General features: G+C 40.4%; 1 protein-coding gene and 1 pseudogene across 1 annotated transcript; one reads left to right on the top strand and one right to left on the bottom strand.

Moving 5' to 3' along the window:
* Window positions 1-6,281: 6,281 nt before the first annotated feature.
* On the top strand, window positions 6,282-56,879 carry LOC134808334 (uncharacterized). Its single transcript, XM_063793185.1, has 4 exons — window positions 6,282-6,396; window positions 15,008-15,392; window positions 55,448-55,716; window positions 56,191-56,879. The coding sequence occupies exons 1-4, from the start codon at window positions 6,282-6,284 to the stop codon at window positions 56,241-56,243; spliced, it is 822 nt and encodes a 273-aa protein (XP_063649255.1). The 3' UTR covers window positions 56,244-56,879.
* LOC107968178 (transmembrane protein 98-like) lies at window positions 13,389-15,192 on the bottom strand (annotated as a pseudogene).
* Window positions 56,880-72,089: the final 15,210 nt, after the last annotated feature.

The following is a 72,089-nucleotide window of genomic DNA, read 5'->3' on the forward strand; positions in this document are numbered from 1 at the left end:
AGTAGCTGGGACTACAGGCGCGCCCCATCATGCCCGGCTAATTTTTTGTATTTTAGTAGAGACAGGCTTTCACCATGTTGGCCAGGAGGGTCTCGAGCTCCTAACCTTGTGATCTGCCTGCCTCAGCCTCCCAAAGTGTTGGGATTACAGAGTAAGCCACTGCACCCAGCCAGCTTTTTTTTTTTTTTTTTTAGTACATCATTAAAGGAAACAACATTAGAAGAATACAACGAAGCATTGATGAAGAAATTGAGTTAGTTATGCTTTAATAAATACATGACTCATTTTTTAAAAGCCTAAATCCTTTTATGTGCAAATAACCACTAATCACTATAAAAATATTTAAAAATTTAGTTCTCACAAGTAGGATTAATATGGCCTGTTATAATCTTAATATAATACATATGCTTATTTATAATAGATATTTGCTTAAACAGCTTCTTTTGCCATAGATGTTAAAGATATAAGCCTCAGCTAAATTCTGGTCTAATTATTAAGAATTTAAAAAGAATGATTATTCAAGTGATTGAGTTTTCAACTGTACTATGTTTATTTTAACTCCACTGTTTGAATTACATGAACTATGGACTTGCATCAAGAAAGTAGTGTATATGTCTAGAAACATTTTGAATGCTGGGGGAAGAATTTGACCAGCAGGACGTCTTATTGTCTAAACAGTATGAGGGCCTGTTTGCTTCATGGTGAGAAGATCTGCTTTCCTAACAGATTCTGAATGTGGAGAACAGAAGGAGATGAAGGACTCTTGTCCTGCAGTGTAAGCAGATAATGGCACTTCAGCTGCTTCGATACACAGGCAGGAGGTTGGACTTAGCAATTTTTTTAGAGACTTCTTAGTTCTTAATATCTGTATCATTAGTTGACAGATGGATTTCTGTCTGGAATCTTATTTCAAGAAAGCTGCCTCCTGCTAGATAATCTCCTTAAACTGTAATTGACAAATGGAATGAATTTCATTTTCCTAAATTTTAGATGAATATACTAAAACGTTATCCATGCCTTCAATCTGTGGAGCCCATTCTTTTAATAAATATTTATTGAGCATTTACTATGTGCCAAAGATTCTGCTAGGAACTGGGATAAAGTGGAGAATAAGAAGGATACTATCCTTATTCTTCAGTGATAGCAACAAACCAGGATTTGAGTGCAAACACTCTTACAATATTTTTTGTGTGTGTTTATCAAAATTCTGTTCTTGTTCTCTTTACCATTTTAGGTGAAAAAAAGGGGAGATTTTTCTAGGATGTGGTAACTTTTTTTTCTCTATAAAAAGTACAGTCAACCTCTCCAGTTAACTTTTTCAGACCACAGCTTCTCAACTTGGAAATAGTCACAACTGAGGTCAGACAGAAATTCTCTTTGAATTTTGAAGGCCAGTTATTACAGATATGTCCAATAAACCACAGTCCAACTTCTCAGCCCAGACTTTGGGACTTTATGGCTGATGGTAAGAGAACCTATCTTTATATTGTTCTCCTACGGAAACCCTGCGTGAGTCTCCTCACCGCTGGCCTGGCCTGCAGATTTCAGACTCCAGACCACAACATCTACTCTTATTGAATTGCTAGCCTACCAGACTGCTCTGCAGATTTTGGACTTGCCAGCCGCCAGAATTTCATGAGACAATTCCTTAAAACAAATATACTTGTCTCTCTTTTTCTTTCTAAATATATGTATATGATATATATGAACATATATGTATATGTTCTATATGTATGTATGATATATATACATATAACATTAGATACGATTGGTTTCGTTTCTGCAGAGAACTCTAATACAGGCAATCTGAAAGGGAACAGATATTTAGTGTATTGTACTGGAAATACTCAGTGTCCTAATAGATTACATATATTTTGCTGAATTCCACTTAGAATCCACAAGAACATACTGCCAAAACCCTTTGTCTGGTGAGGAAAGCATGCAGGACACTGTCCTCAGTCCAAGGCCTCTGCTTAAAAATGTTGAAAGCATTGTCTGCCTGCCTCCATCTCCTGAGTCCTGTCCCATGGACCAGAAAAAGGTGATGCTCAGACCCTTATGCCATCTCGTGCTATCTTTGTCCCATTAGCAACCGCGTGTGGTTGTCTGTGATAAGTAATCGAACAATTGCTCAGGGAAGTACATGTGCTAATGGTGCATGGCAGCTTTACAAACACTGTCTGTTTGAGTTAGACCTGAATTGTCCTCTGATTTAAAGATTCCACTGTGATTATCAGAGCCTTGGGGATGATGCTGGCCAGAAAGAATGTGCATGGCTATTATTGTGCCAATTTTATAATTCATCTTTTAATAATCTGTAACTGAAGAGCTGAATGGAATTTATCAAACCCTGCCTTGTTTCTCACTGGGGAACTTTCTGTGTTTTGTTACTGAGCCAAGGCTGAATGCAGCTGTTGGAGCTGTCACCAGCATTCTGGTTCACCCAAATATTGATAATAATTACTTCTGCTTCACATGGAAAGAATTTATTTAAATATCTGTAATGGAAAGACCGTTATTATTGGTATTACAACTTTACAGTGAGTACATCAAAATGTAGGTATGACATTCATAAACTGTGTTTGCAAAAAGCTGTATCTGTCTCCTGCATAGTACACAGGACCCTGGGCTAGTATTGCTGCTCATCTGTTCTTCATAGAAATAGGGAGAAGTTATTACTAGAGAATAATTAAACCCACAGAAACGTCCAAATGTTGGCAGGCTACAGCCATCCCCAACACCGCACAACAGCCTGTTATGATCAGCGAAATCCAATAGCCGGAGCTTTGAGCCTGAGGGGGTAAATAGCATAATGAATTTTCTTTACCCTGTCATTACTCCTCTCCTGGCTTTCCTAGATTACAGTCACAAGCAGGTCACAGAGCATTTATGCACACTTCGTGCAAAGTGCTTTGGAGTGGAGGCTGGGTCTTGGTCTAACTGGTGGTGATCAATGTTCATTGCGAGGAATGAAAAGCTGCTTCTGACCCTTGCCAGCTACATCACTGGGAAGCCCTGTGCTAGCACAAGCCCATTGCCCCATATTTCCTCTTTGGGTTTTTCCTTTTCTGTTCTCCTTGCCTTCCCCTATTTGCTTGCTCTGGTGGTCTTCTGTCTCCTGAATCAAAATTTCTTTGTTCTTTATCACGTGAGACATGTTTGTTGCTCCAATTAAGATGATTTTATTTCATAGGTAATGTCAGATCACCTCCAAGGGAATGTTTGAGTAGCCGCCTACTGTAGTGAGGACCTCAGCTGAGGCTTACTTGTATTCGCAGCAGTGGGTTGCCCTGTCTATTTGCAGGGGCTAAGGAGATCTTGTGAGAAATACCCCTAGGGAGCAAGGACTTTTCTATCAAAGCCTTACTTGTCAGAGGGAAAGAGAAAGACTGAGTCTAGCCCTAGGGCTGTTATGAGACTGGAATCATAGCTTAGCTCCTGGAAGCATGTTTGGGCCTGGAGGAGAGAGAGAGCTGCAAGTAAAAATCATGCCATTATGTTCTGTGACAAATTAGGGCTCAGTGACATACTGTTTAGGGACCCATCCAGCAAAGTGTAACACAGAGGTGGCGAGCCCCCTCCCCCGCAGGAGAACCGTAGTGCCCAGAGCAACTTGGGGCCACAGCACTCTGCCCTGTCTGCCAAGGGGCCACCAGCAGAGGCCTGCTATGCCTCTGGAACTGCAGAGCTCAGCCAAACAGGATGGCAATCCCTGGGGCAGTCCGAGTGTCACTGGAATATTCCTGAATTAATGGATAATATACCTTTGCCCTTGTCTGACACATGTGGTCCATCTTGGATACTTAGTTCTTTCCTCCATGTATTGTGAGTCCTTGGCCAGGAGGGCTGAGCTAATTTCCTTAAGGAGGGCTTCTGGATTTCCCAGGTGAATGCTGCATCCTGATCTTAGCTTAAAGCAGGAATAAGAATAGTTTTGCCTTATAACACAGATGAAGTCTAAAATTGGACCAGCTTTCCAATAGCCTGTTTTCTAATAAAAAAGTTTGTTTTCGGTGGGGCGCAGTGGCTCACGCCTGTAATCTCAGCACTTTGGGAGGCCAAGGCGGGCGGATCACGAGGTCAGGAGATCTAGACCATCCTGGCCAACATGGTGAAACCCTGTCTCTACTAAAATATTTTAAAAAATTAGCCGGGCATGGTGGCGGCTTGCACCTGTAGTCCCAGTTACTCAGGAGGCTGAGGCAGGGGAATCGCTTGAACCTGGGAGGTGGAGGTTGCAAGGAGCCAAGATCGTGCCACTGCACTCCAGCCTGGGCGACAGAGCAAGATTCTGTCTCAAAAAAAAAAAAAAAGTTTATTTTCAAGAAATAGCTTTTGGGATTTAACATTTCTTAAGTAGATTCCCTGGGAAGAAAACCTGAAGGAAAATTTAGGAGACATTAATGTCCTTAAGATAGAAAAACACTGGGTAAAGAAGAAAGTGATGAAAAGAATGTTACGCTTAGCCAAGTCAGCCATTTGAGACAAAACTCCTCTTGTTTAAATTGCAAACTATCTATTTTGGCCAATGAATGTAGTCTTAAAGCATATTCTTAATTTCAGAAGCCTTTGTTACAAGAAAGCCAAATAATCGGGCTTTACAGTTTCAGAGCACTTTTCCTGTTTTCAAATGGCTTTGAGTTCAGAAGATGAATCATGTAATTTTGTAAGAATTCCTTATAATGTAGTATGAAATTATGCTCACATGCTCTGAAGTGTTTCTAAATAGCTCTGGCCACATCTTGGATATTCACTGTCTGAGAATGTATAATTTAAGAAATCATAACAAGATGGCAGAATTTCATTCTAAAGGATTTTCAAGGCATTGATCTCCACTCACTTCAATGTTGTTTAAGTTCTTTTCTAAGACAGCTCTCAACTCCTGCTACCTTCACCCCCAAAACCACAATTTTCAGAACTCTCAGAATGGGTTCTTCCAACTTGGGATGGTGGTCTGTAGCATTGTAAAGGAGGAGTTGATTCATTGAATTCTTTCCTCTTATTCAATGCCATGAATTTAGGGCCTGCCTTCTGTTCGATATTTGTTCTCAGCTTGCTGTCAGTTCCCTGCTAAGTGGTTATTATGACCTTCGCTTAAGGCAGGTGGACTGACCCACCTTTCAAAAAATTTCACAAAATTTGGTGTATTTCTGGCAGGTGGGAATATTTTAGGAGGGATTTTAAATCAGAATCTTAAAGAGGTTTGTAACATTAAAAAGTGGAGAAACCAAGGAATTAAGGAATGTGCTTATTGGGCAGACATCCTGAGGACTCTAGGCTAAAGAGAAATAATGATGAAATAAATGGTGATGTGATGGATAATTTGAGGCCTGGGAATGTTGATCAACACCCTTTAAATTCTACTATCTACAAGGCTGATTTTGTTTGTGAGTTTTTCCAAGCAGCTAACAATTTTTTTCTTTCTCTTTCACATGAATCAGTGCTTTGGATTTCTTAATTCATGTTTTGCTTGTAGGTATACTTCTCTTACAGGAGTTGTTTCGGTCCAGAGAAGTTGCATGCAGATGAATATGTGATAAATTGAGTACTGCTTTAACTTCTTGAGGTTGGCAGATTTTTAAAGAATTTGTGTGTGTGTGTGTGTGTGTGTGTGTGTGTGTGTGTGTGTGTGAAACCTTTGTAAAGTGAAGTATGACCAAATAATTCGTTTACTTGGAAAATCCAAATTTTTCATATATCAACTCTACTTAAAATGGGGAGATCTTTCGTAGTGCAGTCTGCACTGAACCACAGCTTTTATCTGTGAAGTCAGGGAGGGAGTCAGATTCCCTGTCCTTTCCCACACTGCAGCTGCTTCTGAATATGGTACTTATTTTCTACTTGGACATTGATTACAGTAGAACCATGTGTCTATAGAATTAATTTATAAAAAGAGAAACCTGTTCAAAAAGGAAGTTATTGGAGACTTAGAATTGCTAGATTTTTATTTTTATTTTTGGGGGGAGGAAAGAATAAAAAAGCCCACAATTCTCAGCGAACAAGATAGGTCCTTTAGTGTCATTGTAATTTTAATATTTTTAATTTCTTTATGGAGGAAATGAACATTTAGAAACAGAAGTCTCATGATATTCAACATGTTCTTTAATTTTTAAAGTTGATTTTAAAAAATACATATATGTGTTTCTGGATTATATTTGGATATATAAATATTTATGTACTCTGTTCCACTTTTTCTTTTGTCACTATTGTTTATCCTCACAGAGCATTGCAGGCACCAGCCTTCATGTGGGCCAGGCTGCGGCAAGAGTAGGGACAGCACCATGGGCTGGAGAAAGAGTGTAAATGACAACCCAAGTGTGCACAGTCCATCCGGTGCTGTTGGCTGTGTGGGTTTGGGTGGGTTTGCCTTGGATGCAGGGAAGGGGGTGGAGGAGGGTGAGAGCGAGCCCCAGAATCAGCACAGCACGAATGTCACTGGAGCAATAAAATGGGGAAAGGATGGAAAGAGCTAAGTTAAAGAAAATAAAGGACAAAATACATGAGAGACAATCATGAAGTATAAAGGGGAGGAAGGCATAGGCACTAAAGTGGAGGGAGTGGGATGGTAAGTCAGAAATACTACAGTTGGTACCACTCATCTGTGGTTGCTTCCATTTCATCATCAGAGGAGGCTGGGGTAAGGTGTGGTGGGGCAGAGAAACAGGTTTAGGCTGTAAAAGGGATGAGAGAGATACAGGGGAAGAGAGGAAGTGAGAGGAGTAGAAAGTACTGTAAATGAGGGCAAAAGGTAGGGTCTGAAGGGAGGGGCTGGCCTCTGTTTGCAGCATTAGGAATAGGAAGTGTTCATGTAAGACTGAGAGTGGAGGGTTGGCCTCAGAAAAAGTAGTTTTCTAGAGTGTTCTGCTTCTGCTTCCTAATTTGCTCTCTGCCACTGAGAACAGGAAGGCCTGAGAAGACCCTCCTTCACTCCCCCAGCAGAGGACGGTCTGGGTGGGAACAGGTGAGGCTGAGGCAGGGCTGTCCTGCTGGTGGAGACACAGTCCCCCAGAGAGAACCTGCGGTGTGGACAGACCATGGCCGTGGAGTTGGGCAGATCTGCCTCTGTGTGCTTCCTTGGTGACCTTGCCCAAGTAATTTAACTGTTCTAAGCTTCAGACTTTTTATCTATAAGGTGGAAATGAAAATATCTACCTTCCAAGGTTACTGCTATAAATGAGATACGTACGGGGCAACATGGTTAAACTGGATTCTTAATCTCCCCTCTGCCCCTTTTGGTAAATTGCCTAATGGATGTTGGGAATTCTTGCTCTGTTGGAATGCCCAGGGACAGCCACCAAGAAGCACATGGTTACCTGGGGACTGGAGTAGCCTTTGGTCCATCATGGGCCTGGTCCCAGTTTCACCTAATCTAGTGGTGACAGAACTTTTGCTATTGGGGAGGCATAGGCATCTCCAAGACAAGTGGCCTGCAGTGCCAAGGTGCCCAGGATGGCATCAAAGTGAGCAGTGTATGGCTTATGCATCTTTTTGGGTTAACCTGCTTAATTCTTCTACAATCCAAATGTATACAAAGATAAACATGGCCAATTGACTTCCAACTTTTAATTTTGACTGTAATAATTATATACTTTCTCTAAAAGATACCTGTAGACCTCTATGCCATCGAATCAATTATAAATAACAGTGGAATAACTGAAAATTGCTTGCTGTTGGGGGGCCTGGAAACTTTGACTAGTACTCTTAAATTCTATAAGCTGGCCTTGCCTTCAGGTTCTTAAAATTAGCCCAGTTCTCTCTTTCTCTTTCATATGAGTAAATGAGTTTTGGTGTCTTGAACTTCTGTTTCATCTGCGCGTGCACTTTTCTTCTCTTCAAGCTTAGGGTTGAGATTTCATTCATTTCCCTCTACTACTACACTCCTCGTTCATGTGCTCATGCTCATCTTCCTCCTTTTCAATTCTTAGTTACTAGATTTGGGCTCTTATCCACTCTGCTTTTCTGAGACTCGGTTTTTGGATCTGTAAAATGGAGCTAATATTACCTTTTTTCCCCCAAGCTATTGTGAAGATTAAATGAAATGATGTAGTTGTTAAGCTACATAAAAGGCCTCTCAACAAATAATAATCATGAACAAAAACATTGTAGAATGAGATTCTAAATATATTTATATTATTAATTTGCAAAAAGTGGGATAAGAGATGAAGCAGAAAAGGCAACTCAACTAAGATTGAGGAGTGTATGTGTATTCATATGGAATATCTTGTCCCAAATACATTTTCTGAGAATTTTCCTCTTAACTATATTGTTGCTGTGGAAGCAGTCACCGTGTGGCCAGTTCCTGGTCTGTAGGTAATTTTGTCAAGGAGGGGCATCTGAACTAGGCTAGGTCAGTGAGTCTATTCCTTGGAATCTTTGGAATTCATGAGGAAGTTAAGGAAGTGGGTTGAGAAGGAAAGATAGCCAAGCGCGGTAGAGCAGCTGGAGTAGAGGAAAGAGGCAGCAAGGCTCTGGACAAGGCTTGAACCCCGGTTCCATCTGGTTCTGATGCCTGGCTATATTTCTGTCCTTGGGTTCCTTGAGGTACCCCTGTATCTTTGTAGTGATTATTCTCCCTTTTGCTTATACTAATTTGAGGTGAAGTTCTGTTGCTTGTAACTAAGGGCCCTAACTAATATAATGATCAACTAGATATAAAAATTTCTCAGGACCTCACGAGCAGGGTAAACTGAATTATCTATAAGGTCTCTGTGATTTCTGTGATTTTATTTAATTTTAATTTAATTTTTTTCTTTTGAGATGGAGTCTGACTCTGTCACCCAGGCTGGAGTGCAATGGCACGATCTTGGTTCCCTGCAACCTCTGCCTCCCAGGTTCAAGTGATTCTCCTGCCTCAGCCTCCCAAGTAGCTGGGATTACAGGCACCCATCATCATGCCCGGCTAATTTCTGTATTTTTGTAGAGTTGAGGTTTCACCATGTTGGCCAGGCTGATCTTGAACTCCTCACCTCAGGTGATCCACCTGCCTCAGCCTCCCAAAGTGCTAGGATTACAGGCGTGAGCCACCGCTTCCAGTCTTATTTTAATTTTTACATTTTTGAGACAGAGTCTTGCTGTCTTCCAGTCGCCTACTGGAGTGCAGTGGTGCCATCTTGGCTCACTCCAACCTCCACTTCCTGGGTTCAAGCGATTCTCCTGCTTCAGCCTCCCAAGTAGCTGGGATTGCAGGCATGGGCCACCATGCCTGGCTGATTTTTGTATTTTTAGTAGAGACAGGGTTTCACCATGTTGGCCAGGCTGGTCTCGAACTCTTGATCCTAAGTGATCCACTGGCCTCAACCTCCCAAAGTGCTGGGATTACAGGTGTGAGCCACCATACCTGGCCTGATTTCAGTGATTTTAAATGTGTGTATGTGTGTGTGTGTGTGTGAAGAAAGTGATGGTAGGGTCTGGGCAATCACAAGGTTCTTTATCTGTTGCCAGATAAATGCAGAATAGACCACAAATGATAAATGAAACTAAAAAATGTAATTTTATGGACAGTAAACTGTTGAGGGGGTTGCAAGCTGCATACATGCTATGGTTACGTAAGTATTAGCAACACAGCTTTTGATTACTTTCCTTGAGTTACTTTTTAGCTCTAGATGTTTAGGAGCACGGTGTAAAGGTGGCAGAGAAACGTTTCAAATAATCATTCTAGGAAAACAAGGAAATACAATTGGGAATTGGTAAGTCTGATTCTCCAGAGTGAGATGATGTTAGCGTCATATGATTGTCCCTGAACCCTGAATCTAGGATAGCTCTTTTCAGATAATTTCTGAGAGATGAGGGGTGTCCTGCCTTTGAAATGGGAAGGACAGATGCCCTGCAGCTGTCCCTTCAGAAGGAAATGTGCCAGGTGCAAGATGCCATATTGGCCTCTTGACGATGACTTATGAGCTCTGAGCTTCAATTACCATGAGCTTGATGGAGATGTCATTTGTCATTGTTTCAGGGGATGTGCTTTGAAATATTTGAAAAAATAAAACTCAGCCTTATCTTATTAATTGTTTATTTTTAAGGGATCTTTGTGCATATCACTTTAGATGGGTGACTTTTGTTGCCTTATCTATGCTCTGAAAGAATAGTTGACTATCTGCCTTTTAGCTGGGGTTAGCTTTCATCTAGTCTAAATTAACTCAGTTTTGCTCCCTACTACACATGAAAAAGCCACTAATTTATCAATAAGTACTGTTATGTTCAGCTGATAGGGTGGAGCCAGCTGTCTATGGGGGTAATACTCTCTTCTCCCACAAGCTTTCTTGGGTAGTGGCTAAGAGCCCAGACTCTGTCACAGGACTGCCTGGGTTTAAATCCTAGCTCTGCCACTTATTTGTGTGACCTTAGACAAGTTACTTAATATATCCGTAGTTCCTAATTTATAATGTGAGGACAATGACCTCAACTGAATGGGTAAATATATGTCAAGCACTTCGAACAGTGCCTGGCACATGGCAAATGCTATGCAAATGTTTGGTAAGTGACTTATTTCTCCATTAGAATAAATTTAAACATGAAGTCTTCTTCCTCCAACCAGAGATTGCCTAAAACCACACAAAGATAAAATTTGTTTGGTATCTGATGCTCATGTAAGAATGGATCCTGGCTGGGCAAGGTGGCTCACACCTGTAATCCCAGCACTTTGAGAGGCTGAGGTGGGTGGATCATGAGGTCAGGAGTTCGAGACCAGCCTGACCAACATGGTGAAACACCGTCTCTACTAAAAATACAAAAATTAGCTGGGCATGGTGGTGTGCACCTGTAATCCCAGCTACTCTGGAGGCTGAGGCAGGAGAATCGCTTGAACCTGGGAGGTGGAGGTTGCAGTGAGCCGAGATCCTGCCATTGCATTCCAGCCTGGGCAACAGAGCGAGACTCTGTCTCAAAAAAAAAAAAAAAAAAAAAGAATGGATCCTGAAGAGATAGACTGCAGAATGTAATAAGGGAAGGAGGCCCCTTGAAAAAGGGCAGGGCTTTGAAACAGGAATCCTATAGGACAGTTTAGCCACAGACCATCCTTGTCTGGCAACCTTCTACTTCCAAGCAAGGAGCAGCAGGGCAGGTTGCGAGATCTGCCTCTTCTTCATAGTTCCTACTGTCATCTCTCTGGAATCCTACAAGCCAGGGTTTCCCAGGGAAACTCCCAGTCAGAACTGTGATGCTTTTTACACTACAATGGCTCAATTGTAGAGTGGGTTGGAAGTAGGCAGACTTCTGATTCTTCACAGCATGTTGATAGAGAATAGGCTTCAGGTAAAAGAAATTACCAATCATTTTTCATTATCCAAGGTATCACTCACCCACTCCAAGGAACACGACTGCGGCAGCTGTGAGGATGCCAAGCATCAGGCCCCAAACCATCTGGCAGATCAGAAGGGGCATTTTCTGGCTTGGGGAAGCTGACATTCAGTAAATTGTTAGTGCTGGCTCCCACAGTGATCATCCTGGCTTCAGGCAATGCCAAGTTATGGTGGGCAAAATGAAGCCTTGATATACAGGTTGCATAATCTTAAGAGATTTTTGGGTTTTTTTGTTTTTGTTTTTTTGCATGGCATTTTCTTTCCCAAAAGGATGACTTGAGAAGCTTTTGTACACATTGTCTTGTTACATTGGTGGGTGACAATTTTCTATGGGTCTCTCATGTTTCTGCATGTCTTGTGAGCAAAGACACTGCCTACAGATAGCAGATATATTGTCTTTTCAAGAATATGTGTTTAGAGATAAGCCTGAAGTTACTGTCTCCCTCTTGAGCAAAGGGCAGGCATGCTTCGAATCTAATCTAATAAAGATAGTATCTTCCTCTGAAGAAAAAGGCAGATATGCTGATGCTATCCATTGTGAAAATTGTGGGCTTCCTCAGAGCAGGATCCCTCTCCTGTGATGCAACCCACGATGTGTGCAGATATTTATCATTCTCTCTTTAGATGGTCTCAAAATTGGGAGTCGGGACTTGAGGACTGGCATAGATTTTTGACCTGCATTCTTTCTAAACTTATTGAGGTTGTGGAGCATATTCATAGCACCAGCGATTCAAACAACTGAATGTAATTCTCAATGGTGCATTCTAGCTGTATAGATCCAAAATCTTTTTTTTTTTCTGCCAGCTTCCTGCTGTATGTCGCTACAATCTTTTTATTTCTGTTCAAAAATGGAATATTTTGGTCAAGTTTCAAGATTTAATATGGGCCGGGCGCGGTGGCTCACGCCTGTAATCCCAGCACTTTGGGAGGCTGAGGCAGGTGGATCACGAGGTCAGGAGATTGAGACCATCCTGGCTAACACGGTGAAACCCCATCTCTACTAAAAATACAAAAATTAGCCGGGCGTGGTGGAGTGCGCCTATAGTCTCAGCTACTCGGGAGGCTGAGGCAGGAGAATGGTGGGTGAACCTGGGAGGTGGAGGTTGCAGTGAGCCAAGATCACGCCACTGCACTCCAGCCTGGGTGACAGAGTGAGACTCTGTCTCTAAAAAAAAAAAAAAAAAAAAAAAAAAGATTTAATATGATAACTTGTACATTATTATGTCTTTCCTATAAAAAAATCTAATTCCCTTCCCCGAGATCCATCCTGGTTTTACTTTTCTCCCCCTCCAAGAAAGAGTTCAGCCTTTCTAAGGTTCCATTCCTGGACAACAGTTCCGCATTTGCTTAGTTCCATAAATAGTAAGTAACTGAATAGGGCCTTTTTAATCCTATCCAAGGTCTGTCTGAATCCAAATCTTATGTGCTTTCTGCTATATCGTTCTGCCTTTCCATAATGAAAAGAGCAACCACAAATATTTATTGAAGATTCGTTCTGGCCAGGCACTGAAATAAGAACTTCACTTGTATTCTCTTCCCTGATCCTTATAACAATTCCAATGGGGTAGATTCTGTTATTATCATTTTCACACAGATGAAAAAACTAAGGCTTAGAAAGTTATCTACTGTGTGCTAAGACATCTAGTAACTGATGGGGACGAATGGGAACTCAAGTCTGTCTTTTTTTTTTTTTTTTTTTTTTTTTGGAGACGGGGTCTTGCTCTGTTAGCCAGGCTGGAGTGCAGTGGCGCGATCTCGCTCACTGCAAGCTCCGCCTCCTGGGTTCACGCCCTTCTCCTGCCTCAGCCTCCCGAGTAGCTGGGACTACAGGCGCCCGCCACCACGCCCGGCTAATTTTTTGTATTTTTAGTAGAGACGGGGTTTCACCGTGTTAGCTGGGATGGTCTTGATCTCCTGACCTCGTGATCCACCTGCCTTGGCCTCCCAAAGTGCTAGGATTACAGGCGTGAGCCACCGCACCCGGCCAAATCTGTCTTCTTAACAACCAGGCTGCATTGCCTCCCAGGAAGGTCCTGCCCAATTGGTATCCGAATAACATGTAAATGAAGGATGCTTTATGGAAATGAATTATACTGAAGGAGGCTTTATTGAAATGAATTATACTACCCACAAAATATTCATTTTAGGTTTTAAAGGTGTCCTAAAGCTAATTGCAATGAACTGAAAATTACATAGTCTTGATTCTCTATTGTGAAGAATCTTCAAGAAGAAACAGTTATACCCCTTGTTAAATTTTTCAGACTTGCTATCTTGGCATTTAATAATTTATACCAGTTAAGATCTTTTCCCTCTACTAATGATGACTATTGAGTAATTTATTAATCTTGGTTTGGTCATATTGAAACTACGTTGCTTTTATAGTGGTGATAATAGTAGAATAAAATAATTAAATCATAATAAAACGGGGCATCTATTTTCTCATTTATACCAGTGCCAGGTATAAATGACTATCAAATCGCCCATCAACTAAGAATGATTTTTAAAATCTCTTTGTTTGCTTGCTTGCACAGGCTTTATATTGCATGGTATTATTTTCTTTTTTTTTTTTTGGAAACGTAAGTATGAATTTACTATCCACCTAGTGGTAGCTAGGTAAAATTGCAGGCATAATGATAAAAAAGAAATAATCAGCTTTGTAGTTCTCATCTTCAAACCCAAACCTGTAAGGGGGAGGACAGACTCAAACGTCTCAGGGACCAGGCAGATAATACAAATAAATGAAATAGGCCAGGTGAGAGAGTACAAGTCTTGCCAAAAGGAGCAACCCCTATTTAGCTTCGATTGATTGTCCTTTTCTGAAAAGCAGATCAGAATTGCCATACGTTCTGACTGATCGAGAGAGGCCAGAAATTCTAATTTTAATGTGAAACCTCTTGATTTCTTAGATGGTGGTTCAATTTTCTTGAAAACACTAGGTAGGCTAAATGAAGCTGACAGTCCACCAGTTTTCAATGCTCCTCTGTGCAGAGTGAATGGCATCTCCCCTAACTGTGGTATTAGACTGCCACTCACAAGCCACAATTTGCAATTGCAACAGAGGCACAAACTGACAGAGATCTCCTGCTTTACTATGCACACACAGCTGAACTCTTGAGCCGTGGAGAACAACTAATTCTACAGGAAAAAGTGGAAGGCTAATCTGAGCCACCCAGTGATGGCGGCAGGGGCCTTCAGGACTAGCTGCTGGTCTGTAGGCGCTAAATTGCAGACTGCTCCTGCAGGAAGCCTTCAGGGCCTGGGAGGCCTTTATCTGGCTCAAAAGCTAGGGCTGCTTCTCGAAGGACTTCCAAATGCTCCTCAGCAGCTGATAGTGACTGGTCAATCCACTCCAGGCCCCCCGTCAGATGGCAGGCATTCCTTGTCACCAGCACCAGGCGACTGACAGACAGGAGCAGGGTAGTCGTCCCTGTGTCCAGGAGCTTGGGGTCCAACGGCGGGTACATCGACTTCACAACATCATCTACCCTGGGGCTGTTCCACTTGGCCACCACAATGATGTTGCTGACAATGGCTGAAGTCTTCATCTTGGCCCCAGAGCCCATTGTCATGGCAACAAGCTTCTCTGTCAGAGTGTGACAAATCTTCAAGATGGCCATGCAGTGGGACATGAGACCCGAGGCATCTTCGATCCAGTCTTTGTTCTCCAGAATGGCCTCAATGCGGGGGTTGGTGATAACAACATCATCCAGTTCTAAGAGGGCTCAGACTGGGTCGCCATGGCACCGATGAGGTCCACAATGGGCTTAGAATCATAGCGCTGCCGCAGGTCTCGGGGCTGGTAGTAGCGCTGCCTGCAAACCAGCACCAAGGCTGCAAACGAAGCCAGAAAGATGGTGGCCAGCACACCTCTGGCAACTATCACCACTGTCTCCATGCTTCCGGGGAGCTCCTGACTCAGTCCCGTTCACATCCTCCTCATGGGCTAAGGCTGCTGGAAGTGGCAAACTGGGGGAAGAGGATGGCAGGAGCTAGGTTCCTCCACGACACCTCCAGAGACCTGAGGGCCTCAAGCTGCAGCTCCGGGGCACATCCCGCTGCGCTCCCACGACGGCCCCGCCGATGGCAAAGTCAGCGGTATTATTTTCTTTAATTCCTTTGTTAGAGCTCTTAAGTTTCATCCCGTAAATGGTACATTATTTGAGCTTTATCTGTATGTTATAATATTTATGAACCATTATTCCAGACAAAGGAAAGAAAGCCTTACCAAGGCCCATTAGATGCTTCGCAGTATTCCAGAGGCAGCATAGTAGGCAAAAAAGAATTGTGGTGGGTTAAATATGGGTCCAAGCTCAGTGTCTCTATTTACCATTGCAGTGATTCTGGTGAATTTCTTAATCCCTATAAGCCTCAGTTTTTCACCTATGAAATGGGATAATATTATCTAGCCTATAGCGTCTTTGTGAGCATTAGAAAGAATATGTATAAGTTAACTGGCATGTATTAGGTGCTCAAGAAGCTGAACAATAATCACTGTTGTTTCTCAGATAATTATTATCACTACTATTAATCTCTCATTATTTATCAATGCCCCTATATCTCTATGGATCTATTTAGATGTGTAGACATGAGGTCTTACTAACTAAATGATAATCATAGAAATATTCCTTGTTATTACATTTTTTTCAAGCAAATTTAAATATTCTTCTAACTTTCTACTTTCATGAAAGTTAGATTAACGTTCTCTGGGTGTAAATATATATTCAACCATAAGTAGATATTTCTTACCAAGCATTTAATTCATTAAATTTCAACTTTAAACATTAAAGATTTCAAACTGTAAACATTAATTTCAAACTTTAAACATTAATAAATTGGACCGTAAACCTCTCTTAATTTGAAAATTTTGAACTTGAGGCATTAATATACATTTTCTTGGCCCTGCCACCAGCTGAGATGCCTAGCTTCCTCTATGGCATATGACTACTGTATTTCTATGGCAACTGCTTTAGCATTTTGCAAGGGTCAAAAGAACCCATTTTGATATGTTAAAGGCAAAAAACAGCAATAGTCATTTAACATCAATTTTAGTCTTATCTCTAATTTTCCCTTCTATTCAAACACTTCCTTCAATTAACTCCATACTAGATTTTGAAAACAAGTCGTTTCCTTGTTTCATTTTATTCCCTTTTCTTAGAAAGTCGCCTCTCTTCTTTTCCCTTATTGAAATTCTATCCACCCTTGCAGGGAGAGCTACAATGTCATTTTCCTGGAGGCCCATCCCACTATTACACAAGACAGGTTACCTACCTTTGTAACATTGAGGTTTTCCTGCTAATTAGACTCTTAGCTCAGATATATTTAGGTTGGTGAGTCATTTGTGCACTTTGTTCTTCCAGAGAAAAACATTGTTGTCTGCATGTCTTTATGTGTGCATAGTGCGTGAGAGAGCCCTTTACAATCATAAATGCTCAATCTAGGTTAATCGAAAGAATAAATAAATAACGAATGATTTGTTTGGAAATAAAACAAACACTGGCTGGGGTAGCAGGGAAGCTATAAAAGGCTAGGCTGGAGACCTAGTCTGGTTGCCTGTTACATGCGTGGCTTGGGAAAATAATTTAACCTCTCTGAACTCAGTTTCTTCATCTGTAAAAACATAAGTGATCCTGCCTCCGTCCTTTCCCTGTATACTTATGGGATAGTTGTGGGAACCAAATAAAGAAATGCATGCAGACTGTAAATGCTAACCTGAGGTATTAAGTTCCTAGACAGCTGGACAACTCAGTTGACATTAGATACTTTTAATAGCCAACTTTACATGCTATTATCTCACCCCATTAAGAATATGTTATCAAGCTGTTTTGATATTACATAGCAAAGATGATTCATTTACTCCCTCATCTGTTTTTCTGCTCATCCATTCATTCACTAAAATTTATTGAGTACCTACTACATACCTGGTACCATGCTAGGCACTCGGGCTGTGAACATGACAAGACAGATGTAGTCCCCTGCTCTGAAGGACCTTGCATTCTTGTAAGGGAGCACTGAAATAGGTCTACAAACAACTGAGCCCACAAATAAGATCATTTTAGATGAGGATAAGTGCCAGAAAGCAAATAAAACAAGTTAGTGTGCTAGGAAGTAAGTAGGCGTGAACATCATTGGAGTGGTCAAGAAAAGCCTTTCTGGAGGGACCAGAATGAAGAGAAGGGACAAACTCTGCAAAGCGGGGACAGCAAGTGCAAATGCTCTGAGGTGGGACCAGGCTGAGGTTGATCAAACAGCAGAAAGACCAGTGGGCTGAAGCAAAATGACCCAAGGAGAATGGAGGCATTCGCTGATGGAAAGGTGGTTTATATGCACAGAAAGATTCAGACAGAGAAAAGCAATATATTTTCTTTGGCGATAAAGATCAAGGAGTTTAAAACTGGTTTAATTCTTGTGAAAACATAGCTCATTGGATAATATGTTAAGGTATTTACAATTATATAACCGTAGCGTTAGGGAGTTTTGAGATTTACTATTTTAAAAAATCATTTTAATGTTAAAGCAAAGGGATCTTAACATTGTCCGTGGTTGTTGATATTTTACCAGAATACTATTTTTTCCTTCCCGTAAGTTCTTACTATTATTATTTTGGTGATTTGTTGCACCTTTTGCTGTCATTCATTGTAACCAATATTTAGTGGAAAGTCTGAATTAAAATATTTTAAAAATATATTTAATTGTATTGCATTCACAATATTTTTCTAGTAGGAAAGTAGGAAGTGTTAGGTTCTTTGTAGGTACTAGCTGAAGGGGGAAAAAATTAGTCCCTCATGGAGTCCTCATGGAGTGTACACACACACACACACACACACACACACACACACAATTTTTAACTGTGATAAATGCTGAGAAAGAGGTTATGTGCTATCATGCTCTTTTTTTTTTTTTTTGAGATGGCGTCTCACTCTGTCACCCAGGCTGGAGTGCAATGGTGCGACCTTGGCTCACTGAAACCTCCGCCTCCCGGGTTCAAGCCATTCTCTTCCCTCAGCCACCCGAGTAGCTGGGATAACAGGCGCCTGCCACCATGCCTGGCTAATTTTTTTTATTTTTATTTTTAGTAGAGACGGGGTTTCACCATCTTGGCCAGGCTGGTCTGGAACTCCTGACCTCGTGATCCACCTGCCTCAGCCTCCCAAAGTGCTAGGATTACAGGCGTGAGCCACCATGCCCGGTCCTATCATGCTAATTCTTAACAGCAGGAATTTACCAAGTAAGAAGGTCAGGGTTAACCTAGTCAAGATTATGAACTATTAGTCCTACTTAATCACAATTAGAATGGGCTGTAATAAGTTTTTATCCCCACTGTAGCTTTACCTTTCCTTAGAGATAAATTGCATGTAAATATATATTAAAGTGCTTCAAGTCAGTTTTGTCTCTTAAGTATATATTTGTTTCTTTGTAATCTGCTTTTACTTTTAATTTGAACATCAAACCAATATCCTCTCCCCACTCTTTTTCATATTCACAGAAGAGGAGTCAGCCCTGTTGTTGACACTAATTAATGACCACTCATATTTGGTTGGCAGAGAGATTTATCCCATGTCCTGTGAGTTCTCTTCTCCTTTTTTTGCACTCTGCACCCTAGACATCTGGGCCACAATTGCCAGAAGCCTCTGAGCGCTCCATCTCACTTTCCTCCCTCCAAGCCTCCCCATGTGTCATCTCTCTGGTCACAGTGGTGTCCCAACCAGTGGTTCCTGCAGTTTCCTGACACTGAAACCTGCTCAGCCAGATGGCATAACTCCCTCCAGGCGGCAACTCTGTGCCAGGCATCGGACTTCCAGGCTCATAAACGTGGAATCTGTCAGGCTGAGAACATAAGTTGCTCCAGCCCATTATTAGCCGGTAGAAAGCTTATAAAAAAGGACTTTATAAACCAAGGCACGAGTACATAATTTCATGAGCAAATCTGCAGTGTGGCAGTTCTTGGTTTAAAGCTGAAAGCCTTTCTAATGTGTTGCCAGAGGATTAAACGCTATCACCATGTTTCAGGCAGTGATTTTTATTGCATGTTTCATTCAGGATTTGGCACTGGAAAAGAAGGAATTCTGCACACATCAAATTGAAATCAGAAGGCAATGCGTTGCTATTTGAAGCAGGGATGCTATTGTTTTGAGGACATTATCTTCTGTTGAGGTGATTCCCATCTTGTGCACACTCTCTCCATTTTTCAATAGATATTTACCATTTTTCATTTCTTGATAAATCCTTTCTGTAATGCCTGGTACTTTTCAAAATTATTCTTCAAATAGGCAAATAGAATCATTTCTGACAAATAGAATGATGTGTTGCTTAACGATGGGGCTGTGTTCTGAGAAATGCTTCATTAGGTGATTTTGTCCTTGTGCGATTATTGTAGGGTGTACTTACACAAACCTAGATGGTTTAGCCTCCTGCACACCTAGACTGTAGGGAATGACCTATTGCTCCTAGGCTACAAACCTGTACAGGATGTTACTGTACTGAATACTATAGGCAATTATGACACAATGGTAAGCTTTTGTGTATCTAAACAAATCTAAGCATAGAAAAAGCACAGTAAAAATATGGTATTATAATCATATGGGACCACCTGTGGTCCATTGTTGACTGAAACGTTGTTATGTGGTGCATGACGGTAAGGTGGTCTGTTTGCAGTATCAGAAGAGAAATAGCTTGTGTAGCACTCATAGAAAATCAGGGATTAAAATAGGCAGAGCGAAAAACCAGGGACTCACCTCTCTTACTTAAAAAAAAAAAGCAGGTCATTGGGCACAAGGTTACGGCTTTGGATTGGTCACCTTGGGTTAGAGTGAGACTTGAGGATCTGAGTCTCAATTAAAAGTTGTTTCACATTCTGGTTGATCAGGCTCTTTGTGAGTATAGGCCACACGCTACTCTACCTCTGGGATGGCAAACAGGAGCACCCAAACTCCCTTCAATCAGCTCCCTTTCCTTTTCTACCATTTTCTATCTTCGTTTCTTCCCTTTAATAAGGGAAACAAAGCTTTTTCTTTTAATGACTGCCACCAGAGCTCCTCTTTGCAAGGTAACTTTGTTGTGAAAAGGTGCACAACAGTGATAAAGACAGTTATGGGCAGGTGAGATACTAGGACGTGGAGCAGGCTGGTTCCAATGCCCCATTAAGGATGGCAAGGCAGCTCCACACAAAACCAAGAGAGCAAGGGCTCCAGACAGGGTGGGGAGGGAAGCACGAAGCAGAGGGCCCTGAGGCTGGGATTGTGGAGTGAGGAACCCATGGTACCCTGGAGGTGGAGGTGAGAGGTGACAGCATGCTGGCAGCCCCTGCTCGCTCTCAGTGCCTCCTTGGCCTCGCGCCCACTCTGGCCATGTTTGAGGAGGCCTTCAGCCCATCTCTGTGCTATGGGAGCCCCTCTCTGGGTTGGTTGAGGTCGGAGCCGGCTCCCTCTGCTTGCAGGGAGGTGTGGAGGGAGAGGCGCGGGCAGGAAGGGTGGCGCTTGGGGGCCAGCGCCAGTTCCGGGTGGGCGTGGGCTCTGTGGCCGCTCACTTGGAGTGGCCGGCGGGCGCCACCAGCCCGGGGCAGTGAGGAGCTTAGCACCTGGGCCAGCAGCTGCGGAGAATGTGCCGGGTCCCCCAGCGGTGCCGCCCAACAGCGCTGCAATCGAATTATCACGGGGCCTCAGCTGCTTCCCCACAGGGCAGAGCTCGGGACCTGCAGCCTGCCATGCCCGAGCCTCCCTCTGCCGCTGTGGGCTCCTGCGTGGCCCGAGCCTCCCAGACAAGTGCTGCCCCCTGCTCCGCGGGGCCTGGTCCCATTGACCACCCAAGGGCTGAGGAGTGCGGGGCACATGGCAAGGGACTGGCAGGCAGCTCTGCCTGCAGCTACAGGGCAGGATCCACTAGGTGAAGCCAGCTGGACTCCTGAGTCTAGTGGGGACTTGGAGAACCTTTATGTCTAGCTAAAGGATTGTAAATATACCAATCAGCACTCTGTGTCTATCTCAAGGTTTGTAAATACACCAATCAGCACTGTGTCTACTTTAAGGTTTGTAAACACACCAATCAGCACCCTGTGTCTAGCTCAAGGTTTGTAAATGCACCAATCAGTGCTCTGTGGGGACTTGGAGAACTTTTGTGTCTAGCTCAGGGGTTGTAAACACACAAATCAGCACCCTGTCAAAACGGACCAATCGGCTCTCTGTAAAATAGACCAATCAGCTCTCTGTAAAAATGGACGAATCAGCAGGATATGGGTGGGGCCAGATAAGGGAATAAAAGCAGACTGCCCCAGCCATCAGGGGTAACCTACCTGGGTCCCCTTTCACATTGTGGAAGTTTTGTTCTTTCACTCTTTGCAATAAATCTCGCTGCTGCTCACTCTTTGGGTCCACACTGGCTTTATGAGCTGTAACACTCACCACAAAGGTCTGCAGCTTCACTCCTGAAGCCAGTGAGACCATGAGCCTGCCAGAAGGAAGAAACTCGGAACATGTCCGAACATCAGAAGGAACAAACTCTGGACACAACCACCTTTAAGAACTGTAACACTCACTGCAAGGGTCCGCGGCTTCATTCTTTAAGTCAGTGAGACCAAGAACCCACCAATTCCGGACACAGAGAGACTGAGGTATACTTAACAGTAGTAATATGTATTTTTCTATTTGCATTTCTGAGATGTAAATGCCCCCTCCAACTCCCTTTAAACCCCTTTAGTAGGGAGGACAGTGCTGATGAGCTCTTGCCTAAGGATGGGTGGGCCTAAGGAGGGTCTGAGTTTCCTGTATATGTATTATAGAATAGCCATAGCCAGCCTTACGGCAGAAGGTGGTCAGGAGACCATCACAAGAGTTAGGCCCTTCAGGGGTTTGAGGAAATCTCAAGGCTGGGATCTGGACTGCCCTAAGCCATGAAATCTGGAGATTTGAGCCAATTTTCCCTAGGTCTCCAAACATCAACAGAACCTACTAATAACTTTGGGTTATAACAGATTTTCAGTAGGCCTATACTACAGTACTTTGTAACAGGTAATATGAAAATGAATGTTAGGTGGTTTGCAAAGATACTGGCTTGCGGCCAGACAAAAAGTGCAAGGCAAAAGAAGGCAAAAATGTGCATAGTGCAAATAGGTAATTAAGAGAATTTTTTAAAAATCCAATGGTCTGGTTCGTGGTAGAATAAAATGCCACTCTATTCTGTTTATAGGAGCATTTTTAATTGGCAAATATTAGAATCCATGGAATATCAGTCAGAGAAAATCCAGTTAAAACTCTTCATGGGCTCATGCTGTAGCAACATTCTTAGGAAAAAGGCTTTTAGAAAAATATTATGTCATATTTCTCATTCCTCATATGTTTAGGGAACATTTTTCTGCATATTACTTCTTTCTGGGATTTCATCCTGGGACTTTTCCTACCACCCTTTGCTCTTCTCTCCGTTACATACATTTAGGCTGCACTTTGCCTGTGAAAAGCCATGGTAGGTGGCTGCCCCACTGCAGCAGCTTGGAGTTCTCCTGTGGACGCCATCCTCCAGTGGTTGCATTGATGTCCCGCAGAGCTCTCCCAGCTCCCTTCATGGTGGGCCTCACCTCCTCCCCAGAGGTCCTCAATGAACTCTTCACTTCAGAGCTTGTCATTCTTCTTATCCAGCTTCTCCACATAGGCAGAGGCCTATGTGCAGAAAGTTCAGAATAGCCCAAGGCTGATTTTCCTCCAATATGTAGGTAACAGGATTCCAGAGTGTGTAACTGTTTGAAAGGACTTTCTTCCATTCTGTTTAGAAAGGCATTTACTGTTAGCACAGAGAAGTGGCTTTGTCTTTCTCTATTGGCCTGAGTGAAAAAGAATGCAAGGTGTGTAGTTGTGTGTGTGAGAGTGTGTATGAGTGTACTTGTGAGTGTGTGCCTGTGTCTGGGTGGGGAAGAATAATAGAAAAGGAAGGGAAACCTAATGACTTAACTCAATAGTGAGCAATCATTTTTCATTCAGGACAATTAGGAAGCATACTGTATAACATCTTTTGCATCAGTACATTCATTATTTACACTAGTATTTCAAACATTTATTATTTTGTCACTAAAAGGTTTCATTTTGGGAGGTGAATTGTCAAAGTGACCTAAATAGTACAAACTGCAGAATTTGATGGTTATGCCATGTCTTTGAACACTTACTGTATCTTTAAAAGCAGTGGAGCTGAGGTGAGGGATTTGTGGAATTTGAGAATGAGGCTGTGAATTTGCACCAACAGATCAGGGAGTGATGCTTTGGTGCCCAGGAAGCTGGAGGACAGGAGCTGTTATCTCAGAGAGTACTGAAACAAGAATGGATTTTAAATGCTCTGTGAATACCTGTCCTTACTTTTCTGCCCTTATAGTCTGTACCATTTGGGCTTCTTGGTTGCAAGCAACAGAAACTGGCTCTAATGAATTTAAACAAAAAGGGAATTTGTTATAAGGATATTTTCAATGGGAAGCTGAAGAACAAGCTTGGAGAGTAGGAAGCAATGTCTACTCAAAACCCAGGCAATGGAACCATAGCATCCCAGGTCCCACTGCAGAGACAGGCCACTCTACACTCCATCTGCACAGCTGTGAGAAGTGTGACCCACAACCATCCCCTGCTTTCCTCTCATGCTCAGGACCACAGTTCTGGGGAGGGTGTACCCTTGGCTGAGCGTACCTCAGGGCTGCCCTTCCTCCCCCAGAATGCTGAACAGGGGTAGGGGAGGGAGAGGCCTCACCCCTTTGGCATTCATGGTGTAGTGAATGGTGATTTCCTTTGTCTCTAAGACCATGCAAAATGAGGGCTTTCCAATAAAGAGAGATTGACATGGAAACAGGAAGATGGCAGGAAGTTGAAGGCTGTCAAACTAAAAAGTGATTCAAATTCATCACATGCTCCATAACTTAGCCAGAAGAGACTGGGATACTGAAGCATGTCCTTACAGGTTTCTTCCTGGTTGGGGTTTCCTCTCTCTTCTTCTCCAGGCTCAGGTACAAATGTCACATTGAGAGGTGACAAGGTGTTAGCAGCCCTTGCTCACTCTCAGCGCCTCCTCGGCCTCGGCGTCAGCTCTGGCCATACTTGAGGAGCCCTTCAGCCTACGGCTGCACTGTGGGAGACCCTCTCTGGGCTGGTGGAGGCCAGAGCCGGCTCCCTCTGCTTGCGGGGAGGTGTGGAGGGAGAGGCACAGGCAGGAACTGGGTTTGGCGGACCCCGCACTCTGAGTGGCCAGCCGGCATCGCCAGCCCCAGACAGTGAGGGGCTTAGCACCCAGGCCAGCAGCTGTGGAGGGCACGCCAGGTCCCCCAGCACTGCTGGCACGTGCACTGCCGGGGCGCACGTGCTGTGCTTGAATTCTCGCTGGGCTTCAGCTGCCTCCCCGCAGGGCATGGCTTGGGACCTGCAGCCCGCCATGCCCGATTCCCGCCGTGGGCTCCTGCACAACCCCAGCCTCCCGAGGGGCACCACCCTCTGCTTTGCGGCACCTGGTCCCATCAACAGCCCAAGCACTGAGGAGTGCGGGTGCACTGTGCATGACTGGCGGGCAGCTCCGCCTGCGGCCCCAGTGCAGGATCCACTAAGTGAAGCCAGCTGGGCTCTTGAGTCCGGTGGGGACTTGGAGAACTTTTATGTCTAGCTGAAGGTTTGTAAATGCACCAATCAGCACTTTGTGTCTAGCTAATCTAGTGGGGACTTGGAGAACTTTTCTGTCTAGCACTCTGTCTAGCTAAAGGATTGTAAATGCACCAATCAGCACTCTCTGTCTAGCTAAAGGTTTGTAAACGCACCAGTCAGCACCCTGTCAAAACGGGCCAATGAGCTCTCTGTAAAATGGACCAATCAGCAGGATGTGGGTGGGGCCAGATAAGGGAATAAAAGCAGGCTGCTTGAGCCAGCAGCAGCAACCTGCTGGGGTACTCTTCCACACTGTGGAAACTTTGTTTTTTCGCCCTTTGCACTAAATCTTGCTGCTGCTCACTCTTTGGGTCTGTGCTGCCTTTATGAGCTGTAACACCCACTGCAAAGGTCTGCAGCTTCAGTCCTGAAGCCAGCGAGACCACGAACCCACCGGGAGGGACGAACAACTCCAGACAAGAGAAACAAACAACTCCAGATGCACCACCTTTAAGAGCTGTAACACTCACCCTGAAGGTCTGCAGCTTCACTCCTGAAGTCAGCAAGACCACGAACCCACCAGAAGGAAGAAACTCTGGACACATCTGAACATCTGAAGGCACAGACTCCGGACACACCATCTTTAAGAACTGTAACACTCAACACGAGGGTCCACGGCTTCATTCTTGAAGTCAGCGAGACCAAGAACCCACCAATATTGTACACAACATTTCTGGGGCAGCTGACTAGATGAGAGCATAGGAATAAGAGGCTGGCTTCTGTAAAATAAGAATAGCAGCACCCGTCTCCCTGTGTTGCTGTGAGAATTAAATAGGCTATTTGTAAGGTGCCTAGTACTGTGCCTGGCATTGAGCAGTATGCTCAGCAGATACTAGGTTGTGGCCCTCACTACGTTGTTTCCCAAAGGGCAGTGGGCAAGTGCGATGAGCCAGTTGTCATTTTATTTATTCAACCAACATACCAGTATTATTGAGTGCCATTGCTCTTGTTTTCCTCAAGGACTGGTGAAGACATTGTCCAGGAATGTTACCACCTGCTAGGTGTGCAACCTTAGGCAAGTTTTTTAGCCTCTGTGAGAATCCATGTGAATGGCTGTAAGGGGGTGATGGTAATCATACCTACATCAAAGAATCTTTCTAAGCCTTAAATGAGATAATCCATGTAAAGTACTTAGCATAGGGCCTGGCAACAGGAAATACTCGGTACCTGTTAATGATTAATGAGAACCCGAAGAGTTTAAAACGCTTTTCTTGAATCCACTTATATATTCAACCTCTTCTACCAAAGAGTGGTATACTTCATGAGCTTACCACAAGCTCTTTGTTCTAAATGCAGCTTATTTTCTGAGGATCCAAGAAGCCACCATGTAGCCCTGGAGCTGGAAGAACATCATTGATGTTATAGTTCATCCTCTTCGTTGTACGAAGGAAGAGATGGGGGCTGGCTGGTGGCAGATTTGCTGACTCTCCACGTGGAGAGCTCCATCCCAGCTGCAATAGGCTTATTTTCTATTTCTTTTCTTTTTTCTTTCTTTCTTTTTTTTTTTTTTATTTTGAGACGGAGTCTCACTCCATTGCCCAAGCTGGAGTGTAGTGGTGTGATCTCAGCTCACTGCAACCTCCGCCTCCTGGGTTCAAGCAATTTTTCTGTCTCAGCCTCCCGAGTAGCAGGGACTACAGGTGCCTGCCACCATGCCTGGCTAATTTTTGTATTTTTAGTAGAGACGGTGTTTCCCCTTGTTGGTCAGGCTGGTCTCAAACTCCTGACCTCAGGTGATCCACCCACCTCAGCCTCTCAAAGTGCTGGGATTACAGGCATGAGCCACCATGCCCAGCCTTATTTTCTATTTCTACCCACCTCAATTAAAGTAAAAAAATCAGATGTTGGTCAGGCGGAGTTCAGTTACCACAGGGTTCTGCTATTTTACCATTTCTCTTCCTGCTGTCATTGATGGAAGTGGTCAGGCCATGTAGTTAGGTAAGGCCTGTCAATCTCACCTTATCTAATCATTTCCATCTACTCATGGCAGACTGCCATAAGAAGAAATGGAAATGGTACTGGGAGGCTTTGGCTGTCTTTTAATTCCTATCACCCTTGAAGTGGTTACTTAATATTCTGTCTATTATTCCTTGTAGAGTCTCTTTGGCATTACAAATTGCCTTATTTTCTCATGGAATTAAATTACTTTCAAATGATTTTTCTCATACTATGGTAGCTTGCATTTTTCTAAGCTGACTCTAGTTTATAATTTTCTGGCATTAGATCCAATCCCTTCATCTTTGTGTATCTGAACACAATTTTTGCCTATTCAAAACAGAACTTCCACTAATATCAATAACCTAATGTTCATTCTCCATTCCAAGTCATTTACAAAATTTTTACTGGGACCAGAGAGAATAAGACCTTCTGCCAAATATATTGTATGAATTGGATACTGAGCCATTTATCAATTTCCTTTGTTTAAAAAATAGGTTAGCTATTTTAAAATTTATTTGACAATTTTTTTCAAGCTAATTTAAATTTACTTTAGATAACATTTTATTAAATACTGTATCAGACGATTTATTAATTCCCTCCCTCATGTAATTCTGCATTATTTCCTAAACAAATTATTTTTATAATTTTGCCAAGAGCAGCTATGTTATTTTATTTGAAACAACTTGTTTAAATAAATGCTTGGCATTGCTTTGCTATTGCTTGGGATTTTAAAATTACTTTTCCTGAACATAATTGCTTTAAATTAAGAATTGCACTTCTGTTGAAATTTTGAAGGTTATAGTTTTGATTTTTCTTACACTTTTAAAAAATAGGTGAGCTGAGTAACTCCCTTTAATCAAGAATTTATAAGTTACAAACATTCATATTTTCCATAACGAATAAAAAGATAATTCTTTACAAATCGACGTTTCTGTAGAGACAGCAATTTTTTTTCAGTGACATTCTTTTGGACTTTAGGAACAGAGAGTTTTTGTTATTGTTGCAATTTTTAAAACTCTTCTTCAATATACTTCAAATTATCCCTCTTCAATGTTATTTTTAAAGACAGATTTGAATGCCACTAAGCTTCATGTACAAGCTTTTAAAAAAATGTTGTCATTCGTTTCATACCTGCACTCATTTATGTTGTGTATATTCTCTGTAATTCCTATTTTCTTTTCTATTCATTTAAGCTAGGATTTCCTAGCTGGCTCTTGTCAATGTGAGTCTTAATGTAATCACCAAGGCAGATTTTCTTTGGGTTTATTTTTGTGCTCTCTAGCTTAAAATTGCCCTTCATATAATTTGGGACTTTTCGATGCCAACTGATGGGCTGTCATTAGTTTAATGTGTCCATTCGTACAACCTTGTGAGGCCTACACCATCTACATAGTCAATCTTATTTCTCTCTCCCTGGGGTTAAATCAGTATCTACTGTAATTTCCTTTCCCCGTTTTTAACTACATACTATTTTATTGGACTACAGATTACTTTTTTCCAGAATTTATCCAAATATGATATTAAAAATCTTTCCTATATGCTATGCTATGTTTCAACATCTTTCCATTACCTTTAAGTTCAATATTGATCAATTAGCAACATATTTATAAGGAACACTCAATATTTAATTTGAGTGATTAGGCTGCATTTTCAACTTTATCTCAATATACAGTTCAATAAGTTCCTCACATCTTTTCCATATGAGGATATAATTACCTGGCATTTATTTCACAGAATGAGAGATTCTGGATTAAGCCTACATTCTTATGCAGCATTAAATAAATATATGTTGTTTTAAAATTGATGTGTAAATGATCTAACATTACACATACATGTTCGTTCCTTTCTTTCCCCTAACAATTATATCTAACATTTCATGTAAATAAGATTAAACTCTGGCCAGGCGCTGTGGCTCCCCCTAGAATCCCAGCACTTTGGGAGGCCAAGGCGAATGGATCACTTGAGGTCAGGAGTTTGAGACAAGCCCGATCAACATGGTGAAACACCATCTCTACTAAAAATACAAAAATTAGCCCAGGTGTGGTGGCACGCACCTGTAATCCCAGCTACTTGGGAGGCTGAGGCATGGGAATCCCTTGAACCTGGGAGGCGAGGTTGCAGTGAGCCAAGATTGTGTCAGTGTACTCCAGCCTGGGCCACAGAGTGAGATCCTGTCTCAGTAAAAACAAAAGATTAAACTCTCCTTTGTCTCCTTTGAGTCAAACTTTCACTTCCAGCAGAAATGTTCAGTCTTTGATTTTCTGAACTCCTCATTTTTTTTTCTCCCCTAAAGGGCTTTTTTTCTCTCTTTTTTTTTTGACAATATTGTAAAAAATTAAGGAATACATGAAGTTTATTCAAATATCCACTACCAAGAAGTAATCATTTATGAAATGACATTATGGAAAAAAAAGGACCAACATTAAGTATAAAATGATAGCTTGAAACCAGGAGTTCAAGACCAGCTTGGGCAACATAGCAAGAACCTGTTTTCAACAAAAAGGAAAAATAAAATAAAATAAAATGAGGCCATTCTCTGTGTTGCCTACCCCAGCTTTACACAACAATACTAGTGTCTTGGATGTTAGGGGATTTCTGTTGGGGTCTGACAGAGACCACTTAGTGTACTTTTTTGGGACTCGACTTCCTTGACATCCAGCTCTAATTTAAAAGTCTTTGATTATCATCACAGCTGAAAATGCCACAAATCTGTTCTTCTTTTAAAAAAATTGTAGTAAAATATCATTTTGTCATTCTTAGGTGTACAATTTAGTGACTTTAAATATATTTACGTTGTTGAGCAACCACCACCAACATCCATCTGCAGAACTCTTTTTATCTTGCAGAACTGAGACCATTTGCCCGTTAAACAATAACTCCGTATTCCCCACTTTTCCCAACCCCCTGGCAAGCACTGTTCTGCTTTTCGTCTTTGAGAATTTGACTACTTTACAGACATCATGTAAATGAAATCATACAATGTTTGCCCTTTTGTGTCTGGCTTATTTCACTTAGCGTAACGTGTTCCAGGTTCATTCATGTTGTAGCATGTGTCAGAATTTTCTTCCTTTTTAAGGCTGAATAATATTGCATTGTATGTATGTACTACACTTTGCTTATCCATTCTTTTGTCAATGGACTTTTGAGTTGTTTGTGCCTTTTTCCTATTTTGAATAACACTGCTATGAACATTGTTTACAAATATCTGTTCAGGTCCCTGCTTTCAATTATTTTGGGTATATACCAGAAAATAATATTGCTGGGTCATGTGGTAATTCTATGTTCAATTTTTTTTAAGAACCCACACATGTTTTTACCTGTAAGATGATAATTCCTCTGATCATACTCATTTTTAGCAGAAATTTTATTCTCTTGTGGCTTCTGACTTCATTTTCAGTTTTTAACAAGTACAAAAACAGTGGTTAAATAAAACGCCAAGAATTATGACACTCCTGGTTTAGTAACGTTTAAAAAAAGGCATAAAATTAACTTTTGGAAATGATAAGCTATAGATTCTCTTTATAGCAAAACCAATTTCTTTATTTTTTCAAAATTATTATTTTAAAAACTGAGTTTTACTCATGATTATCTTTTGAAAATATTCCAATATTTGAAGTTTTCATAGTATTTTTTCCTACCTATAAAGCTTACTTTAAAAGGAAACAGAAGTATGATTTGCTGAGGCAAAATTATAGGGGTATCCTTTAAAAAAATAAACCATTCCTAAAGATCTGAACTTAGAAAACAAGTCCATTAGAAGATGATTATCTGTGTTGTCAAAAACAGATCTTGAATTGATCAAAGGTTTCTTTTAACTAGTTTCTTGATGCATTTTTTGAAAGGATTTGATTTATTAATAATTTTCTAAGAAGCCATTGTAAAGACATTATGGCAAAATTATCTTGATTTGTAGTTGAGTAATTAGAATTTGTGATATTTGTACAGGGTTCATGAAGTTGGCTTTTTTTGCAGAAGTTGTTTGAGGAAAAATAAAAGCCTGTTAACAAGACTATAAACAAGGTTCCAAAGGAAAATGATTGCCTATTGAAGAGAGCCAAAGTGTTTTCAAGCATTTAAGAAATAGTAATTTAGGGACAAACTGCCATTTGAGTGTCCTGCAGAGGCTAACAATGCTTATGCTGAAGCTGTAATATGCTAGCTTCAAGCCATTCTTATTGATTAATGCTTTAATGGGCTTTTTGCTAGGCAACATTTAGTTAGCACAGTTATTATACATGTTTGACTGTATAAAATTGCATTTATTGAATATCCAGTTTGGGGAAGATAAAGGAGAAAATTACACTTTTCTTGAGTTGTCTCTGGCACTACAGTTAGGTTGCTGCCTTTTAAATGCTTGAAATTAAAGCTTTCATCTTGAATTATCATAGTATTTCTACTTTTATTTTCTGAGTATGGTCTATAGTTACAGCTGCTGACAAAGAATGGAATCTGGCTAACATAAATTTGAGAGAAGGAAGAAAAAGCTGGTTTTGGATCAGGATTTTGGGTTCTGGGACAGACATTTACCAACATCTGTTTCAAAGGAGAAAATAGAAGCCCACCCTAGAAGTCTAAGGGTCATCAGGAAATAGACAAACATCAGGATATTATATTAAAGCACATCTGTCTCCACTTTGGCATGAGAAGCCTATATTTAGATATTATTTTAAGAGCTATGTTTAAAAATGCTGATAAAGTAGATTCCATACTCATTTTTTAGTCAACTGTGTTATTTTTCTTTTTCACAGATGTGCACACTTGGTACTATAGTTTGAATATATTTTCTACCAAGACCAAAATTTAAAAAGTAAAAGTATGGAATTTCTGTCTTCTCCATCCTGGCTTAAAACTTTGGAGCATACCTCGAATAGCTTATGCATCGTTGGTGGAAAGTCCTCGCATCATTATTTTACCTTGTGTGTATACGTGCATGTGTGTATTTCACTGTTGTTGCTTGGGGCCTCCTCAGTTGGTGTGGTATATTGGGTCTTCAATCACCTGGTCATACCAGGCCTATTGTAGCCCTGGAGATTTGGTGCCTGTTTGAATCAAGTCTGGTAGCAACCTTCTGTAGACCTAATTCTTTCAGCTGTGATTTGTTATAGAAAAAATAACTGTTTGAATCTGAGATCTAGGCCAGCTCTTATCAGCTACTGAGGGTTCTGTTTGTGGAGGTGCCCCCTGTGCATGCTGAAGCCAGATTTTGGCACAGTTACAGAGACACACAGAGCTGCATTCGTTTCACAATTCTAGACGTAAATAGCCTATTATGGGTTGGATTTAGAGTTACTTATTGTAGTATTTTAGTCAGTTTGGGCTGCTATAAAAAATACAATAGACTGGGTGACTTAGAAAACAGAGATTTATTTCTCACAGTTCTGGAGGTTGAGAAGTCCAAGATCAAGGTGCTGGCAGATCCAGTCTGGTGAGGGCTTTCTTTTTGGTTTGCAGAGAGCTGTCTTGTATTCTTATGCCGTGTGGGGATGGGGAGGGAGAGATATCTCTTTTGCGTCTTTTCTTATGTGGACACTAATCTCATTCATGAGGGCACCACCCTCTTGACCTATTAATAATCGCATCCCAAAGCCCCACCTCCCAATACCATCACGCTAGGGATTTAGGCTTCCACATTCAGTCTATAGCCTATAGTTATTCATTTTTACAATAAAAGATGTACTTATATTTTTCTTCATATCTTCTCTTCCTGGTCACTGGTTTGGTTTTTCATTCTGGAGAAGAATAAGAGGTAATTTCCCCACAATTATAATTTATTCCTGGAATCAATTATAATTTATTCAGCAGCAGGAGGGTTACTTTATAAGTTTGAAAGAAACAAGAAGATATGCTTGGCTTTGCTTAAAAAAAGGTATTATTACTATTATTCAGTTATTAAGAGAGGGAGAGTCTTAGTTTGGTGCTAATATATCCTTAACAACAACCTAAAATCTCCTATTTAAAAAAAGAGAGAGTAGGACCCAAGCTCAGAGGCTTTAGTAGGCAACTGTTTCCAGTGAGAATTTAATGACATTACTGTGTTTTTACTTCTTTAGAATTTCCTTCTATTTATGGCAAATAGAGCAGCTTTTAAGATTTCTTTCAAACTCTTGTTGGACCAGAAGTTGAAGTAAACTCTGGATTGTTTTATTTAATCCTTATAATAACTCAGTGTGTTTGAAGCTATTTTATTTTATTTTATTCTTTTGAGACAGAGTCTTGCTGTGTCACACAGGCTATAGTGCAGTGACACAATCGTGGCTCACTGCAACCTTGACCTCCTGGACTCAAGCCATCCTCCCACCTCAGCCTCCCAAGTAGCTGGGACCACAGGCGTGTGCCATCATACCTGGCTAATTTTTAACCATTTTTTTGTAGAGACGGGGTCTGCCTATGTTTCTCAGACTGGTCTCAAACTCCTAGGCTCAAAGTGCTGGGATTACAGGCATGAGCTACTGCGTGAGGCCTGAAGCTGTTTTAAACCACATTTTACATATGAAAAAAACGGAGACTCAGGGAGATTAAGTAACTTGTCTAAAGTCACTTATATTGTGGAAATCTAGAATTCGGATTCAGCTCTGTCTGAGTCCAGAGCCCAAACTTTGACCCACTGTGCACATGGTCTGTGCACCAGAGGGAAAAAGCAAGTTTCAGGCCATCTCTACTCATGTCCAGCAGTTCTTGCTAGCATCCTACGGGTAGCACAGAAATTTATATGTGCCCAATTCCTTCTGTCCACAGACTAGCTGTAGTAATGTCACATACTGAAATTCAAGATAATAACATTCTCAGAGGGCTTTTCTTTTTAGGAGTGGGAACAGTTTAAAATAAAACTACTTTCCTCCACCAATGGTATGTTTATATATATATATATATATATACACACACACATATATATACATATATATAGAAGTAAAATGGGACAAAAAGTAGTAAAAATATTTAACCCAATTTATTGTCACTCACGGGCAGCTGAATATCCTGGAAGAGACATCAGACTGCATGCGAGAGGGGAGTTCTAGTACCTAACCGAGCAAAGTAGGTCCAGAAACCACTAGAGATTTCTGCTGCTTCACTGACCTAAGCTATGGTTAAATTAAAACAATGATTTTTGGCCTGGTGAGGTGGTTCATGCCTGTAATTCTAGCAGTTTGGGAGACTGAGGTGGGTGGATCACCTGAGGTCAGGAGTTCGAGACCAGCCTGGCCAACATGGTGAAACCCCGTCTCTACTAAAAATGCAAACATTAGCCAGGCATGGTGGCAGGTGCCTGTAATGCCAGCTACTCAGGAGGCTGAGGCAGGAGAATCGCTTGAACCCAGGAGGCAGAGGTTGCAGTGAGCTGAGATCAAACCACTTCACTCCAGCCTGGGCGAAAGAGCAAAACTCCTTCTCAAATAAAATAAAATAAAAAATAAAACAATGATTTTTAAGCAGCTTTTTAAGATGAATTATATACTTTTAAATCTTTTGTATAAAAATGGATAAAAGTGGAGCCGTTCTGATTTCTAAATTAGGGAGGAGGGATAGTACTTGGATCTGTCCATATAAATTTAATTCCAAACTCCCCCACAACTTCCTACCACTGTGATCTTTGGCGAGTTACTTAATCTCTCTAAGCCTCAGTTCTTTTATCTGTAAATTGGGGTATAACAATAATATTCACCTTATAGAGTGGCTGTGAATCAATGTAAAATCCTGAGAACAGCACCTGGAACATAGAACAATTGTTTATGTTATGGTTTTATTTTTGTTGGAAGCTGGTTGAAGAAAAGACACAAATCACTGCTTAAGAGCAATTTAGCTGGTTGATCTCTAAAATCTCAGAATTCTATTCTGTGTTTCTATACTAGAAATTTCTAGAGCATAACTCAGAATACCAAGCTTAAGAATCCATCAAATTACCATATTTAGGAGTGTTTTGTGCTTGCTTGTTAATTTTATGCCTTAAATTCTAGGAAACGTTGTTGATAGCTATGTGCCTATCATCTGTGCTATTTTTCTCAATGTGATTAGTCTCTGGAAGGTTGAAATCAAAATGTTTTGGAAGTAACACCAAAGAAAATAAGTCTAGGCTTTGTTGGTTATCCCTATTTGTTGTGAAAATGTCCTTCAGCGACTAGAGGATAACACTTGCACAGAGCACCTGCTTTCCTTGATGTCACACATTGTGTTATTTATTATATCTTGGGAACAATAGTGTCTGCTCCAGAGGCATATTGCTGAAGTGTTTAATTATCCAAAGGCCCTTGATTTCATCAGTACCTCTGGGTCCTTGACCCCTGACCTTTTTGGCTCCAGAAAGGCTGCAGGTACAGATCTATTTGCCGGTCAACAAGCTGGTATCAAGTCTCCTCTTTGCCCCATTCCTACCCCCTTTTCAGTAAACAATACATTCTAATATAAAATAGATGGGATGATAGCTTATCAGGGAAACTGCCAAGACCCCAGGGTCTCTGTCTCCTTGGAAAATTACTAAGCCACATTTAATACCGTGGAAATCAACTTCCTGAAGCCCAGAATTAGCCTGCCCTTTTGGTATTAAGCAGCACTGCTGATACAATCTATACTAAAGGCAGAAGAGAAATGGGGATCTCTACCCTACTGTCTTAAAATAAATACAGGCAAATCTGTTAGAGGAATTCATTGCATTTTAAAACTCAGAAGGATGTGAGAATAAGCATAAATAGATAGCTGCAAATGGAGAAAGGATAAATGCCTTTGGCGCAAATTCTTCATTATATAGGAATTAGAGTAGATGCTAAGAAGAATCAAAATGTTATACATGCTCTACCTTTAAAAGTTAATTATGATTTTAAAATAATTCAGTAGAGTGGCTACGATTATAAGCTTTCAAGGCAGACTGCCTGAGTTGGAATCTCAGCCATGCTATTAATTAGGTGTGTGATCTGGAATAGTTACTTCCCTTGCTGTGATTTTGCTCCTGCATCTGTGAGATGGAGTTCTGGTTATCTACTGCTGTCTAACAAACTACCCCCACCATTGAATTGCCTAAAGCAACATCCATTTTGTGAAAACTCATGATTTTGTGGGTCAGAAATCTGTGCAGGACTCTGCTGGCGGTTCTGCTCCATGTGGCACTGATTGGGTCACCTGGTGGCATTCAGTGGGCAGCTGCTTAGTTCTGGAGGTCCATGATTTCCCTCATGGTCTGGCATCTCGACGGGGCAGCTGGAAAGCTGAGCTCAGAGCCTCTGGAGGTGGTGTCTTCAGCAGGGTAGTTGGGTTTCTTACAATGGAGGCCCGGGGCTCCAAAAGTGAGGGCACAGGAGGCAGGAAAAGGAAGCTCTTAAGGCTTGGCCCTGGAAATGGGCACTGTGTCATTTCCCCATAAACTCATGGTCAAAACAGTCACAGAGCCTGCTCAGATTCAGGGAGGGGTCTTTGACTTCACCCCTTCATGGGAGGGGTGTCAAAGATTTTGCGGCCCTCTTTAATCAACCACAGATGGGGAGTATAGTAGTGCTGATCTGATAAAGTAATTGTGAGGATTAAATAAGACAGTATCTATAACGTGTTCAACAGCATCCATCAGATTAAATGTTCCATGTGTTAGATGTTATATGTTTATATATACTATTTCTCTATATAAATGTATATATGTATAATTATATTTATAAAACTATATATTTATAGGCAATCTGACATGTATGCATACTATAGCTATGTAGGTAGGTGATCTATGTATAATTACATTTATATGATTACATTACAACAAAGCAGAGGCTGATGTGGATATGAACAATCCTCAAGTAATTTCTACATCAGCTTTCTTAGTATTTGCATAGTGAATCGCTTTCCTTTCTGGGGGAAATAAGAGAATCGCTGCAGAAAAAGAGATTTATTTATTGAATTGTTTTATTTTAACTAAAACTAAACATCACTGGACACTGAAGTGACAGAACTTCTCCTGTGTGTGGACTCTCAGGAGGGGGTGGTGGCTGAGGCACTCAGCCCACTGGCCTTGAGGAAGGAAGGTCAGTCAGGCAGTATGTTTGATGGGGAAGAGAGGACACTGGAGAACTATTTTACTCCTAAGAATTATTTTACTGCTTTGTGCTTTCAAGTCTCACCTTTAAGGAGCCACATTGTAATCAATAATTGGAGAGTTAGCTTCCATGCCGAGAGACTGAGAGAAAGAAAGCAGTGGTCCTCTAAGAAGAAAAATTTCCAAATACAAAACAAGGTCACACATGAAAAGGCTAACATGACAAATGTGCCAGCGTGTTGTAGGAAGGCCAAGGATCTAGAAAAGAAATGGAAAATCCTATACATAAAGACATCAGAGGCAGCCTATGCTCATGAAAAGAAAAAGGGTTAGGCCAGGGAATGGGGTCATTCAAAGAACATTAAGGGGTTTCAGAAAGAATAGTTGTGCCCCAGAGGGCCACTAGGCAGAATGGGTTACATTACAAAGCTGTTAGGGTAGCATTTCAGGATGCGAGATGCACCATTTGCCAACAGGAGGGTGTGAGCAGGAAGAAACTCAAATCAGGTTTAGGCAACTCTTATAGCAGGATACCATTCTTTTTTTCTTAAAGTTGAAACTTCAAAGCATCAACTGAAAACTAACGGAAAAGTTAGGAAAATTCTCCATTTTTCACTCCTAACTCATCAGGGTGAGTTTGTCTTTTTATACCACGGTAACATGAAAGCCATTTAAAATGATCATCCTAGAAGACAAACCACAGAAAGGTTCTTGGTTATAGCTTGTGTACTTGCATTGCTTATGAACAGTCCAGGCTCTGTCCCCTGCTGTGTAGAGGGGTCTGGTCTCAGCGCAGTCCTCTGGTCCTCTCTGGCCTCCCTGAGGTCAGCTTTGGGACTTGCACTCCTGGATTTACTCCTGTTATTTGTTAGATATAGAAGTTTATTTTTGCAAACTGTGTTAATGAGCTGATTGCCTTAATTCATTTTATTCTTCAATTGTATTATCAGGTTTTTTTTCCTAATAGATTTTTATGAAGTCTTTGTAAATTAAAAAAATTGGCCCTATTTGTATGTGTTACAAATATGTTCCCAATATGTTGTCAATTAACTTTATTTATAATATGTGTATTTTCCAAATGGATGTTTAGATAAATTTGACCACATAAACATTTAAATTTCTTTTATGGTATCTAGGTTTCATGCGTATTGGCTAGAAGGCATTTCCTATGCCAAGATTGTAAATAAATTCATCTGTTTTCTTCTATTCCTATAAGTTTATTTTAAAAAAATCATTGATTAATCTGCTTTTATAATCTCATTAAAGAATCTTTTGACTAGTCTGGATTTACTTGGTATAAAGACTGAAGAAGGGGCCAGGTGCCGTGGTGTGTGCCTGTAGTCCCAGCCACTCAGGCTGCTGAGGTGGGAGGATTGCTTGAACCCAGGAGTTTGAGTTCGGCTTGGGCAACATACTGACATTCCATCTCTTAAAAAAAAACGACTGAAGACGGGCGATATCTTTTTCTAAATAGATAGCTAGTTTTCCCACTGTAATTTACAGATAATTCATTTTTCTCCTTTTGATTATAATGTAAGTTCCCATGTGAATTAGAGTATATTTCTGTATTCTCTATCCTTTGATCTTCTCATCTCCTCTTCAGCACCAACCTGTTTTTAATTATTATAGCTCCATGGAAATATTTTAATATCTAGTAGGATTCATCCCCCTTATAGCTTTCCTGTATATAAACAAGATTAGGTAAGAGAATATAATGGAAAAAAGATTCCAATTACCATATTAACTAAAAAAAAGAGTTTTGGCACTAAAGAAACGTGCAGACACATAAATTTTAAAAAATTATACTTAGAACCTAAGAAAAAACTTAAAAAGTTATACTGACAACATAAGAACAACATGCCTTGATATTGGATAGGAAGACTCTGTAGTGTGAAGCTCTCTGTTCTCCCTTAATAAATCCAGAGATTTAATACAATGCCAATTAAAATACCCAAAAGATTTTGAGGAAAACTTAAGAAAATGATACTAAGGCTCTCTTGGAGAAACAAATACACCAGAATGGCCAGAAAACTCCCCTTCCTTTTTGTACCTTATTAAGTCTCTTTAATATTGTCATTTAGTCTTTTATTTATGTATTTATTTATTATTTTTTATTTAGACAGAGTCTTGCTTTGTCGCCAGGCTGGAGTGCTGTGGCGCAATTTCGGCTCACTGCAACCTCTGCCTCCCGGCTTCAAGTGATTCTCCTGCCTCAGCCGCCCAAGTAGCTGGGACTACAGGCGCCCGCCACCACACCAGCTAATTTTTGTATTTTTAGTAGAGACGGGGTTTCACTATGTTGGCCAGGATGGTCTCAATCTTTTGACCTCATGCTCTGCGCCCCTCAGCCTCCCAACATTTAGGCTTTTTAATACTTATATAAGTCATTCATACTTGTAAAGTGACTGCAAACATTACAGAGGTGTAATAACATTAACAGCCGACAGTGATGGAGGGTTCTAGATGCCAGGCCCTTTACTGAATGCAACGTATATGAAATGTTCATGATCTCATTTCCTCCTCATAACAGCCTTACCAGGTTATCCTCCTTATTTTACAGATGGGTAAAATGAGGCACAGGGGGACTCAATAACTTTTTAAAGATTACTTAAGTGGTACCTGCAGAGCCTGGGTTTTTAACCAGTACACCATTTTGTCTTCCATTACATAAATAAGAAAAAAAGAAAAAGTCCCTCCTTCATCCAGCCTCATTTCCCAGACTCTGTGTATCCGGTTCACTTAGGTACCTATAATCATATAAAATATGTTCATAAAATAGTGTAATTTAATATATACAATGTTCTGTGCTTTATCACTAAACACTATATAAAGGGTTTCTCCATGTCAGCATATATAGAACCACAACATTCTTTTTAGCAGTCACTCAGGATGCAGATGTACCATAATTTAACTATCCTGTATTGATGTGCATTTAGGATGTGACCTCAATTGTTATATTTCCTTTTTCCTCAATCAGTTATCATTAACTCTCATTATTTTGTTGTGACGCTCACTTCAATCTTCTCTTGTAGGCCACTGACAGATGTTTTGTAAGAACGCTGCAGTGAATCTGCTCCACCCAGGAGCCTCTCTCTTTAACAATTTGACAGTGCAGCTCACTTTTTGAGCTGTATTTGTTCAATACAGTATTTGAGAGCTGTTCTTTCTTTTAATTCTCAAACATTATTTTGCATCTGTCTGTGCGTTTTATTTGCTCTCGAAATAGTTCCTCAAAGACGTCGTACATACTATCTGCAGTTTCTTGTTCAGTGCTACCTGCTGGGTTTTATCTTTCCAGGGTATCATAAAGAATTAATCACCATCATGAACATTTATTGACTGTTCCCTATGAACCAGGCCCCATGTTAATAGCTTCATTCTCATCTCATTTCCTCCTCAAAGCAATCCAGGATAGAGAAGATAATGCAGTATAAAGGTCTTTTTTTCCTCTATCTTACACATAAAGAGAGATTGAGGCACAAGGAGGTTAAGAAAATTGCCAGAAAAAAGGACAAGAAGAAAGAAAGTTGCCTAAGACATGGAGCTGGGACTAGAACTCCATGTGGCTAACTTTTAAACCCAGCCTTTTAACTTCTGTCCTTTATTGCCTCTTTTTAAAGCCATCATCATTTTCTCTGCTTTTTGGACACTAAAATGTCCTTGGGAAGAAATTCCATTCTTTCTTGATTTTCCTTTTCTTTTCTCATTGCCTTCACATTGCCTCAAACGCTTCTCATTTATTCATTTATTTGTTTTTTGGCTTCAGTTTCCATCCTTTTCCCCTTTCTATGTGCATTTCATGCTACCACAGCTGGGAGCATTTATTTTTATTTTTATTTTTTTATAAAGACTTTGGCTTTCTTCCTTCCTTTGAGTTTTCTTTGTATCATTTTTAAAATATATCCTGCCATTCTCTTATCCCTTCCAAAGTCAGGAGGGCTTCCTTCAACTTGATCATTCCTCTTACATCCTTATTTCTTCTTGTTTGAAGAAAATTTCGTCATCTGACACATACTTCTGCAAAATATCCCTCATTTTGCTAAATTATTTTCAGTTATTTCCTTATCATTAATAAAGTAGCTGTATTTCTCTCATAGCTCAAAGTTTCTTGGTCCATTTCTCTTTGGGGGGACTGTGTGCTAAATAAGTAACCTTTAAGGTATTTGTTCTTATTGAGTGATTCTAACTGTTTAGATTTTTGGGTCACTTTGATTTCCTTTCAATACTGTCACTTTTTCTTTTGCTTTCTTTTTTTTTTTTTTTTTGAGACAGAGTCTTGCTCTGTCGCCCAGGCTGGAGTGCAGTGGTGCGATCTCTGCTCATTGCAACCTCTGCCTCCCAGGTTCACGCCATTCTCCTGCCTCAGCCTCCTGAGTAGCTGGGACTACAGGCGCCCGCCACTACACCTGGTTAATTTTTTGTATTTTTAGTAGAGACGGGGTTTCACTATGTTAGCCAGGATGGTCTCGATCTCCTGACCTCGTGATCCACCCGCCTTGGCCTCCCAAAGTGCTGGGATTACAGGCGTGAACCACCACACCCGGCCAATACTGTCACTTTTTCAAAAAACTCATTTGAAATTCCTTCTTGCTACTGCTGCACTTAGTATCATGTGTAGGAAGTGAGAGTTGGAAATTCTCCTTTCCCCTTCCCAATTCATCCTGATCACCATGCATAATCTTACACAAATCTTATTAATCTTTTAAACTTCCAGATTGTATATTTAAAAAGAGGAAAAAAAGAAAGGAAGGAATCCATCCTCCAGTTTCATTCCCTTTCTATATTGACTAGAATGATGACGTTCTTTTACTTGGCGTTTCTTTGATAATACATTTTCTTATTCACATTTAGCCTGTTTTCTTGTTCTAAAATGTTTTCTATTTTCTTCATCTCTTTAACCTCTCAGTATACTAACATCTATGTTATTGGGAGGCTGTGTGATACACTAGAAAAGATCAAAGATTTGGAGCAAGATAGAACTGGTTTTGAACCTGGTTCTGCCATTTACTATCCTGTGTGACCATGAATAAACTACTGAATGTCTTCCAGACTATTTTCTCATCTTAGTGGTAAGAAAATTTACCCTGTAGTTGTAAGTATTAGAGGTAATGAATAAAAATGTGTAGTACAATGCCTGTACATAGCAGATGCTCTACAAATGGGAGCTGCTATTATTATTACTGTCATTAGTGTTTATTATTAGTGGCCTTCTAGATTTATGTTATGTAACTTGGATTTAATTAGTTGTACTCCTCTATGTTTTTTTAGGTAGTTCTTTGCATTTTCTCTGTCCTTTTCTCCCCTTTCTTCAAATCTTTGCATCTTACCTTTTACCTCTCAGGATTTCTTTTACAGAACAGGAATTTATCCTCTCATAGTTCTGGAACCTAGAAGTCTGAAATCAAGGTGTTGGCAGGGCCGTGCTCTCTCCGAAGGCTCAAGAGGAGGATCCTTCCTTGCCTCTTACTAGTTTCTGGTGGTTGCTCGCAATTTTTGATGTTCCCTGGTTGGTAGACACATACTTCAGTCACTGTCTCTATCCACACACAGCAGTCTCTCTTTATGTGTGTATCTGTGTCTCTTCTTTTAAGGACACTAGGAATTGGATCTAGACCCTACAATGATCCAGTATGACATAATCTTAACTTGATTACATCTGCAAAGACCCTGTTTCCAAAAGATCACATCCATAGGTCCAACATTTTTGGGGGGCAGGGGGCACAATTCAACCCACAACACAAGGGGGAGAAAATGGGATAAATTAATACAGATATGGTGGGAGAGTGGTAGAAAGACCATACCATCAGGTTCCTCATCTATACAGTGGCCATGTGACTGCCTACCTCTCTGCCACATTAACCTTTCTGCTGATCATATGGTTACAAGGACCAGAGCTGAGGTTTGAGTAAGGGAGTCTAATTAGACAGGTCTCTGGGCTCAATGACAAACACTTGCTTTATTGGAGGTAGGTAACTGCAGCTTGTGAATTCGCCTACTGAGCAGCTATGGGCAGAAGACACAAGAGGCCAGGGTGGATTCACCAGTGAGTGGTCAAATAAGCCCTCATGAATATTGAGAGTCTTATATGTCTTATGTTTGAGTGTATCATGAATATTCATGGTACATGGTCCGTCCCTTCTTTTTAATCATTTTATCTTCCATTCCTTCTTTTTTATTCATTTTATCTTTTTTTAACTAGAAAACGTAAGTGGAACACATGAAATATGCTCCATTTGTTTTCTTTGTCTCAATATGTTGTGTGTGTGTATATGTATATAATATATATATATAAAAGCATATATCTGTTTACTATGTCTTATGTGTTTCATGTATCCCACTTATTTTCTTATCTTTTATAGCAGTATTGAATATTCCCAAACAATACAGTAAACACACATTACAAGCATTTAAATAACAGAAAACCTCCATTGAGTCCTTCCTATATACCATCAGCACATTATAGGCATTGCCGAAGTTGATCCTAACTACAGCTCTGTAAGGAGGCAGTTATTAGTGGAGTACATTGTAAACTGATTCATAAGAAACCAAGAAGATTTTGGTACCTGGAGGTGGGATGCCACTGTATCAAAAACTTAAAACCTGGATTTGGTCTGAGACGAGGTGGAGGGTTGAAGATGCGTGGGCCTCTAGAAGAGCGCTAGCAGAAGCCTAAAGGGCCTAGAGGAAGCTGTCAGTGAGGGCCAAAATGAAATCAAGAAAATGGTTAATGGATGCTGGAGGAAAGTGGACTCATGTAGTGGTGGAAATCTTGGTAGCAATGTTGCCTGAAGTAATGTGACAAATAAAAAATGCACTTAATGAATGCTCTAGCTAAGGAAATTTTCAGGAAGAATGTTGGAAGTGCTGCCTGGTTTCTTCTCACTCTCTATAATAAAAAGTGAGAGGAGATAGAAGAGCTAAAGAATAAACTACTAAATATAAAAAGCCAGGACTTATTGGAATTAAAAATAAGGCATTTCTCATTCCCAGCTTCTCCAGGTGGCCAGACAACTCTCAAGAAAGGGCTTCAAGCCAAAGATCAAATCCAGGATAGGATTATTAGATCCTTCGTTCAGACCTCAGGAAGATCTGGGGCACTGTGTAGTAGGGCAGTTCCCAGTAGCACTTTTCAGATAGATGAAAGTTACTCTAAGAATGTTTTTTTAAAAATGGCTACATATTTTACATATTTATGCATTACATGTTTTATTTTGTTACATGCATGGAAAGTAGTGATCAAGTCAATGTATTAGGGGTATTCATCTTGAGTGTTTGTTATTTCTGTGTTTGGAACAATTCAAGTCATCTCTTCTAGATACTTTGAAATATACAATATTTTATTGTTAACTATAGTTAACCAACTATGCTGTTGAACTTTAGAACTTAAACCTTCTATCTAACTGTATGTTTGTACCCTTTAACCAACCTCTCTCTTTCTCTCTCTTTTTTTTTTTTTGAGATGGAGTCTTGCTCTGTTGCTCAGGCTGAAGTGCAGTGGCGTGATCTAGGCTCACTGCAACCTCTGCCTCCCAAGTTCAAGCAATTCTCCTGCTGCAGCCTCCCGAATAGCTTGGACTACAGGTGTGCACCACCATGCTCGGCTAATTTTTGTATTTTTAGTAGAGACAGGGTTTCGCATGTTTCCCCAACTGCTCTGGAACTCCTGGCCTCAGGTGATCTACCTGCCTCAGCCTCCCAAAGTGCTGAGATTACCGGCCTGAGCCACCGCACCCGGCCCGATCTCTGTACTCCCCACTCCCACCCACACACCCTTCCCAGCCTCTGGTACTCTGTAGAGTATCCTTCTACTCTATATTTCCATGAGAAAACCTTTTTAAGCTCCCAGATATGAGTGAGAACATGTGATATTTGTCTTTCTGTAACTAGCTTATTTCACTTAAAATAATGGCCTCCAATTCCATTTGTGTTGCTGTAAATGACAGGATTTCATTCTTTTTTTATGGCCAAAGAGAATTCCATTGCATATATAGGTATATATGTACAACTTTTTTTTTTTTTTTTTTTTTTTGAGACAGAGTCTTGCTCTGTCACCCAGGCTGGAGTACAGTGGCGTGATCTCGGCTCACTGCAACCTCCGCCTCCTGGATTCAAGCGATTCTCGTGCCTCACTCTCCCAAGTAGCTGGGACAACAGGCGCACACCACCATGCCTGATTAATTTTTGTATTTTTAGTAGAGGGGGGTTTCATGATGTTGGTCAGTCTGGTCTGGAATTCCTGGCCTCAAGTGATTTGCCCTCCTCCACCACCCAAACTGCTGGGATTACAGGTGGGAGCCACCATGCCCGGCCCTATATACCACTTTTTAAAAAATCCACTTGTCCATTGATGGACACTTAGGTTGAATCCATATCTTTGCATACTGTGAATGGTGCAGCAATAAACATGTGAATGTAGGTATGTTTTTATATGCTGATTTCTTTTCCTTTGAATAACTATTGAATATTGGGGTTGCTAGATCATATGGTAGTTCTATTTTTAGTTTTTTTGAAAAACCTCAATATTGTTTTCCATAGTGGCTGTACTAATTTATGTTTCCACCAACAGTGTACAAGAGTTCCCTTTTCTCTGCATCCTCACCAGCATTTGTTATTTCTTGTCTTTTTAATCATAGCCATTCCAATGGGTAAGATGATGTCTCATTGTGGTTTTGATTTGCATTTCCCTGATGATTAGTGATGTTGAGCATTTTTTTATATACCTGTTTGCCATTTGTATGTTTTCTTTTGAGAAATGCCTACTATTCATGTCATTTGCCTACTTTTAACTAAAAATATTTGTTTCACTGTTGAGTTGTTTGAATATCTTGTATATTCTGGATACTTGTTCCTTGCTAGTTTAATAGTTTGTAAATATTTTGTCCTATTCAACAGATTGTCTTTTCTTTCTGTTAATTGTTTCCCTTGCTTTGCAGAAGGTTTTTAGTTTAATATGGTTCCATTTGTCTATTTTTGTTTTTAATTGCCCATGCTTCTGAAGTCTTAGCCATTAAATCTTTGCCTAGACCAAAGTCCTGAAGTGTTTTCCCTAGGTATTCTTCTGGTATTTTTATAGTTTGGGGCCTTTTGTTTATGTTTAAGTCTTTGATCCATCTTGAGTTGATTTTTGTATATAGCGATAGACCCAGTTACACTAAATAGGAGTCCAGTTTCATTTGTCTACATATGGATGTCCAATTTTCCCAGCAACATTTACTGAAGAGACTTTCCTTTCCCTAATGTATGTTCTTGGCAGCTGTAAAAAATCAGTTGGCTATAAATATGTGGATTTATTTCTGGTTTCTCTATTGTGTTTCATTGGTTTATTTATGTAATTTGAAGTTAGATAGTGTCATGTCTCTAGCTTTGTTCTTTTTGCTCAGGATTGCTTTGCCTATTTGGGCTCTTTTTTTATTCCGTATGAATTTTTGGATTGTTTTTTCTATTACTGTGAAAAATGACATCAGGATTTTGATAGAGATTGCATTGAATCTGTAGATTTCTTTGGGAAGTATGATCATTTTAACAATATTAATTATTCCAAAACATGTGCATGGGATGGCTTTCCATTTATTTCTATCCTCTTCAATTTCTTTCATCTGTGTTTCGTAGTTTTCCTTGTAGAGATTTTTTCACCTTCATGGTTAAATTTATTCCTATGCATTTTTTGTAGCTATTATATATGACATTGCCTTCTTGATTTCTTTCTCAGCTAATTAATTATCGGTGTGTAGAAACGCTAATGATTTTTGTGTGTTGATTTTATATCTCGCAACTTTACTGAATTTATTTATCAGATCTATGAGTGGTTTTGGTCAAGTCTTTAGGTTTTTCTAGATCTAAGATCATATTATCTGCAAAAAGGGACAATTGGACTTCTTATTTTCCAATTTAGGTGCTTTTAATTTGTGTCTCTTGCCTGATTGCTCTGGCTTGGATTGCCAATATCATGCTGAATAAGACTGGTGAACGTGGGCATTCTTGTTCCAATTCTTAGAGGAAAGGATTTCAGATTTTTTCTATTTAGTATAATGTTCAAGAAGATGTTAGCTGTGGGTTTGTCATATATGGCCTTTATTATTTTGAGGTTATGTTACTTCTATGACTAGTTTGTTAAGAGGTTTTTTTTTTTTAATCATGAAGGGATGTTGAATCTTATCAAATACTTTATCTGTCTCTATTGAGATGATCATGTGGTGTTGTTTTTCATTCTTTTGATGTGACACACCATGTTTATTTATTTGCATATGTTGAACCATACTTGCATCCCTGGGATAAATCCCATTTGATCATGGTGTATTATCTTTTTGATGTGTTGTTAGATTTGGTTTGCTAGTATTTTGCTGATAATTTTTGGGTCTATGTTCATGAAAGATATGGGCTTGTTTTTTTTTTATTGCATCCTTTTCTGGTTTTGGTACCAGGGTAATGCTGGCCTTGTAGAATAAGTTAGGGAGAATGCTCTCCTCTCCAATTTTTGGAATAGCTTGAAGAGAACTGTGAGTTCTTCTTTGAAAGTTTGGTAGAATTCAGCAATGAAGCCATCTGGTCTGGGACTTTGTTGGGAACTTTTTATTACTGATTCAATTTCGTTACTTGTTATTGATCTGTTCAGGATTTCTATTTCTTCCTGATTCAATCTTGGTAGGTTGTCTGTGTCCAGGAATTTATCCATTTCCTCTAGGTTCCCAGTTTGTTAATATATAGTTATTCATAATCATCTCTGACAATTTTTCCTATTTTTGTGGTATCAGTTGAAATGTTTCTTTTTTATTTCTGATTTTGTTTACTTGAGTCTTCTCTCTTTTTTTCTTGGCTAGTCCAGCAAACAGTTTATCAATTTTATCTTTTCAAAGAACCAACTTTTCATTTTGTTGATCCTTTGTATTATTTTAGTCTCTATTTTGCTTAGTTCACTCAGATTCTTATTATTTCTTTTCTTACAACAATTTTGGATGTGGTTTGTTACTGCTTTTCTAGTTCTTTAGGTCCATCATTAGATTGCTTATTTGAATTATTTCTACTTTTTTTGATGTAGACATTTATTGCTATAAACTTCCTCTTAGCATTGCTTTTGCTCTATCCCATAGCTTTTGGTAGCTTGTGTTTTGATTCTCATTTATTTCAGTAAATTATTTGATATTCTCCTTAATTTCTTCCTTGATCCGTTGGTCATTCAAGAGCATGTTTGTGCAGTTTCCAAGGTTTCTGTTATTAATTTCTAGTTTTATTCCATTGTGGTATGAGAAGATGCTTGATATAATTTCTATTTAATTTTTTTTGATATTTGTTTTGTGTGTTAATGTATTGTCTAGCCTAGAAAATGTTCCACGTGCCGAAGAGAAGAATGTATATTCTATAGCTGTTGGACGAAATGTTCTGTAAACGTCTGTTAGGTCCATTTGGTCTAATGTGCAGTATAAATCCAGTGTTTCTTTGTTGATTTTCCATCTAGATGATCTGTCTAATGTTGCGAGTGGGGTGTTGAAATCCCAAACTATTGTCATTTTGGAGTCAGTCTTTCCCTTTAGATCTAATCATATGTGCTTTATATATCTGCATGCTCCAGTGTTGGGTGCATATATGTTTAGAATTGCTATATCCTCTTTCTGACTTGATCCCCTCATCATTATACAATGATATAGTAATTCTTTATCTCTTTTTACCGTTTTTGACTTAAAGTCTGTTTTATCTGATATAAGTACAGCTACTCCTGCTTACTTTTGGTTTCTGTTTGCATGACATACCTTTTTCTATCCCTTTATTTAGAGTCTGTATGTCTTTACAGGTGAGATTAGGTTCTTATAGGCAGCATATACTTGAGTTTTTTAAAATTCATTTGGATAGTCTGTATCTTTTAAGTGGAAAGTTTAATCAGTTTATATTCAAGGTTATTATTGATATGTGAGGGCTTATTCCTATCACCATAGTAATTGATTTCTGGTCATTTTGTATATCCTCTGTTCCTTTCTTTTTTCTCTTATTGCTTATTATTTTAGTTTGGTGGTTTTCTGTAGTGGTAACATTTGAGTCTTTTCCTTATCTATTTGCTCTACCAGTGGGTTTGATATTTTTGTGTGTTTTCACGATGGTAGATATTGTTCTTTCACTTCTGGGTGTAGAACTTCCTTAAGCATTTCTGGTAGGACCAATCTAGCGCCGATGAATTCCCTGAGCTTTTGCTTATCTGGGAACAACTTTATGTCTTCTTCATTTATGAAAGACAACTTTGCTGAGTATAGTACCTTTGGATGGCAGTTGTTTTTCTTTCAGCACTTTGGATATATCATCCTATTCTCTCCTGGTCTGTAGGTTTCTGCTGAGAAATTTGCTGTTAGTCTGATGGAGTTTCCTTTATAAGTGACTAGATGCTTTTCTTCTGCTGTTTTTAGAATTCTCTGTTTGTCTTTGACTTTTGACAGTTTGACCACAATGTGCTACGGAGAAGACTTTTCTGAATTGTATCTATTTGGTGATCTCTGAGTCTCCTGTATCTGTCTGTCTAAATCTCTTGCTAGACTTGGGAAGTTTTCATCTATTATTTTGTGAAATAAGTTTTCTAAACTTTTGGTCTTCTTTTTGCCTTCTAGGGTACAGAAATTGGAATATTTGGTTGCTTTATGGTCTCCCATATGTCATGTAGTCTTTGCTCATTCTTTTAAAATTCGTTTTCTTTTTTTTTTTGTCTGACTGGGTTATTTCAAAAGACTTATTTTCACATCTTAAACTTCTTTTTTTTTTCTTGATCTAGTCTAGTCTATTGTAGAAGCTTTTGAATGTATTTTGTAATTCATCCAATGAATTCTTCAGTTTTAAAATTTATGGTTGGTTCTTTTGTATGAGATCTATCTCTTTGGTGAATTTTTCATTCATACCCTGAATTGTTTTTCTGACTTTTTTGTATTATTTTTCAATATTCTCTTGCATCTCACTGAGCTTCTTTAATATCAATATTTTGATTTTTTTCTGGGATTTTGTAAATTTCTTTTTTATTGGAATCTGTTGCTGGAGAGTTATTGTGTTCCTTTAGAGATGTCGTATTTCCTTGCTTTTTTATGTTCCTTGTGTCCTTACATTGATATTTGTGCATCAGTGTAGCAGTCACCTCTTTCAATTTTTTGAATTTGCTTTCATAATGGAGTGCTTTTTCCCTGAAGATGTATGTATGGTGTTGATTGGGTAGGGCGCTTTGGCTTTGATTCTTGGCGTGTGTAGTAGTGTAGTCTGTGTATGATTTCTTAAGCTAGAGTTAGTGGTGCCTGTGATTTACTTGGTGGCCTAGGGTTCAGTTGTTAGTGGAGGTTGTGGTGAATTTTTAATGGAGACTGGGATACCAGGTGGGCCAGTCTTCCAGTCCTTGTGGTACAGTGGTGGGCTGAGTATGCTTATTCTTTGGCCCCAGAGTGGTATACATTGGCACTGGTGTTATTGTGTCCAGGCAGACCAATTCTTGGGCCTCCAGGTGGCTTTCAAGAGTGCCAGGAGTGGCAGCCATGGGCACTATGGGTGGGCAAATTCTTGGGCTCCTGGGCTGCAGATGTGGCATAGGTGATGTCAGTAGTAGTGGCAGGATACCCTCTGTGTCTCACATTCGTGTTGGCAGTATATGCAACAGGCTGTGCTTGCCAGTGCCCAGGCCTGCAAATGGCATATATGGGTGGGTATCAGCTGTGGTGGTAGCAGCAGGTTGGGTGAGCCCAACCTCAGGCCCCCAGGAGGAATGCTCAGGTGCCTATGATGGTGGAGTGGGATGGTGGATTGGGCTCTATGCCTCAGATAGTGTGCTTGCATACTAGGGGTATGGAGTCCAGCTGGGAGGACCTGCCTTTAGCCCTCCCCACTGGTGTGTATTCAGGCACTGGATGTGGTAGGCAGGGGCAGGGCAGTCCGCAGGTCACTGGTGAAATGCTTAGGTAGGGGCAGCAGTGACTATGCTGTAGGCCTGCTACTAGGAGGGTGGGGTTGCTTTCACTGTGAGCAGCCACAGGCAGGTAGCCAGGGGTGTATGCTTTGCTATTGCTTCGGCCCCTTTGCAGCAGCCCACAGCAACACCAGCTGCAAGCAGTGTGAAAGTGCATGGCCACCCCTTTGCTAGGGGTTGGGTTGAAGTTGCCTCTGGCAGCTCAGCCATCATCCTGGCAGTGGCAGCAGTTGGCAGTGGTAGCAGCATGGTGTGGGGTGGCTTTTGTAATGGCTGCCCCTCTGCTGGTGGGGTCGGGTCACTGCCAGTGACTTGTCTTTTGGCACTTATGGTGGCAGCAGCCAGCTGTGGCAGTAGCTATGGGTAGGTTACCCTTCAGGGGAAGTAGCTGCTGGTGGGGAATGTCACTGGGGCTCTGGGGATATGCAGATGCAGGGGCTATTTTTCCCCAGGACAAGATACAGACTGGTAGGAAATGGGATCTCAAAATAGTGTTGTGCTCTAGCTGCTTTGGACTTAGGAGGTGTATAGGACTCAGTGTGAGCTTCCTTTCTGGAACAATGCTGTTGTGCAGTCTCCAGACAGCTCCCTATGTTGGTCTTAGGTCCTGTGAGGGTCAAGGGGCTCTCCTGTGGGTATAATTGCAGGAGTCCACAGTGGGAATGTGGACCACTTATCTGTTTCCCACATTGAGGAGTCTCTCCAGGCTCCCAGCCAATCTTGGCTGAGCAGGCTGCTCCTCTCCTTCCTTGCCTTAGGTATGTCCTTTCACTCCTCTGTTGAATTTCAGTGTTCTCTCTTAGATATCTATTCAAAATGTGATTATCTACTTACTATGTTGGCTCTTCCTTGTGGAAGAGGTGGTGAGTACCCAATGTATCCAGTCAGCCATCTTGAAGCTGAGCCTGCTAAGGATCTTAAAGGGTGCCTCCTGGATGCACCTCTTAAGCACAAAGGCTTTTAGAAAGTATCTTAGAAATGTTTGGAGCCTCAAAGGGAATCTCAGGAGCCTCAAAGGGAACCTGAGTGAGAACTTATCTCAAAGAGATTTGCAATTGTGGCTTTTGTCTAATGGAATGAACTCCAATAAGATTTATATGAAACTCACAAAGTTTTTCAGAGAGTTATAGTGAAATTATCACTAGCTGGTCCTAAAAAGACAGAAAGTGCAAAACAAAAAGAAGCTTGTTGCTTTAAAGGGAAGAAATCTGAGGGTCTTGGGAGACTGAATGTATTTTGCATGTGGGAGGAATAAAAATAACTTGTGGGCACAGGGCAGACTCCTGTGGTTTTAAAAAAATGACCCCACGATTTTTTGATACTTTCCCCATTAGAGGTATGTATGGCCTTATGTCCTCTCCTCTTGAATCTCTGCACTGTGGAATGCATATGAATTGCCCCTGCCAAGCCCTGCTCAAATGGCAGATTTGTAGACAAAATAAATGATTGTTGTCTTAAGCGACTGATATGGTTTGGCTGTGTCCCTACCCAAATCTCATCTTGAACTGTAGCTTCCATAATCCCCACCAGTCATGGGAGGGACCCAGTGGGAGGTAATTGAATTATGGGGGCAGGTTTTTCCCATGCTGTTCTCATGACAGTGAATAAGTCTCAGGAGATCTGATGGTTTTATAAAGGGCAGTTCCCCTACACACGCTGTCTTGCGTGCCACCATGTAAGACATGACTTTGCTCCTCCTTTGCCTTCCACCATGATTGTGAAGCCTCCCCACCCATGTGGAACTGTGAGCCCATTAAACCTCTTTTTATTTATAAATTACTCAGTCTCGAATATGTCTTTATTAGCAGCATGAGAACAGACTAATACAGCAACTAAATTTGGGGGTGCTTGGTTATGTAGAAATAGACAACTGAAATGCCCCATTTTATAAATGAGAAAATTGAGACACAGAGAAATTAAATAACTTGTCCAAGGCCACATAGCTAGCAAGTGACAAACTCATGTGCTTCATTGTCTAAGCTTTTACTCTCTATGCTACAGGACTTCTCTTGTGCCAATGCCATCTTCTCCAAATGATCTTCCAATTATTCTTTGCTTTCCTCTGAAGACTGCCTGAGGAGAAAAGTGCACTTCTGCATGTATACATTGACATCCTGGTTTACCTACTATTTGTGAACCTGAGCTCTGGATCCAGTCTCAGCTTTGGCAAAATTCAGCTTTTGAGCAAGCAAAGCTGAAATCCAGACCTCGGAGCTGGGTGGATCAACTCCATCATCAGCACATGCAAGGCTGCACAGTAAGGCTGGCAGCCAGCACCTTCTCTGGCTCATAGGTTGGTGGAGTCTTCAAACAAAAAATCCTTACTGCTATAATATGTATTCATGTATCTCCTTTCTGTTTCTTGAGGTTTATAATTTGTGTTAGTTTTTTTCTTACATTTTTAGTGTCTTTTTATTCTACCTATTTCATTTTCTAACCTCTTCACTCTCACTCCTGAATCCTAAATTAATCACCTTTATTTTTCTCATTTTCTTCCGGAAGCCTCTTCTCTGGTTTCTCCTTTTAAAGCCTCTGGAGTTCTCTCTACATTCATTTGGCAGATGTTACTGGCTAAGTTATTCATTCATGTTAACTGGCCCAGCTGTGTAGGCCTCTTCTTGTTTTGATGTGAATTGGACAGTTTGAATAAATATGTTTTAATTTTGTCATTAAAGAGATTGTATACAATTTGTTTGAAAAGGATGAAATATGGGTGCCTTGTTCTTTTAAAGTACCTAAATGATTTTTTTGTGCACATAGCTTAGTCTTTTGGATTTATGTGTCAATCAATTGACCTCCTTATCTATATTCATCCATCCATCCATCCATCCATCCATCCATCCATCCATCTTCCACTTATTCTTCTATCATGTCTTTTTGGCTATCTAATCTTACCTTCCCTATCTTTAATTGAAAACAACATTGTGGGAATTTAACCCCACCGCCTTGCTACAATTCTCTTTCTCATGTGTACTTTCTATGTACATATTTCAAATGTGCTGTTGCTTTCCCTGTAACAGTTAGAACATCATTATGTCCCTTTAATTTTAACACAAATTGCTTGTTTTCATTGTTGTCATTTTTGAGAATAAAACATTTAGTCTTGGCCTGTTAAACAGAATTGCCAAAAAATATTTGTAGATCTAGTCTTTTTCTCTGAAATAGGCTTAAAAAAATCTACTTCTGTTGATGAATTGAAGCTCTTCTATTTTCTGGAATTTAAATGATTACAAATGATACCCTGTGAGTTCATCCTGATTTCATTAATAACCAGAGTTCTTACCTCGGTATCTGTCTGGGGAGCTGCTCTCATCAATGTCGAGTGAATCCACACCACAAATCTTACCCTGAAAGCCTTCCTGCTGTCCTCCCTTCACTGACGTGGCTTAGCTTTTCTTATCTTCTGCTGAAGCCTTAATGGAAGACAAAATCGACAGGCTAGCGTGTTCTGCTTGGCTTCTTTTCCTGCCCCCTCCTTCTTTGTTCCTTCTCTTCTTTATCCTGCCTGAGTTGTCAGCTTTATTCAGTCTCTCCTGTTTAGACTTCCCATCTGCTGCTGGCAGTGGGTACTGTCTCGGTTTCTGCGGAAATCAGGAGAAAAAGCAATATTTAGTCCATCTCAACTTTCACAGTTATTTTCTTTCTACTATTAGCTTTGAAGTTCCTACTTTCCTACCCTGAGTGTTGACATCTTTTGTTTGGAGCATATTTGTACTACAGCTTTCTCTCTCCCCCTCTAAGTTAGCTCATATTAACCACAGCATCCAGTCTCATTAGCTTATCTATTGTAAATTATTTTCAACTCCCTACTCTAAACAAAATGGGAGGCCAGTTCATACTTCCTGACTTATATATGTTACAACCTGTATAATAAACTTACTCTATGCAGATACCCATTTCTAACTCTTTCCAGTGAAGTGGCCTATTTAGGACCATTTAAAACTATATTAGAGTCCTATTCGCTTTGCCTTGAGATGGTTGCAGTCACCTTATTTTTTAGTACATGCAACTAGCTTTCCTTGTTTTCTCTTTCAGAATCTCGGAAGTATATTTTTTTTAAAAAGAAAAGTATTTTGAAATTATAACACAAAGCTAACTCCATGTCAAAAATATTTGAATAAAAATTCTATTAGAATAAACATATTTGGATTCTGTAAGACTATAATATATAATAGTTGGATCAAGGAGGGTGAATACATTTTGTGGATGTTATCATGTGGAAGATTATGTTTTACTTTTTTATTCATGGTAAAATTTTAAGGGGAAATAACAACAAATATTTTTCTTTCCCATTTATTTCTAGTAAAAGTTATGTAGCTTTTTTTGTTCCTGATGGAATTCTGTAATGACTAAGTCACTGAAACACTTGCATCTCTCTTAGGAGGGACGTGTGGAATTTTTTCACAAAAGAAAGAGCATGTTGTTATAAATGCTTCATGTAACCAGTTTAATACATCACTGAGTAAGAGACACACAGAAAACAATTCCTCTTATTTGGTCCTGGGAGACTGGGCATATGCCTCAGTGTAAAGGTGGGAGGCTTGTGAGTGCTTATTTCCTGGAAGTTGAGAAGCGTCTTTAGTCTACTGTGTTGACAGCAAAGCCAGGATCAACAGATTGTTTTATTAATTTGTTGTAGGTTGAGTTGCTTTTGCCTCTGGGCATTCCTGTGTTCAACTGGGGCTTTTGCCAAAAAAGCCAGAACGCCCTTAATCTCCTCTTTCCTCATGAAACTCACAGCTTTGGTTCGTCACAGATCTTGCAGATCTTGGCGGTGCTCTCCTACTCCCCAGTTTTGTCTCAGCACCATATGGCTTTTGACAAAGTCAGGCCACAGCTTCAACCTAAACAGCTTAACATTATCGAAAGCCCAGCCCACTGAGGAAATAACAGTTCTCGTTTATTTCTGTAAGTCATATGGCTGGGAGTGGGAAGAGGGTAGGGAAGTCAGTGTGGTGAGGGATGGGGAACATGTGAAAGATGCAAAGAAAATAGGTGGATGTGGGAGTGGGAAGGGGGCAGTTCTAACAGATAAGATGTAGTGGATTCTGAGCAATATTTTCCAAGTCCAAGAAAAATACATTGCTCATATTCATTTTTTCCCCCTAAGGATAATGAACTTTCACCTGGATTTAAAAAGGAGGAGCCAAAGTCTGGTTTCAATTAACATGTTTTACAATATATGGGGGTGTTTTCCATATTGCTTCCGTAGCTTGCAATGGATGCTTAGGACATAACGATGTCTTACATACTCGGCTGTGGGAATGTGATGTCAGAATCCTCAGGGCTGGGGTGTGGGTGGTGGTGTTTGCCTACACTGAGGTTCTGTGTTCCAGACCTCACTCAACTGCATGCTATTTTTGGCTTGCAACCTCCTACCAGGCAAGCCTGATGAATGTCTAACTTCAAGGGAAAAAGAGAAGAGCAAAATGTAAGGAGCTGAATATCTCCCCCCGCCCACATCAAATTTCACTCCACCCTGTAAGACCTGGAGAACCAGAAGCAAGTTTCAAACCTTTCCACTAAGATCCACAGCAAACTGTGACTCCTGAATGAAGATGATTCTAATGGTGGCAAGAAACCAAGAAGGCCAGATGCTTCATTTTCTGGTCTTCTAAGAAGAGACAAATGATGTATCCATCCAGTGTATAATTTCATGAACTAGCAGAACACTCGGCCTTGTGTAAACACTCGGTTCCAAAACCCAGAAGCAAATAAACCCAGTAGAGAAAACCAGCTTTATTTTTTAAATCCTCCGATGAATTTGAGGTTGGGAAAGGAAAACACACCATAAGAGTGACTGCTATTGTTCTGGATCATGATTTATCTTCAGTCAGCTTGTGAAAATTAACTAGGCTACTTTCCTGAAGAGCTGAGGAGTGGATCTGAGTTATATAAGCTGCTCATCTAACAGCATAGAAACTGATACACAAAGGAGTTAGCTTTCTTGAGGTCACCTTTAAAAGCTCAGACCTCAAGAAATCTGCACGTCATTCAGCTCAGGCCATGCCTTCTCCCTGCTGGGAAACCTGCTGTGGTTCACTTCCCTCTTGGACTTCGTTGGCCAGACGGTATGTAGCCCTAACCCAGTTTTCTAATCGTACTTCCCACTTTTAACTTTTTCTTTGCTCTCCAAGTTCTTTATATCTAGGCCCCATTGGTTTACTTGCTCTTCTCCCAAGATACCAGGGATTCTTTGGATGCTGAATATTGCTCATATTTTCCTTCTGGAGTTGGAATGTCCTACCCGCCTATCTCAAACATGTGGACACTGACCTTCCCTTTAGGAACCAGATCAAATGTCATGATGTCCACAGAGCTTACTCTAGTTGGCCTATTTAGTCTAATGTGTAGCACAATGGGTAAGGGAACAGCCTTGGGTTAGGTAGGCCCAGGTTAAGGTTGTTTTTCCTTTCCTGATTATATGATCCTGGCAAGGTACTTGAGCTCTGAGTTTTTCAGCCCCTCCTCTGTAAAAAGAATGATGAATGTAGAACCAATAAATAGGATTAATAAAATTGGGATCAACTCAACAAATATTATTTCATGAATTTAAATTTCAGGGATAAAAAGAAATTTCAAATCATCAAAGAAGATATTTATACATCTATATCTATTAATATCTATCTAAGTATGTATTTTGGCCTATTCCAGAGAAAAAATACTAGACCCAGTAAAATAGTTTGTATCAAGTCCATTCTTCCATTTGTTTGTATATTGATTTAACAACCATTTGTTGAGTAGCTAATGTATGCCATGTATATGTTAACATGTATAGTTTATTCTTTCATAAGGTTTAGTTTGGCAAAGAGTGCCAAATATTATGAAAGACCTGGGCCCAGTGGCTCACATCTGTAATCTCAGCACTTTGAGAGTCTGAGGTGGGAGAATTGCTTGAGGCCAGGAGTTCGAGATCAGCCTGGTCAACATACCTAGACTCCTGTCTTTACAAAAAATAAAATTAGCTGAGTGCAGTGGCATGAGCCTGTAGTCCCAGTTATTCAGGAGGTTAAGGCACAAGGATAACTTAGGTCCAGGAGTTTGAAGTTGCAGTGAGCTATGATTGTACCATGCACCCCACAGCCTGGGAAACAAGAGTAAAGCCCTGTCTCAAAAGAAAACATTATGAAAGAGAAGTGTAGGATGTTTAGGAATAACAAAAGGGTGAGCTGAACTATCTTGGGTTCAGGTTTTGGAAGTAGCCTCCCCTTGGGCCTTTCTGCTTCCGGTTTTATCCATTTTATTAATTAATTAATTATTATTATTATTATTATTATTATTATTATTTTGAGACAGGATCTCACTCTGTCAACCAGGATGGAGTGCAGTGGTGCGACCATGGCTCACTGCAGCTTTGACTTCCCAGGCTCAAGCAATCCTCTCATCTCAGCCTCCTGAGTAGCTGGGACTACATGTATGCCTCACCATGCCTTGCTAATTCTTTTAGTTTGTTGTAAAGATGGGGTCTCGCTGTGTTGACCAGGCTAATCTCAAACTCCTGGGCTCAAGTGTTCCTTTCACCTTGACCTCCCAAAGTGCTGGGATTACAGGCGTGAGCCATCACACCCAAACATCTCTTTTATTATTATTATTATTTTAGAATTGCATCAAAACCAGAGTGATTATTCTCAATCTACTTATGACAGTTCTCTCCTTCAAATTCTTCCATGATTCCCTGATACTTATGCAAAGCTGTCTTTGAATGAGACACGACACAGATGTCTCTTCTGGTCTTCTCAGTCAAGTCATCTTTTCTGTTCTTCTCCTGTGCAAACCCCTCTGGAGAGAATAAATGTCTGCTCTTGGGGGTCTGGAGGTGTAGCTCTAAGCATACCACTGTAAGTTCTAGATTTCATTGAAATCCCTTACAAAGTTATCCAAATATTGCAACCGTGCCACAATATCTGAGTTTATTATACAAACGTTGCAATCCACACCACAGTATCTGAGTTTATTTTAATAGAAAAATAAGAGTGTATATTGTCATGCCTGTTGTTAAGTAAACTGTGCTTCTAAGGCTGGAAGAACCTTTTGACATATTTTCTCCCAAGGCTCCAGGTTGAGAGAAGGGAAGGCTTTACAGGATAAAGTTTAAACTCATAAGCATGAGATATGAAAGGCTTCATGCCTTGATCTCTGCTGATACTTCCCAGCATCTTCTGTCTCTTCTTCCCTTCCTCTCATTACCAACCTAAGTACAGCCTGCCTGACTTAGTTGTATGCTGCCCTGCCTTGCTCCTCTTCAAGGTTTCTCATTGATTATTATGCTGCCTTGAATGTCCTTCGTCTTCTTGACAAATTCCAACTAACCCTACAAGACTCAGACTCCCAGAGGAGAGACTATTTTAGCTTTGCCCAGCATCCTTGGGTAGAGTTAAAAACTTCCTTCTTCATGATCCTATTGCTCACTGCTTTATGTCTATGGTATCACACTTTTATCTTTGATGTAGCCACCTTCTCTATTGAATAGGAAGCCTTTGGAAGCTAGGGACTCTTCATGTCCCAAGTTTCTAGTCTGTGACTGAATACAAAGGAGTAATTCTAACAGCTGGCATTTTGAGCCCTTAGGTTCCAGACACTGTTTTATGTAAGTTATTAGTAAGTAAATTAAATAAATACATCATCTAATTGTCACAGAAATCTTCTAATATATTATGCCCATTTTATACATGAGAAAACTGAGGCACAGAGAGGTTAAGTAACTTGTGTAAGGTCACATAATAAGAGCTGAAGCCAGGATTTGAACCCATGAAATCTGACTCCAGCGACCATCCCCTTAAAAATATACTCTACTGTATGCAATAATTATCTGATGAATGAATGAGAACAAGTTATACAACTTGTGATTCACTCTAGAAATATCAAGTGGACTATTTTCACCCAGAAATAGAGTCTGAAATTGAATTATGAAGGAAGGTATATTCACATGTGGCCACTTCTTATCTGTTATCTCTATACATGACCCAGAAAATCAGCTCCATCCAATGGTAAGCCAGTGATGACTGCTGACAAGGAAAGGCCTTGGCAGGAAAATGGGGGTGAGCTGCTCTGGCCCTGCAGGGCTCCAGGGACAGCAGCCTGAGCTAATTTACACAGGCTTGGAGGACCTCTGAGATGCTGAGGAAGGTACTTTCTCCCAAGAGCCTGAAGTAGCCTCTAAAGAGATCTGCTAAACTCTGTGGTTCTCCCATAAACCTGGGCTGGCCTTAGCTCATAGGACTTCTGAAGACACACCTGTACTTTTGGTTCTAATTCACCTTGACCCACGTAAGCCCACTGGCATGAGATGAATGATCAGAGACTGGCTGGCCCTGCCTGGGGTCCTCTTCCTTGACTCCTAGGACTGGGCAGCCCCTGGGGGAGAGTGTGACAGGGTGGTGTCTACCCGGTCCCACATCCACCCCCTTTGAAAAATGGTGGAACATTTCATTAGTAATCACAAGGGCTCATTTTGGCTGAGTAGGGTAATTGTGGTTACTGATGTTAACAGAGCAAAGCAATGATGCAGACTACCAAGGGGTATTTATAGTGGACTCTGGAACATATAAGATTTTTATTTAAAAAAAGATACCCTGGATCACTGTCTGTGAGAGGGTAAATTGATTTAAATTTTCCAGAAAACATTTTGATTATATGTATCAAATACCTTAAAAACTTTGATACCCGGCCGGGCGTGGTGGCTCACGCCTGTAATCCCAGCACTTTGGGAGGCCGAGATGGGTGGATCACGAGGTCAGGAGATCGAGACCATCCTGGCTACATGGTGAAACCCCGTCTCTACTAAAAATACAAAAAATTAGCCGGTCGTGGTGGTGGGTGCCTATAGTCCCAGCTACTTGGAAGGCTGAGGCAAGAGAATGGCGTGAACCTGGGAGGCAGAGCTTGCAGTGAGCGGAGATCGCACCACCACACTCCAGCCTGGGCGACAGAGTGTGACTCTGTCTCAAAAAACAAACAAACAAACAAAAAAACAACTTTGATAATACCCTAGGCTGGGCGCCATGGCTCACGCCTGTAATCCCAACACTTTGGGAGGCTGAGGTGGGCAGATCACTTGAGGTCAGGAGTTTGAGACCAGCCTGGCCAACATGGTGAAACCCTGTCTCTACTAAAAATATAAAAATTAACCGGACATGGTGGTGCATTCCTGTAATCCCAGCTACTAGGGAGGCTGAGGCAGGTGAATTGCTTCATCCCAGGAGGCGGAGGTTGCAGTGAGCCAAGATTGTGCCATTGCACTCCAGCCTGGGCAACAGAGCAAGACTCTGTCTTAAAAAAAACAAAAAAGTTAATATTCTTTGATCCAGCAATTCGACTTTTAGGAATATATCTTATATAAATAAAAAGCATGTGAAGATTTATATTCAATGATGGCCTCCAAAGTGTTATTTATAAGAGCAACTAAATATTTAACAATGGAGAATTTGGTTAAAGAAATTATGGTTTAATCTTACATGATAGACCATACCATTACTAAAACAATATCAAAGTTGAATATTATTGACATGAAAAAGTGTTTATATTAGATTTATAAAAACAGTAGATGTATATAATGCATTTTTCTTAAAAATTCTGGAAGGATGAGGTGGGATTATAAGTGATTTAAATCTTTTTTTAGTTTATCTGTATTTTCCAATTTCCTAACATAGCCAGGTATCATTTTTTGTTATAATATTTTAAATTTCAAAGCTAAAAAGATAAAATATGGACATCAATAGGCTCTGTTCTGTGTACTCGGTGATCAGCCACCCTGGCACAGCTTACTCTGGCTGTTGCTTGGGCACATTAAGGTGTCTGTCATTAGCAGGGAGATGAATGTGGCAGCCCTGGGCTGGAAACTCTTCATGGGATCATGAACAGCCACTTGTTTTGCTCTCTAGGGTATGAAATGAGGCATCGGAAGCCCATAGAAATTACTCAAAGCTTGGCTTGCAAAGCGTTGCAACCGTGCCGCATACATTTGTATCAAGCAGTTTTCTTTTTTGAATATTAATTTTATTTCATCTTGAAATAAAACTACTCTTCTAAAACTGTCCAGGGCTGGTCTGTATCAGTTTAAAGAGTTGAACAACGTGCATTTCGATTCTTCGGTGTCATCAGTTACAAAAGCAATTCTAAAATCTGCATTGTGAAGCCAGTAGAGGAAAACAAGCACCAGCATGTGGCAAGTCAGGAAAAGAGGCAAGAGCTCAGGAACTCAGGCAAAATGAATAGGATGGTAGCATCCAGAGACTCCTCAAACTGCCAAAGGCCAACAGTGCAACGTCTTTATAAAGCAAAAGTTTCCCAGTCTGGAATAAAAGGTGTTTTTTTTTTTTTTTTTTTTTTTTTTTTTTGCCAATCAGCAAAGATTTCCCAAGCACCCATCATGTGCCAAACACTGCACTGGATCTTACAAAGTAATGAGATTATGATTGTGACCTCAGTCGGGGAGGTTGGGGGAGGGTTACTACTGTGCTTCAAGGCTTCTGAAAATTGGGTTTACATAAAGGTGGCATTAGGCTTTGGCCTTAGTAAAGGCGGGGTTTTTCTGCCTTTGTGTCATATGATTTTGGAAAAGTTACTGAACCTCTCTAAACCTCAGAATGAAGACAGTAGCGACATTTACTTAACCTGTGGTGTATCTAGGGGGAACGAATGAGACACCATGCAAATTGTATTTTAAATGGCGTTTAGTATGTGCTAAAAGTATGGGCTATAATTATAATTATTTTATTATAAATTTTCATTGTGTGAGCCATGATTTGTCTGATGAGAGCTCTGTATCAACAACACAGCGAGTCACATGTAAGAGGCTCCCTAGCTGATGGCTATTAGCCAAAGGCACCAGTTTCTACTGTGGTGTGCTCCGTCTTCTGCCCACCAAGTTTCCGAATTAGCCAATAAGTGCTTACCTCATGAAGCGCAAATACAAGATCATATTTTTATTTTGGACACAGAACTGAGAAGGATCTTGGTTGTGAAATACCAGAAATGTTATTTAGATTTATCATGTAATGTTTGAACAGGGAGGAAATGGGCACAGCCCCTGGGAATGGGAGACAAAGTGCTATCCATGGCATCTGAGGACCGTATAATTTTGAAAATATACTTCCTTTTTATTATTCTTTGTAAGTCTACCACAGCATGAGGCATGCAAGCAATTTGCTTGCTGGTGAATTAGAATGTTCCCTGAGGAACATTTGGATTCCAGCTCATATAAAACTTTTAAAAGATATGCATTCATTATTTAAACAGGATGGTAAATGTAGGTGCTCTGTTTTTGCAACAGGTGTAATGTAGGACATCATGACATTGAGTGCCTCCAAAATCAGGCGTGAGACGGATACCTAAGCTGAGCCAGGTCCTTTGGGTTTCCTTCAGGAAACAGGATTAAATGATTTTGGCTGCATTACTTTGTTTCCACCTGAAAAGCATTTGTGAATTCAGACAAATAGAAAAGTAGTCCTTTAGCAAGCTGGCCACAGGTGCAAAGGTACTCTCATCTGTAATTTAAACAGGAATCCAGGGCTTGGTGAGAGTCCAGGTGGCTTGCTGGCAGAGGGGTAAGGTGGAAAAAAATACCCACACTCTCAGTGTTTCAGCGTCAGACCGAAGACTGACTGCCAGATGTGAGAAGACAGCTGAGGTCCTACTCCCCTCCTAATCCCAACTGGAAAATATCTCTGCCCTGAGCCCTTTTGTACCACATAGGAACATATCATGCCTCACACATATACTTTACATAGCAATGTCCAGAAAAAAGAACATTTAAAATATTGTCCCCAAGACATGCTGTAATTCTTGAAGTTAAATGTTAAGTGGTGCAATTAAGTTAAAGAACTCAAGTTTCTGTCGAAGAACCGAGTTAGGGAAGCTTGGTTGAAAGTATCTTACCACCATTAAAAGTGCTAGGTTTGTATAAGCATTTTTGTAGAATTTCCTGTACAAACCTTATTGGCTGTCACTTAAAAGAGATAGTGTGAATGATCCTTTCTGAGCCTGACCAGCTTCCTTGTCATTTTAGCAATTGGCTATGGGATGAATGCAGGGGCCAGTTGCCACAGCAACGACATCTTCAGTCAAGGTGATGAGAGAAATCATTTCTCTCTGAATGCTAATAGGTTGTCACTTTAGTCTTAAACTGGCTGTTTCCCACTGTTTTCCTGATTGCCATGAAGCCAGAGAGATTATTTACAGATTAAGGGCTGCTATTTGATCTGATCATCTCTGTCCTAATTTATGCTGGATCTTTCAGGAGAAAGAAAAAAAGATTTGAAGCAAAATGTTAAGGATTATGTTTTCAGAAATTTGAGGTTTGTGACTTTTTCTCCAGAGAAGTAAGACTTTTCCGTAGTACTGAGAAGGTCATTTTTCAAGCAGAGACCATCCAGTGTTGAAAGTGGTCCAGCCACTGCCTGTAAATTACCTGCCCTGTAAAGGCTGGCCCTTTGCCAGTGCTGAGCTTGGGGCTGGATGTAAGGGTGGTTCTCTCACTAAAAGGCAGTGTGAGGTTGTGAAGATGATCATCCGAAGAGGAAATCTGCACATGAGACTTTTTAAATCCTGGAAGTTACTTGAAACAAAGGATTTTAGTTTTTCTCATCCTTTACTCCAAAACACAAGATTCAAGACCTATTCACTCACGGAAGTAAAGGATTGTTGAGTAAATTACGCTTGTGTGATAGGATAAGGAGATAATTGCTTTGTGGGCCGTCACCCTTTCATTCCTGAAGAGAGTAGAAATTATTATTGGGAAGGCATGGGACAAATTATACATAATGTCCAATTCTCTGGATTAATTGAGATTGAGCCCTAGGTCTGCCACATACTAGTGTGATTTTGACTAAATTACATAACCTCTTTAAGCATCAGTGTTTTTTATGAAAAAAATATGGAAAATAACTCTTTTATGTTAAAAGGGGTTGAGGAAGTTAAATGAGAAAATGCATGGGAAGTAGTACTTAGCACAGTGTCTGGCATGTAATGGGTGCAAAAACTTATCCATTAATATTATTATTTTCTTGACATGAAAAAATCTTGATGGCCTGAAGCCTTGGATAAAAGTACTGTCTAAGGTACAGAATTATAAAAGGGGTTTGTTTACAGTCTCTATTCCAAATACCAGGGTCCATCAGAATAAACCAGGGCCTGATGAGCCTGTTTGTTCTGACCTGTGAGTGGCTTAAAAAGTATGATCTAGATTGATGCAAATATATTTTTAAAGGAAAAATTTATCTTTAAATACGAAGCAGCCACTAAAATAATACTGGAAAAAAATTTATGACATGGGAAAATGTCCATGATATACTGTAAAATAAAAAAGTAAGTTACAAGTCAGTAAGTACAATATCATTCCATTTTAGGATGGTATAGAAGAAAAACATATGTACATATACACACACATACATACACAAATGTACACAAACATGAGTATATACTCACTGAAAGAATATGCTTGAAAATATTGAGTAGATATCTCTGGGTCTTCAGATCATGAGTGTTTTTTTTTTTATTTTCATCTTTTATTTACTGTATTTTCCACAATGAACATGTACTATGTTTGGAGTTTGTTTGTTTTTTTTCAGATAGTGTCTCACTCTGTCACCCAGGCTGGAGTGCAATGGCGCAATCTCCACTCAATGCAACCTCTGCCTCCTGGGGTCAAACGATTCTCCTGCCTCAGCCTCCAGAGTAGTTGGGATTACAGGCGCCTGCCACCACACCCGGCTAATTTTTGTATTTTTAGTAGAGATGGAGTTTCTCCATGTTGGCCAGGCTGGTCTCGAACTCCTGGCCTCCACTGCTCAGCCCACCTCTGCCTCCCAAAGTGTTGGGGTTACAAGCATGAGCCACTGCGCCCGGCCTATGTTTGGAGTTTTAAAAAATAGTCACCTTAAGGCCGGGCGCGATTGCTCACGCCTGTAATCCCAGCACTTTGGGAGGCCGAGGCAGGTGGCTGAGGTCAGGAGTTCGAGACAAGCCTGGCCAACATGGAGAAACCCCGTCCTCTACTAAAAATACAAAATTAGCTGGGCATGGTGGTGGACACCTATAATCCCAGCTACTCAGGAGGCTGAGGCAGGAGAATCATTTGAACCCGGGAGGTGGAGGTTGCGGCGAGCCAAGATCACGCCATTGCACTCTAGCCTGGGCAAGAAGAGCAAAACTCCATCTCAAAAAAAAAAAAAAAAAAAAAAAGTCACCTTAAAAACAAAATTGCAATTGACCCTGAAATGTGAATTATCTGGTAGCTTCTTGTCTTTCTTATTATTAAATCATGCCTGTGGCTGGAGAAAAGAAACAGAAACCTCTGTGGGGCTTGTGCACTAGTCTGATGCCCCATTAGAATAACCTCTTGTTTTCTGAGAACACTGGAATCAGCTTCTGCACTTGGGCTTAAGGGGTAGGAAGACTGAGTCACAGGTGTGACCTTGTCATCCTGAGGTCCCTCTCAAACGTGTCCCTTTTGGGACAGGGCCCCTGATGAGCCCATGTGTGCTGCTGTCCAGTCATGGCTCCTACTGACTCTCATCACGGCTCTGAGTGACCAGTTCTGAGCCCAGAAAACTCTCTCTCCTTGGATCTGAAGCCAGTAAGAATAGAGCTGCTAAGGCATCTGGAAAGGGGTATCTTTTCCTCCCATCCTTAGGGCATAGGCGATTTTCAGTAGAGACCAGATGAGCTCCTTTAAGGGGAAGTTACGCCATTAGATTCAGAGGCACACTTGGATATAACTAGAGGTTACCTTTCCAAAGTGGCACTTTGGGCTTCCTGTGCTGAAATCCAATTACTATTTTCTGTGGTCACCTATATCTCTTCACCATGGAGTGCTGTGAAACTGCAGCCTGGGACTTGGAGGAAAAGTCTGTGTTGCCTTTGTGAAGGTGAGCAACCTGGAGTTAAGAACTCAGAAGTCTGCCAATGACACTGAGCTATTGTTATCATGTTAGAGAAAATAACCTGAGCTACTGCCCCTAGCTTACAAATGTTTTCCCGTGATTATCAATTACTATAGTTTTTATAATTTATCATATTGAGAAAACACAACCTCAGAAATAAAATTTAATGAGTAGACCCAGTGAAATATTGCTGTTGAACCATTTTAAAATTTAAGAAAAAAAATCCATTCAAGAAGCAAATTTTGTTGCAGTAGTAGACATTTCACAGGACCATGCAAGAAGCAGTTTATTCTCTAAGATCAGAAAATGCATTATCCTATAATCTTTGGCATATCTCATGTGTTATATGCAGTAACAAATTAAGTGAAAAGTAGCTCTTGCCCAAGAGAGCTGCAACTGATGCTTTGGTGAACTGCCAGTTTCTTGCAGCTATGGGAGGACCTTAAGATGATGAAATGTGTATTGTCTATCACTGGGTTGGGAACATTGTCAGGATCCTACTGGAAACCCATATACTGGGAAGTGCAAGAGTGAAAACTGTGCTTTAAGAAATTACTTGAGTAAGTGTATGTTCCTGGGAATCTTGGAGGCAAGATGACATCAGGGACTCAGTAAAGAATTGCTGGTGGGATGGACAGAGGGATGGAGTGAGAGGGGGCAGGAGAGTTAATGGGTTGTGCTCAACATGCTCTTACAGAAAATTGACCATGGAGGTGGATCATTGAGAAGTTTATGATTGGGTAACACGTATTCATCACAAAAAAGAAGACTGGAGGAAGAGCTGGTCTGGTTGGAAAGTAAGGAGAGGACAGTTTTGCATTAGGTTGCTGATTTGTGATCACAGTGAGACAACCAGCCAAAGATCTCTAGCAGGCAAATTTAAAAGGTAGGTCTAGAACCATCAGAGATACTGGCTGCAAAGAAAGAACTAGGCATCATCCACATAGAAAAGTTCAACAATGGACAGATTTGAAAATATTATGCAAAAGAGTTTAAAAAATCAAGAGAAGAGCACTGAAGGAAAAACTTTTGGAGCAAGAGGGAGAAGGAGAGCTGGCAAAACACGTCTAACTTTTGCTACTGACATGATTCTTCCAATAGTTTCCTGGGTTTAAAATCTTAAGACAGTTTTTACTCTTTATTCTTCTTAGATTTCCATATTTAATTGATCAAGTCCCATTGATTATATCTCTAGGTGACCCTTATATTAATCTTTCGTCTCCATTAACAGGACAACTACCCCAGTTCTCACTTATGAAGAAAATTAAACTGAAACATAGGCCTCGAGTTTATGTGTTCTTGAACATTGCACCAGGTGGGATGTATTTCTGTGTTTTTTGGTTTATTCATCTTCAACACCATCTCTAGAATTGACTTCTAAAATAGCTTTTATGGTGTCGCTGTCTCAACATCTTTCAGTAATTATTCTTCACCTACAAGGTAAAATCCAAGGTATTGGCATCTCCTTTAAGGCCATTCCCTACACAATTTGATCGTGGTTTACCTTTCAATGGTATTCTTTACCATTCTCCCACTAGAATATGACAACTACACCACACAACTTACCAAATATACTATGCTTTTGTGCCTTTGCTTGTGCTGCACTGTCTGCCTGCAATGCCATCTCCCTAATCATTTGCTACATCTGACATGCTCTTCACTCTTCAAGACTCAGGGCAGTGTCACTTCCTTTAGGCAGCTTTTCTTGATCTCCATTCCTGTCCTTTGATGGAGATAATTTCCCCCTTTTCTATGTTCTCATTTCATTCATTCTACTGGGTATAATTAATTAAATATATAATAGTCTTCTTTCCAAGACTGAAAAACTTGAGGGAAAGAACCATGTTTTTGATGTCCTCGTTGCCTGGCAAACTGCCTGATTCATAATTGGAGTTCAGGAAATGTTTTGTATATTAAAAGAAAGCAAAGAATGAACTGTTAGAAATATAGGAGGAAAAAACCAGGTTAGTGTCAGTGCAGATAAGAGAATAAAGTTTTATGAAGTGGAGGTGAGCTACAGGATCAAGTGAATTCCAAGGAGGGAAGTTTCTTGAGTGATGATAGTCTCCACTTTCTTGCCACCCACTCACCTCTTAACCTCCTGTAGCCTGATTGTGTTTTTATATGTTAACTATAACTGGAAGGTCACCATTGATGTCCTAACCATAAAATCCAACGATTCTTCTTCCTCTTTATGCTGTCCTGGCATGCTCCATGCTGGCCTTAGACATGCAGCCATGGCTAAGGTTGAGCAAAAGTGCAGTGGTCATAAATGTCCCTGGAACTGAGGAAGTTGAGTAGGTTGGTCAGTATGTTATAAAGGTCATTTTCCTGGATACTGATGATGGTAGCAGAAGTTTGAGTTGGGGAGATACATTACTACCAGTGGTAACGTCATAGAGGAAGGTAAGAATAGAGCATTGGAAGTAAGCATGTGGGAGCAATGAGAATTGATGACCAGTGGTGGTAAAGGTGAGAAGGGGAGGCTGTCCAATGGTGGGAGAAGCACAGTCATTGGAGAAGGAGCTGTGGGAAGCATGATGTGCTCACCCAAGGAAGTGGTTTGACTGAAGGGGGTCAGGTTTCTGTCATGGGGAGGAGCAAAGGGAAACATGGATTGAGATCATTATAGGAATTTCACAGGGTAACATGAAAGGGCTAGTGGGGGAAAGGGGCAGGGAGGAAATGGAGTTGGAGTAGAGCCTGGATGGGGACAAGGTTGTGGGGCAACAAACCTAGGGGCAGGGTTTTCTCCTAAAGTGGGAAGGAGAGTTCAGTGGTCCCTGGAGGCAGATTTTTATGGGCCTGTTTTTTAAAAATGGTGATTGTTTAACTTCCTTTGACTATCATTTCATAAAAGCTTAGACATTTGAGCATAATCTCAGAATACAGAACAGTTCTTTGAATTGTATATACTTATTATATAATTATATATTTTAAATTATGTATAGTTATCAGAAAGTAATTATATTGTTCTTATTATTTTCAGTTTGCTATATAATACTGAAATGTTTGTCTATTTACTACCATTTACCAGCAGTGTGACCTTGGATAATTATGTAACCATTCTGTGACTTGGTTTCCTCTTCTATAAAATGGGCATAATAATAGTATCGATAACACAAGGTTGTTGTGAGGACTAAGTGAATTAATATTATGAAGAATACTTAGACAGTGCTTGGCACATAGTAAACTATTATTCATGAACCAGCATTTGGGGCCAGATGGGTAGGATAATTGAGATAAGGGGAATATGGCACTGGGCAATAGACTGAAATCACATGTTAGTCATAAGAAAAGGGAAAGGCAGAATTTTGCTACTGGAGGGTATTTTAGGATTAACTATCTCTAGGTTTTCAGTGGAATGTCACAAACTTGGCTCCATATGAGATTGGCTGGGCTCAGTGTGCTCTTCGATCATATTAATTAAATGAAAGATCGAGGCATCCTTATTTCCCCACTACAGGTGGCTCTCCGTTCTCTGTAGCCTTTGCTGTTTTCTCCTCCAGGAGATCTCCTGTATCCTGCCTTGGATGATAACTTCCATGAGAACATGGACCTCCACCTGTATAAGATTTGTGAGCCCCACAGCACCTAACACAGGGCCTTACATACTCACTGGCCGTTATTTTTTAAATGAATGAATAAAATACCACCTAGGCCAATAGGGCTCTCAGTCCTTCTTATGTTCTCATTTATTGACTAGGTTTTCCAGTACTTAATAAGAGGACTTAAAAGCAGTGGCTTATTTAATTTTGCATTTAGAAAAAGAAAGTTTATCTTTACTGACATCAATGGGAAATGGTAGATTTCCAGATCGTTAAAGACTACCATCCTTTAAGTGCTAAGACTTTTCTTATTTTAGCTACTATATAATATAATGTACATATACAATATAATACATATACATGTAATATAGATACATATACATATAAAATACATTATGTATAATTTAAAGATTATATATATTTATCTTTATTAAATGTATGTCCTTGGCTACTTAGAATACATAAAAAAGAATTCATTTTGATATACTGATAATTCAAGATAATTATTATCAATATCAGTGACTTGACTTCCTTTAAAGGCTATTGAGGTGTGTAAAATTGCCTCTATGCTAAATGAGTTCTTCTGTCTGATTTTCATAAGAAGGGGAGAAAATGAAGGTTGTTGAGTTCAGAAGATGCCATCAGGATGACCATTGTTAGTGCTTCCTATAATACATGTAGTTTCTCTGGAAGCCTTTTGCCCTCCCAGTGTGCTGTATCTAACTGCACAGGAGACTGAGAAATGTAGCCTTTATTCTGGGTATCCATGTGTTCCCACAAACGTTCGGGGTTTTTATTAGTCATTTATTTATTTGAAAAACTTTTACTTAGGACCTACTGTATGTCAAACACTCTTTTAGGTATTTGGGATGTATTTATGAACAAAGCAGGCAAAGATTCTTGGTCTCTTACATTCTTAGCAGGAAGAGACAAACAATAAACAATACATTCATAAATTTTATAGTATGTTAGAAAGGGATAAGTGCTATAGAAAAAGGTAGAACAAAAAAGAGGGTTGGGAATGCAAGGACAGGGGTCAGGACACAGGAGTAAACAGGTGGTCAGGGTAGAATTCATTGATAAGGTTTGAAAACCTTAAAGGAGCTGAGGGAGGGAGTTAACCATGCGGACATCTGATAAGAAATCCCTGAGGGACAAGTACAGATAGAGGAAAGAGCAGCAAGTGCTGAGTCCTGGGGTGTCCCTCCAGTAAGAGGTGTGGGAGAAATGAAAGAACCTGCCAAGGACACTAAGAAGGTGACCAATGGGAAAATCAAGAGAAGAGGATGACAAAAACGTGTGTAATTTTTTTTTGTTACAACTGAGAAACTATCTATCCATACACTTTCAGAAGTGAGTGAATAAATTCAATAGAGCCCAAGGGCCTCTCCTATGGCTAAATTAGTAGATGTAATAACAACAGTAATAATAAAAATAACTATAAAATTAACAGCAAACATTTATTGAGCACTGTTTACTATGTGCTTTGTATTTGTACCTTCATTAACAGGGGAGGAAACTGAAGCATAGAGAGGAGATGGAACATGCCCATAGTGCAGGTGCTTTTGGCTGGCCATCTAATTTGGTGCTCAGAGGAGACTGGCTTTGTAGCCTTGAATCCCTCAATTATACCCTGAATAAATGAGATGACAGGGCGTGACTCTCAATTAGATGAGGTACTTCTATGCAGTGTTTTTCCTTTTTTTGCCTATTAACTCAAGTAATAGACTCACATGCTGAGTGACTAGCTTTTATCTTCAAGTGACTCTAGGAGTTTTTTTTTTAACATGCCAGTTAATTACTGTGAAAATTTCACCTAAGTTAGTCCCCAATTAGGATATATTCAACTCAT

Source organism: Pan troglodytes, chromosome 15, assembly GCF_028858775.2.
Source record: "Pan troglodytes isolate AG18354 chromosome 15, NHGRI_mPanTro3-v2.0_pri, whole genome shotgun sequence".
In the NCBI taxonomy this organism is placed as follows: Eukaryota; Metazoa; Chordata; class Mammalia; order Primates; family Hominidae; genus Pan; species Pan troglodytes.

What these genes read in the sequence shown, in the direction of transcription:
- LOC134808334 (XM_063793185.1), top strand. Translation starts at nt 6,282, where the DNA reads ATGGGCTGGAGAAAGAGTGTAAATGACAACCCAAGTGTGCACAGTCCA. An exon ending in CGCCGATGGCAAAGTCAGCG is followed by an intron (nt 15,393 to 55,447) that starts GTATTATTTTCT and finishes AATTTGTTGTAG; the next exon opens with GTTGAGTTGCTTTTGCCTCT. An exon ending in AACAGTTCTCGTTTATTTCT is followed by an intron (nt 55,717 to 56,190) that starts GTAAGTCATATG and finishes ACCTCCTACCAG; the next exon opens with GCAAGCCTGATGAATGTCTA.